Raw genomic sequence first — 72,089 nt, forward strand, 5'->3', positions numbered from 1 at the left:
ACTGACTGAATTGGAATCCTAGCTCTGCCACTTATAAGCTGTGTGACCTCGGTCAAGATATGTCATTTCACTGTGTCTCAGTCTCCGTATCTAGTGTCTTAGTCTGTTCAGGCTGCTATAACAGGATATCATAGACTGGGTGGCTTATAAACAACAGAAATTTATTGCTCACAGTTCTGGAGGCTGGGAAGTCCAAGATCCAAGAGCCAGCAGACTCAGTGTCTGGTGAGAGCCGGCTCTCTGTGTTAGGGGACCGCTGACCGAAACCGCCCGCCTTGGCCAGGCACGATGATGATAACTGCCTGCCTGAGGCGTCTCACAAGAGGAGGTCCCGATAAAGAATGTGGTGCTGCCACCGAAAACTAGCCGGGAGAATTCAGGAGGGTCTGAAAGGAGGAGGAAGGGAAGAGATGACCAACCTCCCAGAAACCCTCATGCTGGAATGCATCTTGGCTGAGTGATATGCATGCCACCAGGAAGGACCCTGAGTCAGACCAACTACTGGCCAAGCAAGATGATCGGCCAGAGCAACCTGGAAACTAACCCCATCACCATAAAATCTGAAACTGTGAGCCACGTGGCAGAGCAGTTCTCCTGGGTTCCCTTACCTGCTGCTCTCCTCCCAGGCGCCCCTTCCCAATAAAGTCTCTTGCTTTGTCAGCACGTGTGTCTCCTCAGACAATTCATTTCCAAGTGTTAGACAATAGCCCACTCTGGGGCCCTGGAAGGGGTCCCCCTTCCTGCAACATCTGGTTCATAGATGGCTGTCTTCTAGCTGTGTCCTCACACGGAGGAAGGGACAAAGGAGATCTCTGGGGTCTTTTTATTAGAGCACTAATCCCAATATGAGGGCTCCATCCTCATGACTGAATCACCCCCCAAATGCCCCACACCTCCTAATACCACCTTGAGGGTAGAATTCCACATACGAATTTGGGAGCGACACAAATATTCAGGCCATAGCCCTGGGCTCTTTCTCCTTCCCCATCCTCCTTCCCTCACCTCCCTTCCCCGAGAGCCCTCCCACAGTAAACCACACCCACCCAACTCCCTGTTTCAGGCTTCAAAGGAGCCCAACCTATCACACAGCTCACAAGGATTCAGATCTGGGTGTCCCCACTCCAAAGGCCACGTGTGAAACCACCAGGCTGCACCAGGTCACTTCTATAGGACTGCATGGTGGGATCAAGGAACAGTTGTGATGCCAGCCCCATGCCCGGCACGGAGCCCCCACCAGGGTGACAGGCCTCGAGGGGCTGATCCAAAGAAGAAGGCAACAGAAGGGGCAGCAGATCCCGCACACCTGCTGTATTCTGATGGGTGCTGTACACTAATGAAGGCAGAACTTGAGCTTTGGAATCAAATCCAGTCCCAGCCCTGCCGGCCAGTAGCCTCAGTTTCTTCATCTGTATCCTAGAGATCATCAGGTTTACTTCACAAGGTAGATTAAACAACTAGCACATGTAAAGAGCCCAGCACGATGTCTGGCATTATCGAGGCACCCGGTACATGTCCGCTCCTCTCGTTTGATGTCACCACATCCATGAATGGAAGAGCTGGGAACCTCCTCTTTTACCAAAAATCAAAGAATATCTACAAAAGAGATACAGCCCCATACCCACTCCTGCCTCTGCCTTAATAGTTTCTAAGTTATTCAATGCAAGAGACTTAGCCCAGTTAAAATTATTCAAAATCGACCTTGAGATCAGGAACAAATTGGTTACAGCAGTCAGCGATTGGCAAATGTAATCTAAATACCCCAGACGGCATTAGAGCCTTCCACGCTGACAGGAAGAGTCAATGTGCATCTTGGAAAATTCTGAAAAAAAAATTAAAGGTCACCACATTTGTAGGCAGAATGGATTTTCTTGAGACCATTACTAACAGACTGCCTAAACTGCAAAGACTGGAAGCTTGACAACTCCCGGAGGACTTCAGGTAAAAAGAATCCCACACACCAGCTCACAAACATCTGAGCTGCTGCCTATGGGCATCTGAAGGTTCCCCCATAACCCATTCTCTCACTGAAATTTCACAATCAGCCTGTGATGCTCCAATGAACTTGGAGTACCAGACTGGGGCCAGCCCTGTGCTCAAAGGGTCTGACCAGGTAGAGAAGCCGAGGAGGCACAAATCGGTAAGATAAATCTGAACATTTCTGTAGGGAAGGAGTCTTAAGCCAAGCAGGAAGACCAAACCCCAAGGCCAAGTCTAGAAGGAAAAAGTGTGCTCATAATTGGGAAAGGCACTGGGTCAGAGGAACATTAGTTCTGGGAACCAGCAGGGGACAAGGTGAGATAATAGCCTTGAGCAGCAATAGAATACTGTGCTGTCTGTTTTTGTTGCAAGAACAGTATTAATATTAATAACAGTAGCTAATATTTACTGGGTGCCTTCCAGAGCCAGGCACTGTGCTAAGATTTTACATGCATCCTCTTACTTAATCCTCCCAGTGCTCTGTGCTTGTTCCAACACCATTTCACAGAAAAGAAACCCGAGGCTCAGAGAGGCTTCTCCAAGGTCACCCAGGTCATCACGAAAAGCCAGGAAATATGGCCACAGAGCTCAAGACCCTGTCCACATCGCTTTATTACACACGGGAGCTCGAGTGTGTGTTAGCTTAGCTCAGATAAATAGCAAAAGTTAATTCTGAACAGAAGCTAGTCATTTGTATCCCATTTTTCAAACAAGGAAATTAATTCCCAGGAAAAGTGAAGAGCATAATAGAGCTCTTCACATAAGCTGGCTTCATGGGAGCAAAAAATCCAGACATATCCATATATAATGAAAATACAATGTGTTGGTGTGTGTTATTGTTCAGCAAATATTTACTCTTCCCCATTCCCTCTACCATGGGAGGAATATAATTCCCTGCTCCATTAATGTTGGGCTTGCTTTGGCCAGTGGAATGTGGGCAGAAGTGACAGAGGACCAGTTTTCAGCTTAGGCCTTAAAAAGCATCAATTACTTCTGCTCACCCATCGGAAGCTGCCAACTTTCACCAGGAAACCACTGCCTCTCCAGCTTGGGCCTCAGAAGAAAATGTAGGGATCAGACTTGAATGCAACCTACAGCCTAAAGCAGAGTCTCCCCAGCCAAACCACAAACCTATGCACAAGAAATAAATGCTTATTTTTATTACCTACTGTTTTTGTGGTGCTTGTTACACAGCTATAGATGACTGATGCACTGATCAGTCATCTGATACACTTACACATGTTTACATGTACATATTATACACGTACATATTATATAGGATACGTATCTGTGGATGTGTGGCATGGAAATATAAGTGTGTAAATACTAAAAATATACCTCCACATATGGGTGCTAGTATTGGACAATGGTGTAGGATTTGGGGAAAAAATTAGGTTTGCATTCTTGCTCTGACATTTACTGGCTGTGTGTTTAAGGGGAAACTACCTGACGTCTCTGAGAACAGTTTCTTTTTTGTAACATGGGGACAAAAATCATGACTATCTCATAGAATTATCATTAGATTTAAGTGAAATAATGCATACAATGGGCTTAACATAGAGCCTAGCACTCATTCATTTATTTATTCAACAGATATTGAGTAATGACATTTGTCAGACCCTTTTCTAGGTTTTTGCAATACAGTTCCTAGCTCTGGAAAGAAGGAAAAGTAAAGCAGCGTAAGGAGAACCAGCAGCCCGGGAAGAGGAGGGAAGCATTCCATGGGAAATGATCTGCATGACGTCTGGCACAGAATAAGTGCTCGCAAAAACAGCAACCATCACTATTCTTGGAATGATTAGCATGTAAGAATGTGGCACTCGGCTGCAAACAAGAAGGAAATCAGCCTGTCGACTCCCCAGCAGACCCCTGTCCTTGGAAGCCTCAGCAAACCACAGCAACACATCAAGGACCTTCACCGTGTGGACACAGCCTCAGGCACTTTTGAAGCTGACACACAAATCCTGCAGCTCAAGCCAGACTCATACAGTAGGGTCGAGAACAGACAGGCCAGCTGCTGTTGAGAGACTGGAGCTCTGCTTCCCCATGAAACAAGAAGGCTCCTGGGGCCTGAGCCATACTTCAAATCCACTGATCACATCAAACACACATTGTTGTGGGCAGCGAGCAAGAGAGGTGTTCAGGTGCTGGAGGGTGAGGTCAGCTGACAGGGACCCTTCCTGTAGGTGCTGGGGAGCCAGGGATGCTGCAGGGGTCTTAGGCAGTGGAGAAACACACATGCCTTTGCAAACACACTGAATGTGCTTGCCCTTGAGGCCACCTCCTGTTTTTCACCCTAATTGGCACGTTTTCCCATGTCCTCAGAACAAGCCCCAGGAGATGTTACATAGCTGTAAAAGTGTGGTCTTTGGAGTGAGATAATCTGGGTGTGCGTTCTGACTCCATCACTCACTGGCTGCCTCCTTGGGCTCACCACTCAACCCAAGGAGCTACCCACTCCCAGCACTGAAGATTAAATGAGATAACCTTATAACACCTTATGTGCAAACACCTTGAACGCACAGTACCTGGTACAAGGTAATACTCATAACCGTGGCTCCTGTTATCGACTCAATTTGCAAATGAGGACACTGAGCCCCAGACAGGTTAGGCAATGGGAACTCTGACCTTGCCATCAAACCGTGGGAATTTTTCCTCTACCACACTATCCCCAACTGATCTGCTTCTCCAACAAACCCTAAAAATCCTCCAAGGATAAATTTTGATCTACCTGGAGGCTTGCTGACTTAACTCAAGGACCTAACAGATGAATATTTTCAGTACATGAGGAAAGTTGGCCTTGAGACTATGTGAACTTGGGACTGAGGTTGGGTCCTTATATCAATAGTGATTACCACATGGTATGAATGCAACAGATTAATTATGGTGACCAAGTCTCAAGCTCAGATGCTTACAGAGTCTGGGTTGTACTAGGGTGACCATCCATCCCAGCTTGAGCACCAAAAGTCTCACATCCTGGGAACCTGCTCAGCGCTAGGCAAACTGGGACAGCTGGTCACCCTTTGTTGTAGCATAACAGAGTGAAGGAGTAAAAAGCTGTTGCATCTCTGTTTGGGTTTTCCATTTCTAAGAAGCAGTCATGTACAGTGTGGTATGAGCAAGGGCTCTGGGGCCAGCCTCACTTGGTTTACATCCTAGCCCATTGCTCACCAGCTACGGGACCTTAGATGACTTACCCAACCTCTCCACATCTCCTCTCCTGTAAAAATGGAGCTAGTAGAGCCCCTGACCTATAGGGCAGAGGTCCTCAACACTATTGATATTTTGGACCCTATCATTCTCTGCTGTAGGGGCGTCCTGTGCATTGTAGGATGTTTAGAAGCATCCTTGACCTCTACACACTAGACACCAGGAGCACCAACCCCACCAAGTCATGGCAATCAAAAGTGTCTCCAGGCATTGCCAAATGTCTCCTGGGGGGCAAAATTGTCCCCAGTTAAGAATCACTGGTCGGAGGCTTCCCTGGTGGCGCAGTGGTTGAGAATCTGCCTGCTAATGCAGGGGACACGGGTTCGCGCCCTGGTCTGGGAGAATCCCACATGCCACGGAGCAACTAGGCCCGTGAGCCACAACTACTGAGCCTGCGCATCTGGAGCCTGTGCTCCGCAACAAGAGAGGCCGTGATAGTGAGAGGCCCGCGCACCGCGATGAAGAGTGGCCCCTGCTTGCCACAACTAGAGATAGCCCTCGCACAGAAACGAAGACCCAACACAGCAAAAATAAATAAAAAAATAAAATTAATAAAACTCCTATCCCCAACATCTTAAAAAAAAAAAAAAAAAAGAATCACTGGTCCTGGGAGTGTTGTGAGGATAAGTGAGGTGATGCACACATCAGATTCTTTGGAGAGTCTGTTTCTATAGGAACAAACAGACTAAAGCCTTAGTGGTAAAGCAGGAAGGTGGCAAGCCAAGAGATGAGCCGATGGGACATGGGATGGGCCAGAGGCTGAAAGCCAAGTGACTGCTGGGTGGGGCAAACCCTTCGAATGGAGCCCAGCCTGGCCAGCATCCTTCTCACATGAGCCTGGGCTTCTATTCCACCCCAGAGGCAAAAGGTTGAGGGGATTACTCCTTAGTTGCTGGCACAGCGCCATCATAGAGAACAAAATCCTCTCTCACTGTATGTATTTCTTTTCCCTTGAATGTGTTTCTTTTCCCTTGAATGTGTTCATATACTTGTATAGTGCACCTGTTCATCAAATGTTGAGTGCTTACTGTATGCCAGGTATAGAGTGGTGAAAAAGTAGACAAAAGTCTCTGCCCTCATGGAGCTTGAAACATATTGTGCTGGTTTGTGTGTAATGCATTTTTAACCAATAAATGTGTCATGCTGTAGAACTGATTCCGTTCCTTATGTTTTTCTCTCAGTACTTTCTTTTTAAAATCTATACATATTGCTGTGCATAAATCAGATATATTCTTCTATCTGCTACCTGGTAGTATTCCACAGAGCTCATCCACCATGTCATACTTATCTATTCCCCCTCTGGTGGGTACCTCCATTGCTTCCAAGTCCCCACTGCCACAAAGCCACTTCCTTGAACATTCAGGGGTGAAACTTTCTCTGGGGTATAAATCCAGAAGCAGAATTGCTCTGTCTTGTGTCAGTGCCACTCAGACTTCACCATGCACATGATTCACCCAGGGATCTTGTTAAAAGGCAGATTCTGACTCAGGGGGTCTGGAATGAGACAAGAGAACTTACATTTCTAACAAGCTCCTAAGTGATGCTGATGCTGCTGGTCCAGGACCACAGAGGATATGCAGACATCATTTGTTTTAGTGCCAGATCTCTCTCCAGAACCACTGCACCCATCCACGTTCCAAGGACTTGCCTTTAAAAGAGGCCACACCCCACTAAATTCACTGACATGGTATAGACAAGTGGCTCTGTCAACAGCCACCATTACCCAAAAGCACTGTGTCCCACCATCCGCTGATGTGCACACGACCACTTTGCTGTAAGTTATCCTTGATTCCTAAGTACATTAGAAAATCAGAGCCTCTAAATTCTGGAGTGAAGTGACCTAGGAGGGCATCCAGCCCAAGCCCTGGCTTTCAAAGGGAAAGGCTGAGGCTCAGAGCTGTGCAAGCAATCACGGACATTTTTGGCAGAGCCAGGTTTCTACATTCCTCTCTCTTGTCATTTTGTTCCTCTACCGAGCCCTGTTCCAGAGATCAGAAACTCGTCCATAATTTACAGGAGTTAGTTCACTTTGCTGATTTTTCTCCATCTCTCCCTCCCCATCTCATCCCCCTCACCCCACACCCTGCTTTTTAATTCTTGCCAGAACCATCCATTTTGCCACTAAGTGTTGACTTCAAATGATATATGAGATGACTGACATTTCAAATATTCCAGGCAGAGGAGAGAATTCTGATCACAACCCAGTCTGAAACATCTCCTCCACGTCTCCTTCCTTACTCCTTCTAGGCAATAACTGTCCCCCCACCAGCCCACCTCCTCCCCCTTTGCCCCAACATTAATTTCCCCTGATTCATTTTTCATGCCTTTGAATTCTGCCTTTTCAAAGCAGAATATGTGTCTGTAGCTGTTTCTCATACCTCCCTTCCCCTCATGAATATTTCAAATGCAATAGTGATATGATCGCTCAACCTTAGAGGCACACCAACTTTATCTTATTTATCTTACCGAGCTGCTTCTGATCCTGGGATTAAGTCCAAAACAGCCTTTCAGAGTTTGTTTGGGTTATTTTCCCCCAGGCTGTTGCTGTTGTGTATGTAAATCATAAAGGGAAGCAGCCTCCCCCCTCCACCCGGGCCCCAGCCCTGGGCGCAGGCCCTTGGCCCCAGATACTGGCCTTGCCAGTGCCAATTCTGCTCCAGCGAGGTGTGAGATGTGAGACACGCTCTTCTCAAAGCCAACTGGCAGGCCTCCTAATGGGTCCCTGCCATGGCATAAATCTCCCCTAACTTCCAGTCTACTGGTCCCTTCAAAGCACAAAATTAACTCATGGTGTGACCTTGGGTAGGTCGTTTTGCCACTCTGGGGCCAAGGTTCCCTGTCTACAAATAAAGGTAGACCCTAAAGTCTTTTCAGCTCTAAGGCTCCACATGATGCAGTGTAACAAATAGAGCACAGGGTTCAGAATCGGGAAGTGCCTCGTTCAAATCCAAGCTCTACCACTAAATTAGTATTATGCCCTTTAACTCTGTCTACCACTAACTAGCAGTATGACTCTTAATTGTGTCCACGACTAACTAGTAGTATGACTTAACTGTGTCTACCACAAACCAGCTGTGTGACCCTTAACTAACTGTGTCTACTACCAACTAGCTGTGTGATCATTATGCAAGTTACAGAAGCTCTTGGAGCATCAGTTTCCTCCTCAAGTAAAACACACTTGGCTTTTGGGGTTGTAGTGGGGTGACTGGCCATCCCATTGGGCTTGCCTGGACCTGGGGAGGTTCCAGGGACACGGTACTTTCCGTGCTAAAGACAGGAAAGTCCTGAGCAAGCCAAGACTTGGGTCACCCTAGGTTGTTGTGAGAATTAGAAGTGAATTAGGTGACATGTAAAGAACCTTGTACATTTACAGAAATTAGTATATAGCATTAAAAATTATTGTTAATTGTTATGTCCATAGCTGTAGAGGAACTATTTTCACTTCTGGTTTTTTCAAGAATTAAAAAAGAAAAATTTTTTGAAAGTGTACAATCATGTGATAAAAAAGATTTGAAGTGAAAAGCAAAGCTCTCTTGCTCCAGCTCTCCTCCCAATCCAGCCCCCACCCCGAAAGGCAAGCACCTGTAGCCCTTCTTAGCTTCGGATCTGTCGAGGCTGACCTTGCCGTACTCACCCTCCATCTGCTCCTCTGACCCCGGTACTTCTGGCCTAAGGATCAGCTTCTCAGGGCAGGGTGTATCCCACATGTAACAATGCTGTGGCAGGGGCGTGAGGATCACAGTAAGGAGTGGGAGCAGGCCCTGGAGCCCCCTCTGCTGGAACAGGCATTAACTCTTTAGATGCTGGACCATGAGGAGGTGGGAGGCACGGGTGGCAGAAAGAGAAGCAGCTATTTACTGTGGTATGGAAATGTTTCGGCCCTGGTGAATGTCAGCGAGCATCAGCTCTGCTTATGAGGGCCCCACCGAATTCAGAGGTGAGGACATCTCCCAAGTGGAGAGACTAGGATACGAGTCGGACATCTGGACCTCCAGGCAGAGTTATAGCCAAGGCATCCTGGACACCTGTTTTGCATCTGCGTCTCCCTAGCAACGCTGTCTCCAGGAGATCACGGTCAGCTGGTCTGGGTCAAAGCAAGTCCATTTGGAGTGGGAAAATATTAGCTCCATGAGGTAGATGTAATCAGCTCAGGGCACCGTCACCTCCTGGAGAAGCCCAGGTGGCTGTGTGTCATGCCACAGACAGGAAGAAGACACTATACCGGCTGCTGATCACCCTGCCTGGGACAGACCATCAGTTTTCATATCGCCACCTGACAGGTGTGCAGGCTGGTTCATACTCCTGTCAGCTGGTGTTCCTTGTCAACACTGGTGAAGCTCTCACCCACAGAATCCAGACCTAGCACTGAGAAAAGAGCAAAGCAGTCCTAGAGAGAAGCAGTCTCCCCACCCCACCAGGTGGGTCTTGAAGGGGACAGAGAGAAGAGGAGACATTTTATATCCCCATGGCGCTATCCCAACCAAATCAAAACCCCACCCCAGAGAAGCTGGTAGTGTTGCAGAAAGATCTGCAAATTGAAAGGCCAGAGAAAATGAATACTAGCCTTGGGTCTGCTTCTTATTTCTGGGGCTCTATCAGTTAAGCTTCTTTGGTTGCAAGGAACAGAAGTAAAATCAAACAAAAATTTAAAGGGGGGAACTCACAGCATCAAAGAAAGAATAGGGTACCCACACCTAAGGAGTTCCCAGGGCTCTCCCTGCCAGAAACACCTGGACCATCTCTCTACAGTGGTGGTTCTCAACACTTGCTGCAGGTAGGAATCAACTAGAGAGACTTTTTAAAACCACTGACACAGACACCTCACCCTCAGAAACTGGGATTTAATTGGTGTGGGTGGGGCTATCTTCTCACTTCAAAGATGTCCCAATGATTCTAATGTGAGGCTACAAATGAGAACCGCTGTTCTAGGGATGCTACTCCAAGTGTGGTCCACAAACCGGCAATACCCGCTTAACCATCACCAGGAAGCTTGTTAGAAATGCAGATTCTCAGAACCCTCTGGACCTTCAGAATCATAATTTGTACTTTAATAGGATCTTTGGGTAAGTTGTGAGCAGATTAAAAGTTAAGAAGCACAGGGCTGGAGTGTCATGGAATGACTAGGATTTAACCCCTGATCTAGCCACTCCCTGAGGCTCTGCTTAAGAGCAAAATCCCCAGACAACAAGCATTGGACTGTGCATGCTTTGGTCACACCATGACAGAGGGTGGGTGAGTAGGAAATGATGCTTGGAGCCCCATCAAACCCACAGGCAGGAGATAGGCTGCCCTGAAAGGAGTGTGATGCCGGACAGATAAAGACTACACAGGCCCTGCACAGTGATCCTGGACAAGTTCAGAGATGATGATGCCAGCTACCACTTATTAAATGCTTACTTTATGCCATTCACTGTGCCAAAGGCTCAAATTAGCTCATGTAATCCTCCCTATAATCCACAAGGCAGATATTAATTACTATCACTACTACTATTTCATAAAGGAGGAAAGTATAGTTTAGAGCAGTAGAACTCAAACTGTAATGTGCATCAGAATTACCCAGAAGGTTTCTTAAATCACAGATATCTGGGGCCCACCCTCAGAGTTCCTGACTCGACGAGTCTGGGATAAAGCTCAAGGAGTTGTATTTCTAACAAGCTCCCAGATGACACTGACGCTGCTAGCCTAGACACACAATTTGGGAGCCAGGCATTAGCCCTTCAAGAGGGAAAAACAGTAAAAACCAAGTTAGTGACTCTTCAAAAAGCACTAATGCCTCAAAAAAAGGTAATGCCAAATATTAGGCAAGTCCCCATCTTCGCAGTGAGAAACGACCCACTTCGGTTTAGAGAGATGCTTTTCCCAAGAGACATGTGCAGCTGGCATTTTGCAGAGAGAGCACAGTGGAGGGAAACAGACCTGCTTAGAACTACAGTTAATGGGAATTCTTTGGAATTCATAGAATCATGAGAGTCGTTTCCTTCAGCCACACACCTGGCTGGGAGGGTAACAATTTCCTTAGGAGGAGGATACACGAAAAATGTTAATACCAGAGCCCTGACTTTTATTTGCAACGTGTGCCAATGCTTTTGCTCAAGATAGACCTTTAGGGAGCTGTGCACAGTGCAGCTAACCACTGGGGAGAGTTACCATCAACTGGTCATTTCTATCTTGCAAAACAAGTAAAGAATAACACTCATAGAAGTCAGACTGCCCAGGTTCATATCTGGGATCCACCATTTACTGGCTGTGGTCATTATGCAAGTTGCTTAATCTCACTAGGTATTCTATCCTCATCTGTAAATGGGGAAATTTTTATGATTCCCTAACCTGTAAGTTACTGGAAGGACTAAATAACACATGGAAAATTCTTAGTAAAATAATTGGAATATTATGAGCTCCCAATGAGCCTATTTAATTATTATTATTGGTGGGAGTGTTGGTGGTGCTAAAATATTGCTGGCAATACCTAGCTCAGGATCCTTATCAACAACTGCAATCATGATTCTGACATCTGACCGTCCCATGCTGCTAGTGGGAAGGTAAACAGGTACAATTTTTCTAGAAAGCCACTTGGCGATATATATCAAGAGCCTCACAAATACCCCCTTTGATTGAGAAAGTCTGCTACTAGGAATTTATTCTAGGGAAGTGGTCCAGTAAAGCGATAAAGATTCATGCCCAAGGATGCTATCACATTATTGCCAATAGTAAAATATAAAGTGTCTACCAATTGGAAAACATTTTTTAAATTATGCTATGTTCACACAATGGAATCCTCTACAATAATTAAAAATAATGTTCACAACTTTTAATTGCGCATAATCTAAGTCATGTTATATTTTTGAAAATACATATGTAAAATTTCATAGAGACTATGAACTCAATTATGTAGACATATGAAAGGCAAAAGAGAATAATCCAAAACTTATCTACTCTGGCTCTTGAAATGGGGCTTCTCATAGTTTTGTATTTTTACCGATTTTCCTCAATAGTCATCCTTAAATCAGAGAGCTTGGATAGAATCTGTTACAAGAGGTTTCAGCAAACTAGATAACAGCTTAAAGAGATTATTTCTGTCCAGGTGTGCAGTAAATAATAGGAACCGCTTGTAAATGTGGGTGTAATTAAAATAGGGATCTAGTGTTGGAAAGAGAAATGGGAGGTAGAAAGGAATGAGGAGCAGGAGTAGATGCTGTTTCCGTGCATTCTTGAGACATTCAGAAGGACGAGGCGAAAGAGCAGCAGGAGGGCTGAGAGAGCAAGATCAGAGGGTTCCGGGACCCTCCCATGTGGTGTCCCAAAACTGACCATTAACCAAACTAAAGTTACATAATCTACAGATTGGGAAAGGGAATGGAGAGATAGCCCATGGAAACACAGGGCATTTTTGAACTGCGAATTGACAGAAACTGTCTGTCATACAGAGTGAAGTAAGTCAGAAACAGAAAAACAAATACCGTATGCTAACACATATATGTGGAATCTAAAAAAAAAAAAAAAATGCTTCTGATGAACCTGGGGCAGGACAGGAATAAAGACGCAGACGTAGAGAATGGACTTGAGGACACGGGGAGGGGGAAGGGTAAGCTGAGACGAAGTGAGAGAGTAGCACTGACATATATACACTACCAAATGTAAAATAGCTAGTGGGAAGCAGCCACATAGCACAGGGAGATCAGCTTGGTGCTTTGTGACCACCTAGAGGGGTGGGATAGGGAGGGTGGGAGGGAGGCGCAAGAGGGAGGGGATATGGGGATATATGTATACTATAGCTGATTCATTTTGTTATACAGCAGAAACTAACACAACAATGTGTTAGTGCAATTATATTCCAATAGAGATGTTAAAAAAAAACTGGCTTAACAAAGAAATTAACTCTAGGTGAGATCTGTCTTTACGTTCAATGAAATATCTGTTCTTAAACAGTGTGATCGGCCTCCTTCCTCCTCTTCCAGTTCTGCCTTCCTGTGGCTTCATCCTCAGGCAGGCTCCGCCCTCAAGCGGATGAAGATGACAGCCAACAGCTCCAGGTTTCCATCCTACCAGCTGTGCAACCTCAGCAAAGAGAGAACGTGTCTTTCTCTACAGAGCTAACAAAAGTCCTGCAACTGACTCACTGTCCCAAATAAAAGGCCTGTTCCTGAACCGGTCAATGGGGGAATGGCATTCTCTAATCGGCCCAACCTGGATGGGTGATGCCCCCTTTCCCTTGAACCATTCACATAGACTGAGAATAAAGAAGGGGAGGTTCCCCAAAAGAAACGTGGGACGCTGGTCTAAGAAAAAGAGGCATGGAGACTGAGCAGACAAAATCAACAGAGAACCACTATGTAGAGCTTTTCCCCCAGAGTATGAATCAAAGACTCAACTTGCCCCCAGATGATATCAGGAGGAAGGATTCAACAGTGAGCTCCAGCCAGCGCCAAGGCTCTCAACTAGGGGGCACTCCTCCCGCCCTCCAGGGAACATGTGGCAACACTGGGAGGAAGGGTGCTCCTGGCATATGGAGGGTAGAGGCCAGGGATGCTGATAAACACCGTACAATGCACAGGACAACCCCCTTACAACAAATAATCATCTAACCCAAAATGTCAACAGTGCAGAGGTGGAGAAACCCTGAACTAGGGGGATCATCTAGTTTATCATCCAAACCAGAGCACTTTTGAGACAGGCAAAACCAGGAAATCATGCATAGCAGAGACTGTCCCCGCAAACCAGGACACATGGTCACCCCGCCCCCAACACACGGTACAAATTAGAGGTGACACCATCTTCACTGGAGGCTGAGACTCAGGGCCACTCACATTTGGCAGTTCCAGGACCACAGAGGCTCACCTCCCACAGAGGGCTTATTTCTGCCCTATCCCACTCCTGGTACTGCTGACAGTCCCTGACATCCACGAAGTCACAAAATCTACCAAGGTAGAAGCACCACCTCAATGGAGTTGCCCAAAGGGCAGCCTACAGCTGCTACTTCGAGAAATTGTCTCTGGCCTGGCCCGTGCTGCAGTGAGAGAGGCCAACTGCCTTGCTTGGTGGAAGGAATCCCACCCCCGTTAAACGGCAGGAGCCCTGACAGAAAGGAGGCAGAGGGGGAGGGGAGTTGGGAGCCTTGCAAGCTGCTCCTGACTTTCCCTTTTCATCTTGGAAGAACCAATTTCAAACTTGCCTCGGGTCATAAAAGAAATTGATTTGATTCTCTCAACTTTGCTCGGAGTGGACACATGTCCCCCGCTGGAGCATCTGCTGCTGGTAGATCCAGGGCAAGGGATCCATGCCCTTGAAATGATTCTGGCTTCAGGATGGGTCAAAATCATTTGCCTGAAGCCTGAGAAGCAGCTGCCTCAGAATTCTCTAGGCTCAAATTTTTGCTAGCAAGTTCCCAAAATGATTCTCACAGCTAAGGTGAGTCCCAAGTCAAAGGAGGTTTACCCAGAGGGTTGTGCATGGGAAGGACTGGTCCTTGACAAATACCTGAACAGAATTCAGCTTTGGCATCTGTCCACCCCCTCTACATATTAATAAGCATGATCACATTGAGTCCCTGTATGTGCCAGGCATGGTCCCTGGGCTTCAATTCCTGATTGTGACACCCATTTGTGACGGACACATCTAAGAGGACTCTCTTGTACAGTCCCCTCGAGTGTGGGTGGAACCTGTGACTTGCTTCTAACCAAGAGAATATGGCAAAGGTGCTGGATGTCACTCCCCTGATTATGTTTTATTATGTAAGATGCCATCTTAGCAGACTAAAAGAGAGAACTCCCTTGCTGGCTATGAGGAAATAGTCACCACGTTGTGAGAAGACCACATGGCAAGGAATGTAGGCAGCCTCTAGGAGCTGACAGAGGCCCCAGCAAGAAGTCAGCAAGAAAACAAGGACTCAGTCCTGCAACCACAGAAAATGAATTCTGCCAATAGCCTAAGTGATCTTGGAATCAGGTCTTTCCCCAGTCTAGCCACTGATGAGGCTGCAACCCCAGCTGATACATGGATTGCAGCCTGGGGAGACTCCGAGCAGAGGACCCAGCTAATCTGTGCACAGACTCCTGATCCACAGAAACTGAGCTAATAAATAGGAGGAACGGGGAGTATTATTTCAAGCTGCTAAGTTTGTGGTAATTTTTACACAGCAATAGAAAAGTAATACACAATTTTTCAGATGAGGAAAACGAGGCTCAAAAATAACTGTAGAGGGCTTCCCTGGTGGCGCAGTGGTTGAGAGGCCGCCTGCTGATGCAGGGGACACGGGTTTGTGCCCCGGTCCGGGAAGATCCCACATGCCGCGGAGCAGCTGGGCCCGTGAGCCATGGCCACTGAGCCTGCGCGTCCGGAGCCTGTGCTCCGCAACGGGAGAGGCCACAACAGTGAGAGGCCCGCGTACGGCAAAAAAATAAAAAAATAAAAAAAAAAAATAACTGTAGAAAGCTGCAGCTAGAATACAGGTACTTGAGTTTGAGGTCACTGAACTTCATCTGCCACCATACACTTTCATTATAGAAAAGTAGAAAAAGCCATTTACATCAGGTTAGTTAGAGATTGATTCAGCCTGTGAACCCAGAAGCTTAGTGTTCTGGTCTTGGCCCTGCCCAGTGTTCACTGAGCAAATCACTGCACTGCTCTCAGACTGTGTCTTCTCATCTGTGAAATGGGTACAGAGCACCAAACCCATGGAACTGATGATGATGATGATGATGATAGTGATGATGGTGATGATGGTGATGATGGTAATGCTATATAATGCTTACCCTCCACTTCTTCAGTCCAGCCTTCCTATTCAGACTTCAGACTCTGAGTCTCTCTCTCTCTTTTCATTCAAACACTACTCTGAGTGGTATAATACATGTGACCAATATTTGTACTAAGCACAGTACATAGGCTAAGGAAATTCAGGGGAAGCAGACACTCTCCCTAGGCTCAAAGCCTCAAAGTCTCATAATCAAGGGCAGCAGAAGGGAAAACAAATATGCTTGTTTTCAAACAACTTGCATGTCCGTTGAAGCCTCCTGTTGGTCTAAATCAGAGAGGGTCAAAGCCCACTAGGCATCCATCCTGGTGGGTCCAAAACCCTCCTGGAAGTTTGTGTGAATTGCTTGGGGAGTTGACACTCTCATTTATTTATTTCTAAGATGGGCCTAGCTGCTCCACAGTGTCAGCAAGACCCAGAGGCTCCTGTCCTGCTCTGCCATCCTCCCTATGTGGCAAGGTCTCCTCTCACTGTCACAGATGGCAGCTGCGCTGTCTCCCGTTACACATCTCAGGCAGGAAGGAAGGGTGGGACTCTTTCTCCTTGTGCAGCTCTCTTTCTATCAGGGAGCCCTTTATAGCTGTCAGAGAGTTACCCCTCTCATTCATCAGCCAGAACCAGATCACATGCCCATCCCTAGACCAACCACTGGCACAGGGGAATGGCCTTCACAAGTCACCCCTGGGGCTGAGGACAAGTCCCACCTTCCCTAGGTATATGGTTGCCTGATACCTGAAAAAACAGCGTTGTGTCAACAAGGACCAAGGTATGATGGCTTCTGGATTAGTTCAGTTAATGGTTCAACTTGACACCCAACACAACCAGCTTGGCAGTGTAAAACATCTCTCTGGCTACAGGGACCAGAGTCCTGGGATGGACAGAACCAGAGTGAGCCAGAGACCAGCTAGGAGGCTATCTTATTAGTTTAGCCAGAGGTAAACATGGATAGAGCAGTGGGCAACTCAGCAGCTGTCAGGGGGATCCACTGTCTAAACCTGTTCAAGTGGAAAATAAAACACTGAAAACCACACTAAACAAATTGGTGGCTTACTGAATTATTATAAGGCAAAATCTCTGCAACTACCTCTCACCAGTAAAGAATGAGAAGTTTGCCAGCTCCAACCCCACCAGAAGCCCCACCGTGTCCTTCATCCTGATCACAGACCTTCCCCGTTTAATGCTGTCCCAACTTATAGTCATTCCTTCCTTATAGGTTTTTACAGTTCTATCACCCACATGTGCATCCTTGGACACTATAGTTTAGTCTGACCCAATTTGTAACTTGATATGCCTTTTCACTTTTATAGATAAACTTTATTTTGTAATAAGTTTAGATTTACACAATATGTGCAAAGATAGTACAGAGACCTCCCATTTACTCCCTCACCTACTATCAGTTTCCCCTAATGTTATCATCTTGCATTACTGTGGTACATTAGTCAAAACCAAAGAACCAACATTACTAGTAACTAAAACCTAGACTGTGTTTGGATTTCACCAGTTTTTTTCATTAATGGTTATTATTGTTTTTCTGTCTCAGGATTCCATTCAGAATACCACATTATTATTTTCTTTTATTTTTCCAGCTTTACTGAGGTATAATTAACAAATAAAATTGTAGCTACTTAGAGTGTACAACATGCTAATTTAATATACATATACATTGTGAAATGATTAGAACAATTAACACATCCATCACCTCATAAAGTTACCATCTGTGTGTGTAATGAGAACATGTAATATCTACTCTTCTAGCAAATTTCAAGTATAAAATACAGTATTATTAATTATAACACCATGCTGTATTTTATTCATCTTATAACTGGAACTTATAAGAACTTATTCATCTTATAACTGGAAGTTTGTACCGTTTGATCAGCATTGCCCCATTTCTCCCACCCCCCAGCCTCTGTTCTTCTCTCTGTTTCTATGAGTTCAACTTTTTCAGATTCCACATATAAGTGAAATATAAAAGTAAGATTTTTTTTTCTTCTTAGATTCTACTTTATTTGGTAAAGCTCAGGAACACAACTAGTTCACGTCTCCCCATAACCCCCTGACCTCCTTCTCTCTGAAGAAGGCAGTTCCCCAGACACAAAAAGGCTGAGGCTTAGGTATCGTCCACCATTTCTATGTAGATTTGTCTTTGTCTGGCTTATTTCACTGAGCGTAATGTCCTCCAGGTTCACCCATGTTGTTGCAAAAGGCAAAATTTCCTTCTTTTTATGTCTGAATAATATACCTCTGTGTGTGTGTGTGTGTGTGTGTGTGTGTGTGTGTGTGTGTGTGTGTGTGTGTGTGTGTGTGTGTGTGTGTGTGTGTGTATCCCATTTCCTTTATCCATTCATCCATCAGTGGACACTTAAGTTATTTCCATATCCTGGCTATTGTGAATTGACATTGGTTTTGGCAATGATATTTTGGATAAGACACAAAAAGCAGACAACAAAACCCCGTTATATTTATTCATCGTGTCTCTTTAGGCTCCTCTGGTCTTTGATGGTTTCTCAGTCTTTCCTTGTTTTTCGTAACCTTGGCAGTTTGGGGGAGTATTGGTGAGTATTTTGTAGAATGTCCCTCAATTTCAGTTTAATGCTTTTCTCATGATTAGAGGGGAGCTGTGGATTTAGGGAAAGAATGCCACAAAGGTGAAGGGCTCTTCTCTTCATGATGCATCTTTTTAAGTTTCTTTTCTACAGGTTTCCCTTCTATCCTTTTCTTTACCTTACAATTGATCTGTGGAAGGAACCAGGACATCTGGCTTGTAGTTATCCAGTCTGGATTTTGCTGACTGCTCATGGGGATGGTTCAATATATTCCTCTGTCCTGTGATGTTACTGCAAGTTGGCAGCTGGACCTAGATTCTTAGGTTGAGATAATCTCATTATGAGGCACAGAACTCACTTCAAGAAGGGTACAGAGTGCATTCATTTCCTAGGGCTGACATAACAAAGTACCACAAACTGGGTGGCTTAAAACAACAGAAATTTATTCTCTCACAGTTCTCTCAGAGGAGGGCAGAGGCATAAAATTAAGGTGTTGGCAGGGCCATGCCCTCTCAGAAGCCTCTAGGGGAGAAGGCTTCCTTGTCTCTTCCAGCTCCTGGCAGCCTCAGACGTCCCTTGGCTTGTGGCAGCATCACTCTTAACCTCTGCCTCGTCATCACATACTGGTCTTTCCTCTATGTCTGTGTCTAAATTACCCTCTTCTTATAAGGACATGAGTCATATTGGATTAGAAGCCCACCCTACTCCAGTACGGCCTCATCTTAACTAACTACATCTGCAATTACCCTGTTTCCAAATAAGGTCACATTCTGAGTACTGGGGCGGGGCGGGTAGAACTTCAATATATCTTTTGATGGAATACAATTTAAACCATAACACAGGGTACCCCACAAAACCCAAAGAAATATAGCAAGGCTTCATGGTAGAAAGCCAGCAGGAGCCAACACAGCTTGTCCATGTCTTTCTAAGACTGCTTGACCTGTCCTTCCTATGTCTCTGTTTATGTGTTTTATTCCCTCTCTCCTTCTCTGTCTCTCCATACCCATTGTACTCATTTTCTCTGCTACAGGCACCCATAAGTCACACATGCCTGTACTGGCATCAATTTTCCATCCCCTCTAGGTTCAAGCACCCACCAGTGATGGGCTCAGACTCTAAATTCCAAATTCCTGGGAGACAGTCCACAGGGCTCAGCTTTGATCCCATATTTGCCCTTTGGTATATACAACTGGCCATGACCAGAGCCAAAAGAATCATATATGCAGGGTTCTGAATTTTCCAGGGCTCTGGGAAGGGCAAGTTTCTGAAGAAAAGGAATGGGGGTGAAGAATAAACAATAGGCTGAGAAAACAGCTGGTGGATAAAATATTATTTCTGGTAGAATATGTAAGAGGCTGCTGTGTTCTAAAACACAAAGAAAACTCCCTCAGGATTCTCAGGGCTGTCTGAAAGGAATGTGAAGGCAGCTGAATTCTCACAGAAAAGGCAAAGTGGAATCAGAAAAATTGTGACACTTGGTTCAAGTGTCTATATCCTCTATTTAGGGGAGCATAATTTACATCCCTCTACATACTGTCCCCTCCCATTTTCCTCATCCTCCTGGACTAAAGTTCTAGGATGTGGAGTCCAACCTCACTATGCCTGAAATGCAGGGTCAAGAACACTCTCCAAGCTTGGTTGTTATAACAGAACACCACAGACTGGGTGGCTTCAACAACAGACATTAATTTCTCACAGTTCTAGAGGCTGGGAAGTCCAAGATCAAGGTGCCAACATGGTTGGGTTCTGGCGAGAGCTCTCCTCTTATCTTGCAGAAGCTGCCTTCTAGCTGTGTCCCCACAGAGCAGAGAGACTATATCTTTCATGTCTCTTCTTATAAGGGCACTAACCCCATTCATGAGGGCTCCACCCTCATGACCTAAACACCTCCCAAAGACCTCACCTCCCAATACCATCACACTGGGGTTTAAGCTTCAACTTATGAACTCGGGGGGGACACAAACATTCAGTCCATAGCAGACAGTGAGGGAGGAGGAGGAACAGTGAGATTCAACCTGGGAAGGGCTGGTGTTGAACTCTCTCTCTCTGTGATGGATAAGGACCCACTGGTCCTCTGGGCCCTGGTAACTCCTCTCAAGGACTCCTGCACCCATTTTCTCCCTGTAGCAGTGAGCCCAGCCCTGCATTTCATAAGCAACTGTCAACAGGAGCCAAAAGATATAGGAAGAGCTGCAGTGAAGGCTTCGAGGGTACTGGAGGTGCCGAGCAACTCAACAAGAACTTCCCCTCAGCTTCCCCTGAACTCATTATCTGCCCAGCTGGTGGGGTGGCTCACCCAAGACACAGAGCTGGTTCACCACTTCTTGCATCAAGGCTGAGAGCAACAGGACTGGATTGTTGTCTTCCTTTGTAGAGCTGGCAAGGTGCACCAGGAAGAAGTGATTGCCAAGGCGTTCTCCACCCCTCTCCACACGTGACAGATAGAATTATATTTAACTGTGTGCTAGTATGTTACCACGGTGACATTAACTTATGTGTGGATAACCCCCACACTGGTGTTATTCCCATTTTAAAGATGAGAAAACAGAGGATCACTCAACTGGTAAATGAAATATCTATTTGCCTCTAAGTCCCTTGTGCTTCCACACCAAGCCAAATTGTCTCTTGGATAGATTTGAAGAACAGAAGAAAATGGCAGATGCTTCCAGTAGATCTCTCAGAAAGTTTGTTGCAATTTTCACTATGAACATCTCAGACTTAAGAATAAATGCAGTTGATTGCATAGTGATTTGCGACAGTCAGGACTTTTTCTGATGCAAATGAAACCCAAACCAAACTTGCATAAGCAAATGGCATATTAACTTATACCCAGGGGTACATTCAGGCATAGCTAGATCCAGGAGTTCTGATGATACAAACAGGAATCTGAACTTCATCTCCGAGCTCTTTATTTCCTTTGTGTTGGCTTCATTCCCAGTCTGTTCCATACACTAGCTCTTCCCAACAACTTTCAGCTTATATTCTACCAACTTAGCAACTCCAGTAGACTGACAGTCCCAACAAAAGTCCCAGGGACAGTGCTCATTGGCTTGGCTTGGGTCACACCAACTGGTCCATAACTGAATCAATCACTGTAGTTAAGATGCTGGTCCAGAACTGAATCACATGCTTACCCCTAAAAGGGTGGGTGAGAAACAGTCCCTAACAAACATCATTGTCTGGAAATATAGGGGAAAGTGGCATGATATTCAAAACAGTTAACAACTAGTATGGCACAGAAACCCACTAGTCAGAATGGATGCTGGCTATAAATAACCAGTGTGGCCATACATGTGTGTGTTGGCTAAATATCAACTCTGTAGAGCAGTGATTGCCCAAAGTGAATTTTGCTCTTACTGGAAGAGAAGCAGATGGATGCTGAACAAGCAAAAGTACAGACTTCCTCTATAGGGTCACTTGATATGCCCTTCTCCCATCCCTGTTCATGTGGCAAACTCCTACTCACCCTGCAAGACCCAGCCAAAGAATCTCCTCCTCTGTAAGCTTTTACTTCCCCACCTCACCCTACTTCAAGTGGTTCATTCCCACACTGGGGCCACTGCCAGGCCTTACTGCTGCCTTTACAATATCACCTTTCACACACTCCCCCAAGTTTTGGTGTATATATATATATCTATGAATTCCTAGGGTTAGGTCTATCTTTTTCATCACTGTATCTCTAGCATTTAGGATTAGGCCTTCCACGTGGAAAACATATAATAAATATGTGATGAATGAATGAATGCACATATAAGTTACCCCCAAAGAACCACAGGGTAAAAAGGAAAGGGAAGAAAATTACAAGAAGAAGAAAGCTCTCCTAGAAGAAAAAGATAGAGTAAATCAGACAAATAAAAAAATAGCATCCAGTACAAAATTAAAGTTCAAAAAGATGAAGGGTTTTTCCCAGTTTCGCAAACCTACTAAATGTTGGAGTTGACTTTTCCCTAAACACCATGTAGTGAAAGGAAGAAAGGGATTTCTTCAAAAACATCAGGTAAATCAAAAATTCATCTTCAAGGGATGGGGCTGGAGTTACATCCTGGAAGCAAGCAGGAAAATTTAAGGAGGGGGCTGATATATCCATCAGGGACCCCAAATATATTCCTGTCACCCCAACAGGAAGCAGAGAACCCAAGCAAAGAGAAGACCCTCGGGACTCAAAAATCTTGGAAAGCCTGGGAACACCCAGTGTAACCCCTCACATGTCTTGGTGCCTCAAAGAAGGACACACCAGCCTCATGTTACCTAAATCAATGAGAAATAAAAGACCAGTCCCTTAATATAAGCCCCAACAGCCTTAATTCCTTGTGCTCAAAAGGCACATGAAAAGATGCTCAACATTGCTAATTATTAGAAATGCAAATCAAAATGACAGTGAGGTATCACGTCACACCGGTCAGAATGGCCATCATCAAAAAGTCTACAAATAACAAATGCTGGAGAGGGTGTGGAGAAAAAGGAAACCTCCTACACTGTTGGTGGGAATGTAAATTGGTACAGACACTACAGAGAACAGTATGGAGGTTCCTTAAAAAACTAAAAACAGAGCTACCATATGATCCTGCAATCCCACTCCTGGGTATATATCCAGAGAAAATCATAATTCAAACACATACATGCACCCCAGTGTGCACTGCAGCATTAATTACAATAGCCAAGACATGGAAGCAACCTAAATGTCCATCGACAGCTGAATGGATAAAGAAGATGTGGTATATATAAATACAATGGAATATTATTCAGCCATAAAAAAGAATGAAATAATGCCATTTGCAGCAACATGGATGGACCTAGAGATCATTATACTAAGTGAAGTAAACCAGACAGAAAAAGACAAATATCATGTGATATCACTTATATGTGAAATCTAAAAAAAAGATACAAATGAACTTATTTACAAAACAGAAAGAGACTCACAGACATAGAAAGAGAATTTCTGGTTACCAAAGGGGAAAGGGGGCCGGGGGGAGGGATAAATTAGGAAGTTGGGATTAACATGTACACACTGCTATATATAAAATAGATAATTGGGGAGGCGTTCAAGATGGCGGAGGAGTAAGATGTGGAGATCACCTTCCTCCCAAAAATACATCAGGAATACATCTACATGTGGAACAACTCCTACAGAACACCTACTGAACGCTAGCAGAAGACCTCAGACTTCCTAAAAGGCAAGAAAGTCCCCTGTACCTGGGTAGGGCAAAAGAAAAAAGGAAAAACAGAAACAAAAGAATAGGGATGGGACCTGCACCTCTGAGAGGGAGCTGTGAAGGAGGAAAAGTTTCCACACACTAGGAAGCCCCTACACTGGTAGAGACTCGGGGGGGGGGGGGATGGGCATCAGAGCCATGGAGGAGAGCGCAGCAACAGGGGTGCAGAGGGCAAAGTGGAGAGATCCCCGCACAGAGGATCAGCACCGACCAGCACTCACCAGCCCAAGAGGCTTGTCTGCTCACCCGCCGGGGCAGGTGGGGGCTGGGAGCTAGGCTCGGGCCTTGGAGATCAGATCCCAGGGAGAGGACTGGGGTTGGCTGTGTGAACACAGCTTGAAGGGGGCTAGTGTGCCATAGCTAGCCGGGAGGGAGTCTGGGGAAAAGTCTGGACCTGCCGAAGAGGCAAGAGACCATTGTTGCCGGGTGCACGAGGAGAGGGGATTCAGAGCACCGCCTAAAGGAGCTGCAGAGACGGGCGTGAACCGTGGCTATCAGCGCGGACACCAGAGACGGGCATGAGATGCTAAGGCTGTTGCCGCAGCCACCTAGAAGCCTCTGTGCAAGCACAGGTCACTATCCACACCTCCCCTTCCGAGAGCCTGTGCAGACCGCCACTGCCAGGGTCCCCTGATCCAGGGACAACTTCTCCAGGAGAACACATGGCACGCCTCAGGCTGTTGCAATATCACACCGGCCTCTGCCCCGCAGGCTCACCTGGCATTCCATACCCTTCCCTCCCACCGAGACTGAGTGAGCCAGTATATATATATATATAGTATATATATATAAAACTAAGTCACTGTGCTGTACACCTAAAACTAACACAATATTGTAAGTCAACTATACTTCAATAAAAATAAAACTTTTTTAAAAATGAAAAGGCAACTTATGTAATGGGAGAAAGTATTTGCAAACCATGTAGCTGATAAGGGGTTAATATCCAAATATCTAAAATACAGAATTATATATAATATAATTAATATCCCAAAATATACAAGGAACTCATAAAACTCAATAAAAACAACAAAAAATCTGATTTAAAAATGGGCAGAGTACCTGAATAGACATTTCTCCAAAGAAGACATACAAGTGGCCACCAAACACATGACATGGTGTTCAATATCACTAATCATCAGGGAAATGCAAATCAAAACCACAATATCACCTCTCACCTGTCAGAATGGCTATCATCAAAAAGACAATAAATAGGGCTTCCCTGGTGGCGCAGTGGTTGGGAGTCCGCCTGCCGATGCGGGGGACACGGGTTCATGCCCCTGTCTGGGAGGATCCCACATGCCGCGGAGCGGCTGGGTCTGTGAGCTGTAGCCACTGAGCCTGCGCGTTCAGAGCCTGTGCCCCGCGACGGGAGAGGCCACAACAGTGAGAGGCCCGCGTACGGCAAAAAAAAAAAAAAAAGACAATAAATAGGGCTTCCCTGGTGGCAGTGGTTGAGAGTCCGCCTGCCGATGCAGGGGACACGGGTTCGTGCCCCGGTCCGGGAAGATCCCACATGCCGCAGAGCAGCTGGGCCCGTGAGCCACGGCCGCTAAGTCTGGCGTCCAGAGCCTGTGCTCCGCAACGGGAGAGGCCACAACAGTGAGAGGCCCGTGTACCGAAAAAAAAAAAAAAAGACAATAAATAATAAATGTTGGCAAGGATGTGGAGAAAAGAGAACCCTTGTGCACTGTTGGTGAGAATGTAAATTGTTGGAGTTGATATGGAAAACAGTATGGAGTTTCCTCAAAACAATTAAGAATAGAACTACTATATGATCCAGCAATCCCACTTCTGAGTATCTGGGTATATATCTGAAGGAAATGAAATCAGAATCTCAAAGAGATATCTGTACGTGCATGTTCACTGCAGCATAATTCATAATAACCAAAACATGGAAACAACCTAAATGTCCACTGAAGAAAATGTGAGATAGAGAGAGAGAGAGAGATACAAAGAGAGAGAGAGAGAGAGAGATTATTCAGCCATAAAAAAGGAATGAAACCCTGCCATTTGCAACCAACATGGATGGATCTTGAGGGCATTATGCTAAGTGAAATAAATGGACAGAGAAAGACAAATACTTCATGATATCACTTGTATATGGAATCTAAAAAAGCCAAACTCAAAGAAACAGAGAGTAGAATGGTGGTCCAGGGGCTGCAATGGGGAAATGAGGAGAAGTTAGTCAAATGTTATACTTCCAGTTGTAAGATGAATAATTTCTTGGGATCTACTGTACAGCATGGTAACTATAGTTAACAATACTGTACTATATACCTTAAAGTCGCTAACAGAATAGATCGTGTGTTCTCACCACAAAAAAAAAAAAGTAATTATGTGAGGTGACTGAAGTGTTAACTAACCTTATTTGGTAATCATTTCACAATATTTGTGCAACAAATCATCACAATTATACACCTTAAACTACACAATGATATATACCATTTGTACCTCAATGAAGCTGGAGAAAAAAATGTTTCTAAGTGCATATGGTCAAGTCCAGGAGGGACCAGGCACAAGCTCCCAGTGGTCCTCTCCCAGGGGCATTGTATGGACAGCAACTGATTCTCCAAGAAAGGATGTATGACAACATGTACAAAGTATTACCAACCAAAGAAGTTCACCCAAGCCCTGTTGTCCAGGGTTTTTATTGAGGGTCACATAGGCATGGAACACTCTCCCTCACGGCTGATCTTAGCTACTCAGTTTCCAACCCCTCCAGAGGGCAAAGCCTATGAGATGTACAAAAACAGGCATTCCCCATAAATCACACTGTTGGCATAGATTATCTGGCACGTCCCAAGGCCCCACTAAACAAAGACATTCCTGGCAGGCAGAATATTCCAAGGACTTAGAGGTTATCTCCCAGCAGCCAGTCAAGGGCCAGACCTTCCTTTGGAACGTGCAGGATTCAAATACCGCAGACCTGCTGAGTCAACCAACCCTTTACATCAAAAGGACAATATTCAGGTGAGAAAGACACCACACTTTTTAGCTTCTGGGCAGCAAAGCAAACAAGTGGGACCAGGCTGAAAGGAGATGCATTCAGGTAGAACCAGGGCCACCTCCACCCCCACACTACATAGAACCCCCAACCTGGGCAAGAGGAACACTGCCCCTCCCCGGAGACACTTGTACGCAAGTTCTGTTCCTCGGCAGGCCAGAGGGTGGCCCTTTTGCCGAACACCCACGCCCCACTGTGATGTTTAAAAGCCCATCACGGGTCGGGTTTTCAGGGAGACTAAGGCAAGGATGGAGATCTGTGTGCAGGAGGTTTACCAGGGAGCATCAGCCATAAGGAAGGAAAGAGCAGCAGGCAGAAGGAGGTGGAGCAGTTGCTACAGACACCAGAGGCAATCCCATGGGGAACCTTGAAACTGGGGCATCCCTTCAGAGATGTCCCAAATCAAGGCAAGGGACATGGCCTTTGGAGCCCTTAAGAATCAATCATTGGTTGTGGATGCCATAGGGCAGAGGGAGGATTTCCTGGAACTGGGTAGTTTCCTTCAGCCAGAGGCACACCTCAGCTGTGAGCTGTCAGCAGCCAAGTCTCCTGAGAGCTGGGCAGGCACGCCTCCACGATCCTACATAGAAGGCTGGGGGCACAGCACCCAGCACAAAGCCTGTCACCAAAGAGGGAAGAGAAAGATGGGAGAAACTTTGAATTGATTAAGATTTAAAACCCAGGATGACTTAAGAATCCTGAATTGATTGTATACCCAGGAGACTAGGTTTTCAACCAGAAGAGTCTGGGTGAACCTTGACTTGACAAGACTGAGTCTAGCACTGGAGTAAAAAGGGGCTGGTGTGGATCTAGGAAAAAGAAGGAAACTGTAGGATTCAGAAACACAGCAGACCTCGTGGACTGGGGTAACTCTAAATATGTGGTAGTTTATCTCTGAGCCCAGCAACTCAAGATGTAGCAAACAGACATCATTCCATCTCTCTGGCCTGAAGAAGAGCTGGGGAGGAGTAAGGCGGCCACAGCAACTGTGAGTGGTCACTAAGCTCCATCAATCTGATCTCCTTGAGGAAGGTGATGCTCCCTCCAAGATAAAGAATAAAACTTTCCTTTTAAACTAGAAGACATAATATTATAAGCACATAACCTCTTTGCCCAGCAATTCCACTTCTAAACACTTATCCTACAGATGAACACATACATATGCACCAATGTACATACAAGCATAGGTTGTAGTGGGAAATGACAGAAAGCATCCTGAATGTTTAGCTTCAGAGAACTGGTTAATTAATTTATACATATCTATATGCTGGAATACTTCACAGCCACTAGAAAAAAGGAGGCACCTCTGGATGTACTGATATGCAACAAAGATACATAACAGACACCTTATTAAGTGAAAAAAATCAAGATGCAGAATAATGTGTACACTGTGCTATCATTTATAGCTTTTAAATTGGAAAGGGACCGTACATCCATACATTATTCTATATAAAGAGCGTATCTTCTGGAAGATTTCAAGAGAAGCCAGCGACATTTGTTACCTTTGGGGAGGAGGAACTGGTGGTTGGCATAAGAAGGAGACTTCCTTTGCACTGTACACTTTGTTTTTACTGTTAAAATTTTTTTGCCATATGCACATTCCCTATTCAGAAAAGACTTTTTTTAAACTAGGAACAATGAAAAATCCCATAGGCATGCAAACTAAATTAAGTAGCCATTCCTATAGCTGCGACATGCCTTTAAATTTGCAAGCACCCTGGCCTCCAAGATTGATTGGTTGTAAATTGAGAATCTCAGCGATTTCCTTTCACAGGGACAGATGTTAACATTGTTCCTCTGATTTTTCACAGATGTTTGCCTTCCAGCATCTTTAAAATCGGATTTCTCTGTCAATTTGGAAATCCCAAATTTCTCATACCAAATCAACATAACAGGGAAGTTCAAAACCATTACCACAGTTTGAAAGAGTTTATAGGTGGCAACTGGTGATGGGAAGGGGGAGATATCTAAGGAGGAGGCAGGACATCTCTTCCGTAAGCCCCCTTGTCACTGTGTGCCTCAGTTTACCTGACTGGGCTAGTTGGACAGGAAGTTTGTGTCAATATGTAGGACATGGGCTTTGGAGTCTGAACAGCCATGGGTTCTAATTTCGGCTCCACCCCTCTCAAGCTGTGCTACTTTGAACCATTTCTTTAACTTGGCTTGTCCCTTTTCTCTCATCTGTAAAATGGGGCTAATATCACCCACCTTGCAGTGTGATTTTGCAATTAGGTGATGCGACAAATGGAAAATTCTTGGCACCTGCTGAGCACTCCATGAATCCTTTTCCCCCGCCCCATCCTTGACCACTCCCCTGAGTTTTTCCTCCTTCATCATGTCCATTTTTTGCTTTAAGACATCAGGGGCTTTCATGGGATGCCCAGGTTTTTCCCATTTTGAAACATTAGACGGAAATGTTCACCAACCCCCAAGACTCTCCTGACCTGTGAATTCTCCCCTTAGGACTCTGCTCTCCCTAAATGACAGCAGACAGGAATGTTATCCACTAATAAAAACCAAACCACTGCTGCTTGTGCATCTTAGCTAATAATGCCCAGTGTGCATTGAACACTTACTCTATCAGGATCTTGATAGGCATTTCACCTGCATTATGCCATAAAATCCTCTCAACGATAAAAAGGCACTATTATTATTCCCATTTACAGATGTGGAAACTGAGCACCAGAGGTGATGGAACTTGTTGAACATCTGAGTGGCAGATCTGGGAATCAAACGAACCTGAAGCCCAACCACAGAAAAATCTCAAGGTCAAGCTGGGTCTCCCCACTTATTATTAATAAGGCTTTATGCACCTTGGGTGGATATGATGTGGTGGTGAATTCTGTTCTCACACCAAATGCAGTCCTTTGGGGAGCTGGCACTTATAAGTTGTGCAGCCATGGATGACGCAAAGCATGTCATAGAGTCTTAATGTCCTCATCGAGCAAATGAGGACAGCAAGGACAACAGAGAGGGCTTAAAAAGGGGTTTTGGAAAAGGAAATGTTATGGACCGAATGCTTGTGTTTCCCCAAAATTCACATATTGAAGCCCTAATCCTGAATATTATTGTATTTGGAGGTGGGGCCTTTGGGAGGTAATTAAGTGTAGATGATGTCATGAGGGTGGAGCCCCCATGATGCCATTAGTGCACTTATAAGAAAAGGAAGAGACCAGAGCTCTCTCTTTCTCTGCCACGTGAGGATATAATGAGAAGATGGCCATGTGCAAACCAGGAGGAATCTCACCAGACCCCAAATCTCCCAGCACTTTGATCTTACACTTTCCAGACTTTAGAACTTGGAGGAATAACATGCCTATTGTTTAAGCCACCCAGTGTACAGTATTTCGTTAGCAGCCCAAACTGACTAAGACAGTAAAGGATGGTTGGTCCTCCCTCCAACATTTCTCTTTTCCAATGCCCAGCTTGGGAAAGGCAATCAGGACAGTGAAAGAAAGCATGCATCACAGACATGGGTGTTCCTGTGCTATTGGTATTGGAAAGGTCAAAAAGGATTATAAACCTTAGAACATACAAAACTTGGAAAAATTTATTAAGGGATATTAGGTTTACACACACACACACAAAAGTGAGTTCTTTGCCTGAATAATTTAGCGAACATTTAAGAGAACATGAGTTTTAATTCAAAAAGAGACATGTACCAAAATGTTCATAGCAGCCCTATTTACAATAGCCCGGAGATGGAAACAACCTAAGTGTCCATCATCGGATGAATGGGTAAAGAAGATGTGGCACATATATACAATGGAATATTACTCAGCCATAAAAAGAAATGAAATTGAGCTATTTGTAATGAGGTGGATGGACCTAGAGTCTGTCATACAGAGTGAAGTAAGTCAGAAAGAGAAAGACAAATACTGTATGCTGACACATATATATGGAATTTAAGAAAAAAAAATGTCATGAAGAACATAGGGGTAAGACAGGAATAAAGACACAGACCTACTAGAGCATGGACTTGAGGATATGGGGAGGGGGAAGGGTAAGCTGTGACAAAGTGAAAGAGCGGCATGGACATATATACACTACCAAACGTAAGGTAGATAGCTAGTGGGAAGCAGCCGCATAGCACAGGGAGATCAGCTCGGTTCTTTGTGACCGCCTGGAGGGGTGGGATAGGGAGGGTGGGAGGGAGACGCAAAAGGGAGGGGATATGGGAACATATGTATATGTATAACTGATTAAATTTGTAAAATAAAAAAAATTAAAAAAAAAATAAGAGAACATGAGTTTGAAATCTTAGAGCTTTATTTTGTATACTGATAAACAGTAATTGACATTATAAAGCTGATGTTTACTGAGTGGGTAATTTATGCCAGGTACTGGTTGCTAAGCATATTCTATGCATTGTATCATTTAATTCTCATAGTACTATCACTACCCTTATTATTGAACCAAACTTGGGTCCATTCACCCATGCACAGTAAAGCCAACCTACTGACACCAGGCTGTGGTGAAGGAAAGCACAGCATTCACTGCAGCCGTCGAACAAGGAATGCAGGCAGCTAATACTCAAAAGACCTGAACTCTTTGTTCAGCACCTGCAATAAATGCTGTGCTTTCCTTCACCACAGTCCGGTGTCAGCAGATTGGCTTTACTGTGCTTGGGTGAATGGACCCAAGTTTGATTCAGTAATAATTCTGGCACCCCAGATGGGATGGCAGTCCCAAGGGGGCATTTCACCTGCGGCACATGGGCCCCTGGCTGGTGGCGGCTTCCAGATCCTGTCCAGCAGCTGCCTGAGCACCTTTGTCTCAGAGACAGCCCTGAGTGCTTACCAATAAGCAGGCATCATTATCCCAGGGTGCTTTTGATTTTTGTGATAAAGGAAACAAGAGGCAGGCAAAGGACATGGTGGGGCGGGGGCAGGGGGGGTTCTGTCCCAGGAAGGCCCCATAGGGTCCTGCTAGGTTACACCCTTTTCAGATAAGAAAAGTGACATTCAGGGCTTCCCTGGTGGCGCAGTGGTTGAGAGTCCGCCTGCGGATGCAGGGGACACGGGTTCGTGCCCTGGCCCAGGAAGATCCCACATGCTGCAGAGCGGCTGGGCTCGTGAGCCATGGCCGCTGAGCCTGCACGTCTGGAGCCTGTGCTCCGCAACAGGAGAGGCCACAACAGTGAGAGGCCCGTGTACCGCAAAAAAAAAAAAAAAGAAGAAGAAAAGAAAAGTGACATTCAGAGAGGTTAACTCACTTGCCCAAAGTCACACAGCTTCTAGTAAGTGGTAGAGGCAGAGTTTGATCCCAGGTAGTCTGATTCAAGGATTCACCCACCACACTCTACTGTAATAACAGAAAATCCTCATGGAATTTTCCATCAGAACAAAAAGTCTGCCCTGCCCCAGCCAACCTTTTCATTTACTGTATCTCTGGGCACATGGAGAATAAAAATCAACCGTAAAAGGAAGGGCCGGAGATGCCAGTTTTATCAAGGTCCTACTGGGTAAAGGGAAGGATGGCTCAAGCTGCCTAAAGGAGAAAATTGGCAACAGTCACTTTCCAGGGCGGGAGAAAGCGCCTTAGTACCCAAGAGCAGGTGGGCTGGGTACAGACTGAACTGATGGTCATCTCCAACCGTAATTAGACTGGAAAGAAAAAGTGCTCTTCTAACTGAACTAAAGGAAAGTTAGAAGCACTTTAAAAGTTCTGGCCAGAGCATGCAGCACTGATGTGGGAGGTGAAGGAGTCTGGCTTTACCCTGCAAACAAAAGGAAAACAGGAGATAAGAAAGCAGTCGCTCCCGAAGGAAGCATCTGTGTATTTCATCCTGCCAGGTGCCCACAGTTGATGTTTTTGTGTCCCTAATATAATCAGGGGTCCAGTCTCTGCATTCAAGGAACATATTCCAGCAACTTGAAAGTAATTTAACAGCAGGTCCCCAGGTACCAACCCGAAGAATATCACGGGGCACGGGTTCTCAGCTCCATCAGGTCCAATGCCCTGATGTTTTTGCTGATATTTTGAAATGGAGGGACTGAATGAGGTAGTCAGATGCTCACACCTATGTGTAGAATCACTGAATGTGACAGTCACAAACACAGAAAGAGCAGGTGTGTGTCACAGTGGAGTAACTACAAGTGTCAGGGTTTTCCAAAATGGCGACTCCTTCTTGACAACACGCCATACAGAACAAAGTCTGATCTTCTCTTGACTTATGCTGGAGTATGACTTATGCTCCTGGACACTTCAATGTTCATTCAATGTTTGTATGCAGAACAGAAGGTTCCAGAATTCGGACAATCATAAATAGGTTTCTAACCTATATGAATGCCTGGTAGACCATTCAAAAATCAAGCATAACATAAGGTTGGTTTTTTTTTGGTTTTGGGGGTTTTTTTGCATCTAATAAAACTGTCTCCCATTTTGAGTAACTCCTCCACCTCCCATTGTTAGGGCAACCAAAACCACAGATTCTTTTTTTTTTTTTTTTAAATAAATTTATTTATTTAATTTTGGCCGCACTGGGTCTTTGTTGCTGCGCGCAGGCTTTTTCTACATGCAGCAAGTGGGGGCTACTCTTCATTGTGGTGCACGGGCTTCTCTTGTTGCAGAGCATGGGCTCCAGGCACGTGGGCTTCAGTAGTTGTGGCTCCCGGGCTCTAGAGCGCAGGTTCAGTAGTTGTGGTGCATGGGCTTAGTTGCTCCGCGGCATGTAGGATCTTCCCAGACCAGGGCTCGAACTGGTGTCCCCTGCATTGGCAGGCAGATTCTTAACCACTGCGCCACTAGGGATGTCCCAAAACCACAGATTCTTTAAAAAAAAAAAAAAAAAAAAGAGTGGGGAAATTCAATCCCCAGTGAGAACGTCTGTAACGGGAGATCCAATTCCTAATAATGCTCCTAAAGTCCCCTTTCCTGCCTCACCAGTTCTCCTGTATTTCTCAGTTCCCACACCAGGAACCCCCAAAGAGCTCTTCTGACCCCCAAACACCTGAGAGTTTATTGCCCTCCCCCCAACATTGTGTCTCTCAACCCTTGTCAAGCAGACTAACTTAACCCTTTTGTCTCCACTTTTTAGCCATCTCTGCTCTCTTCCTCCCCAGATTTTACATGAGAAAAGTCCCAGGAACCAGCCAGGACAAGGTCTGGGCTCTCCTTAAAATGCAGAGAAGGCTATGAACCCCCTCAAAATAAATCTTTCCCCCATGGAGAAAGAACATTTGTGCCAGGCACTGAACTAGACCTTTGAGATACAATATTTCTTGGCACCTACTAAGCAGGGAATGATTAAAGTAATTATGTAAACGAGGGTCAGCAAACTACTGTCTGCATATCAAATCCATTTCATCTGTTTTCCTACGGGCTGCAAACTAAGAATGGTTTTTACATTTTAAATGACCGGGGAAAAAAAACAAAAGAGGGGTACTATTTCATGATGCGAAAATTACATAAAATTCAGAGTTCATAAATAAAGTTTTATTGGAATTCAGCCACTCTCATTTGCTTCTGTATTGTTTATGCCAACCTTCAAGCTACAAAAAAGAATTGAGCAGTTGCTACAGAGACTTTGTGGCCTGAAAAGCAGAAAATATTTACCATCTGGGTCTTTCCAGTAAAAGTTTGCTGACTCCTGGTTTAGACACGGAACAAGTGCCCTTGAGCACCTACAGTGTGCCAGGCGCTAAGGTTACAGAGAGAGAGGGCAATCAACAAGGATATTCCTTCTCAAAATTTCTAATAGCGTGTTATTCTGAATCATGTAGACTTGGGATCCCATCTCAGCTCTACTGACCTTGCACACGTTTCTTGACCTCAGTTTCCTCATCTATAAAGCAGGGTTGTGGATGACCTACTCACAGGGATATGTGGATATAAAATGACACAATCTGTGCAAAGCTCCTCAAGCAGAGAAAAGAGACCAGCAGTTCACAGTTCGTTCCTGGTTCTCCCTCCCACCCCACGTGTGCCGAGAAAGCAGATGAGAATGACTGAGCGGAGTCACAGCCTCCTTGTCTAAATGTTTTCTTGTTAGAAAACATCTTTCTTCTTAACATCCCTTCCTATGTGAAAAATCCCCATCAGAGGAATATGAAAAGGCCCTAACCTACAGTCAGATGGAAGGCAAGCGTGTGATCTCACAGCTAAATCATTTTTGTCTGCCTCTATACTGATCTGATGCTGCCCCACTTTAAAAAAAATAATAATAATATGAAAATTGGGAAGTGGAAAACTTCATCCTCTGGATTTTTCAAAGACTAATTCAGTTGTAATCACAGAAGATTGAAACGAGGATTCACGACACATATCTCTTCCTCCTGGGCAGATGAATCTATGACTTGCATTTGATTTTAAATGTCATTCTCCTGCATCGTCAGTGGGTTTGATTGATAGAGCACATGAGGCCACTCAGTAAAATGATACAGTGGAGATCAAAACATGAAAGATAATTTTCGCCGAAATGTCTGTAGCCGATGGTGAGTTATAAGCCGTTGTCTCCCACTTTATGGAACACAATTTCATTTAAAGCCGAAATCTGTCACTTCAGCATTGTTTATTGAAATGCGTCCCACACCACGGTCTCCCGAAGAACACTGTCAAGTCAAAAGGTAGAAAATCAAATGGATACAAAGATCTCTGGACAAAATAAAGTAAGGGGAATGGCTTCTGATTTGCATAAATATTATCCACTGGTGATGCATGTGGAACAAGAAATGAAGTCACTCATCTGCAAGGTAAATACGTGGCATTGTCAGAGGGGCCTGACAGAGCCCCGTAAACCCAGGGAGTGCTGCTCAGCGGCTCATAGGTCTCCATTTCATAACTCTGCTTAATTCATGGGTCCACAAGGAGAGTCACAACTGGGTTTTTATCTTTGCACAACTTTTTTTTAAGCTTTTCTTTTGCATTCATTCATATTGTCAATATATCATGATTGAGGATCTACCTGAGGACCATCGGGAGTTATCTAGAAGGCAGGAGGGTGGAACACAAGAACCTTCAGTTAAAAGCTATGGGCCTGAGTCCAGGTGTTCCCACTTTCCAGCTCTGGGAACTTGAGCAAGTCCCTTCACCTTTCTGAACTTCAGTTTCCCCATTACCGAGTTGAGGGGAAATGAGGCCAGACTTGGAAATGCTTCGTACATTGCTGAGTGCTTCACAGATGCAAAGCCCAAGGATAGCACCATTCTAGACACTGTCACTGATGCAGGAAGCCTTGGTTGTCACTGATTCAATGAAGGTGTCTCTACAGCTAAGGGTCATCGGTCTCAGCAGAAAGGTTTTATGGAGAAAATGACTCCATTGAGGCATCTTGATTCCTGACACCAATGGACTCTATGACATTGGGACAGTCACTTTGGAGATTCCTGGATTGCCTAGTTCACCAGGATGCTATATTCTGGAACCTTCCCAGTCTCCTGCCTCATCACTCACCACAACACCCCACACGCTTTTCCTACACTTTGGTAGATGCTACTATTGCTTATCTAAGAAAGAACCCCTTCTTCTTTGCTAAGGGAACCCCAATTTTTTAGGTACTCAACAGTCACATGATTCAGGAGAAGCTATACCCCTCCTGAGCCATGAAGAGTACATCTTGATTGATCTAAACCAATCATAGTAATACTGACCCCCTTTCTAGTGATTGCTTTAAGAATAGGCACGTGACCAACTATGACCAAAGAGGGTTGATGGGAACTTTATTGGGCACCTTTAGAAGTATCTCCTGTTGTTAAAAAGAGATACAGGAAGACAAATGTTCTCTTCTGGTCTTTGGACACTGTTGTGTGAGGATGTGATTTTGGAGCTATGGCAGCCATCTTGTGACCAACAGAGGAAAAGACCGGGAAAAAGGCCACACTCCATAAGTCAAAGCAGAAAGATGGCAAGAGCCCAGGTCTTTGATGATGTGACTGAAATACTGAATAAGCCAACTCTAGAGTTATCCTACCTCCAAACTCCTTTTTATGCAAGATAATAATTCTCCAAATGAGTTGTTTAAACCATTTGAGTTTTCTGTTACTTGCTAACAAATACATGTGGATTCCAAGTTGTTATTTCTTTGTACGGAATTCACTCCTGATACAATTCACCCCCGCTGGCCTCACTGGCAGGTGGTGGTTGGACTGGGTGGGGGGGTTGTCTAGGAGGACTTTTCAGGACAGGGTTATAAACAGCTGCCTTATCTCTGATCCCTGTTACTAGGCCTCAGGCTTTCTGTACCCCTCCTCCAACCACCCACCCACACCCCATTGTTTGGCTAATTCCTCTTCATATTTCAGGTTTCAACTTAACAGTCACTTCCTCAGCCAGACCATCTCTGGCCAGCACCCACCCAAGGTCAAAATACCCTACGATTTACACATTCTCATAGCTCCAATATGTTCTTCATAGCGTTTATCATAATTTGTAATTATACATTTATTTGTTTCACTATGATTAATGTCCAACTCTGTAAGCTCCATGAGGGCAGAGACCACATTGTGTTTACCACTTTATACCCAGCCCCTACAATAGAGACAGATACATAATAGTTGCCTCAGTAAATATTTACTGAATACAAGAATAAACTGGTTGATCAACGCCCCTACATTCCAGTCATACTTGGTTCCTGAAAATACCCAAATTCTGGCCTGAAATGTCCTTCAAACCTCCATTCTGTGCAGTCTTGAGAAGCAGAAGCCAGAGGGGACAGAGTCTCCTTCCCACAGTCAGGGGGCTGGGAGGTTTTGTGGAATGAAGAATTTTCAATGCTAAAATTATTATAGTCCCAGGAAAATCAGGACAGTTGGTCACCCTACATGTGACTGAGCATGGGACTGTGCACAACCAATCAGATGATTTCTCCTGCGATTTGCCTCCTGATGCAAGAGCATGGGGCCTATTGGATTTCCATGGATTCTCTGCAGGGACAGCTGTGGTCTGCAGACCAGCCCATCCCCAACACATGCCGTTGGTGAAGTTGCCGCCATACAGCCCTCTACGGCGACCTTGGTTTGGGACCCTTTTCCTAGGCTGGTCCTTCAGGACTCTTCTAAAAATATTCTCTTTTTCTTTAGAGTCATTTTGTGGGGTGAACAACTGAGAACTCAGAGGCGTAGACAAAAAATCATATCTTATTGTTTAAATCCCCAGCACAAGTCCTGGCACAGAGTAAGTGTTAGTGGGAGGTTTGCTGAATGAATAAATGAGCTGACTCCCCTCTCTGGGATATGGTATCAATCAGGATCATGGCAGGAAACACATGGCTTGCTCAAGTGGTATAATCAAGAAGAGTTTAATAAAGGGCTATGTATGTACAGAGCTTTGAGCGAGATTTAGGAAAACCCAAAAGAAATGCTGCAATACCCCACAACTAGCAAGAGTGAGGAGTCAGTACCACCCCAGAAGGGGAAGAAGATGAAACAGTTATGGAACCCAAGGAGGGTAGCTATAGCTGTTGGAGAGAGCTGCCTGGCAGGAGCTGCGACCTTCAGTAGAGAGAGGCAGCCAACCCATGGCAACTCAGTGGGGAAGAGCCAGAGGAATAAATCCCCCAACCTCTCTCTCCTCCCACCCTCTACTATCCTATGGGGGTCCTCTATTGGCCAAACCCAAGCAGCCACAAGAGGGTAAGGGAGCTCGGGTGATGCAGTCCACAAAGGTCAGCCTCCTGGGGTACAGAGCAGGAGAAGGATGGGTGGAGAGTAGGTCTGGAGGGGCAAATGCTAAATATCCAGCACAGAGACTATCCAGAGAGAGGACAGACTAAGAAAATCTCCTTCACCCAGAACCTCCAGCCCCAGAGGGGACAAAGCTCTTTGGAGAGTCAATCCCACCCCACTGCCACCAAGATCATCAACCAGCAGCAGGTTTACCCCAAACTCTGGTGTATCTCCTTCATCTGCATAAATTTCCACCATGATTTTGCTAGTAAGAGAAACTATCCTCCAAAACCCAGAGCCCAGAAGTCTTGGGGCTTTCCAACTTTGAAGGAGATCCAGGGCTCAAGAGAGCCAAGAAGTCATATCGATGCCAGAAATCTGGACCCAGGCAGGCAGTGTGGATGAGCCGCCCCAGCAGATGTGCAGGCTCTCTTCCCTTCACCCAAAAAGCAGCAAAAGCATTTCTTATTCACTGTGGCCCCTTTGCTTCCAACTGGGGGTGCAATAACTTCTAAAAGCTTAGTGTCATCCAACATCAACAGTCTCTCCTTCATGCACAGAAAACAGAAACTCACTCATCTCCAGGCAGGAAACATGGACTCAAGCTTCCTTCTTCTCATTTGATGTCTGCCACCCTCAGAGAGTCAGTTATGGTTTGTGGATTTTTAAATGGCGCTGGGGATGGGGGTGGGGGAGGATTTCCTAGTGATAGGGAATAAAAATGAAAAAGTTTTATTGATGAGATATGCATGTAAAGGGCTTGATATAGTGCCTGGCATGCAAAAAACACTCCATAAATGTTTGCCAACCAGTGTCTACTATCTTCATTCTTATTAATACTAGCCATTTATTGAGCATCTACTATGGGCTAGGTGTATTATGGAGATTTGATCCTCATAGAAACTCTGCTTGAATAGTTATGGTATTTTCTGCCCCATCATCTTTTTCTAAGAACACCCCCACCCCACCCCCACCTCCTGTGATCAGAGTTGACCCAGGGACAGCCACATCACCCAAGTAGGACCAGACGGTTCTTTTCCTTGGAATTTTAGACACTGGGACCAAGAGAACCTCTTCGGTCTCATTCCTGTCACTGGACCAATGAGATGTAAAACTTCACATTTATTTCATGCTCTACACAAGGGATGCAAAAACAATTCTGTAGATGCATCAATCCTGGAGCCAGTTTTCCAAAGCCCAATGGCCATGCTGCTTTTCCGTGGCCTCTTGTTCAATGAACTAACCCAGTATCCTCCCAGTAAATTCCTTTGCATTTTAGATACCTTGAGTTGGGCTTCTGGCGCTTGTAACCGTAAGCATCCCTTGATACAGGTATTAATATCTCTACTTGAGAGATGAGAGCATCAAGGCTCAAAAAACAGTGAAATAAGTAATCTGCCTAAGATCTCCCAGGTCCTAAGTTGTAAAAGCCAGCATTCAAACCCAGGATTGTCTGATTCCAGGACAGGCTCACTCTGCCCCATTGTACCAGTTCTCCTCAGATCTAGATTGACTTAATTACTCCCTTTTGGTGTGAAATTTAAAAAAAGAGAGAGAGAGAGAGAAGTAAGGGAGAGGCACCCAATACAGGTTTGGGTTTAACCAAATAGAACTGAATTGAGTGACTGCGTTTCCATGAATCTAAGCTACACGTTTTTTAACATTTCATCATTTTTAAAACACACTCATCTTACAATCAATGGAAGTATTTAATGTAGGGTTTCTTTTTCCCCCAAAGAGCTGTTATCAAATCAATGATCTAACTTACAATCAACCGTACCTTATAAATAAGGAAATACGGTAAAATACTGCCACCTTGGGAAGGTACCTACTAACTCCAATGATGCTGCCATTGTTGAAAATACTTCTGGAGTTCTCCAGAACTCCATTTCTTGAATGGAGTTCAAGTTGCCACATTGGGGCAGCTCATTTTTTCAGGGAAAGAGACTCCAATGACCATGTGCCCTTCTTGTTCCCACTTTCTACCTGAGCAGTTGCTGACACTATGTGGCAGCCAGTCACAAAAGAAAACTGAATTTGTATCCTCAGCAAACTCAGAGAACACACTGGTTTCATTTATAAATACCAAATTTGGGGGCTTCCCTGGTGGCGCAGTGGTTGATAGTCCGCCTGCCGATGCAGGGGACACGGGTTCGTGCCCCGGTCCGGGAAGATCCCACATGCGGCGGAGCAGCTGGGCCTGTGAGCCATGGCCGCTGAGCCTGAGCGTCCAGAGCCTGTGCTCCGCAACGGGAGATGCCACAACAGTGAGAGGCCCGTGTACCAAAAAAAAAAAAAACCAAATTTTGAAAACACTTAAAATTTGGAAGGTTTCCTTAGTCCTAAGTAAAATAAAGTCTTTGGAGGGACACTTGATCAGCTCGTTGGAACTGAAGGATTTCACATTTGCATCAGTTCAAATCCAACCAGTTCTCCCTTCCCTTCTGGGGAGACAGGACACTCAGACATTGCTAGGTCAGATGGGCAGAAAAGTGGACTTGGTACAATCCCTATGGAAGAGAATTTAACAATATCAAAATTACAAAATTACCCTTTTAACCCAGCAATTTTACCTCTAGAATTGATGCTACAAATGCACTTGCATTCATATGCATAAGATTATACACAAAAACATAATAATATCAAAACACTGGAACTGCTGTCAATAGGAAACTGGCTAAACAAATTATAGTATGGCCATTTGATAGAATACTATTCAGCTGCTAAAAAAAAAAAAGAGAGAGAGAGGTTTCTCTATACTCCTTCTATGCACTAATATCTCCCCAAAATACTGTACTAAGAAAAGCAATGTATAGAACAGTATGTGTAGCAGATTATATTTTGAGTAAAGAGGGAAAGGAGAATCTGTATTTATATTTGCTTGTATTCATGTATATAAATTCTAGAAACAATGTAAGAAACTCTTTAAGGTGGGATTTATGAGGTGTCTATTTCTGTATAATAAATTACCCAAAATAGTGCAGCTTAAAACAACAAGTGTTTATTATCTCCCAGTGTCTGTGGCTCTGGAGTCCACAAGCAGCATAGCTGGGGAGGTTCTGGCTCAGGGTCTCTCATGGCTACAGGGGAGACGTCAGCCAGGACTGCAGTCATCAGAGGGTTGTCTGGGGCTGAAAGATAAGCTTCCAGCCTCACTCATACAGCTGCTGGCAGGCCACAGGTCCTCACTGGCTGTTAGCTGGAGACCTCAATTCCTCACCTCTCCCTAGGGTGCCTGAGTGATCTCACAACACTGCAGCTGGCTTCCTCCAAAGCAACTGATGAGAGACAGATACAGACAGAGAAAGAGAGACGGACAGACAGAAAGAGCCCAAGAACAAAGCTGGAGTCTTTTATAACCTAACCTCAGAAGTGACATACCATCACTTCCGCAGCATTCTGTTGGTCACAAAGACCAACTCTGTTACAATATGGGAGGGGACCACACAAGGGTGTGAATGCCAAGAGGCAGGGATCACTGGGTAACCTCTTGGAAGCTGGCTACCTCAGGGGAGTACTGAGATGCTGGGGGATGGGGATAGGAGAGAGACATTTTACTATACTTTTTACATTATTTCTCTTTTGAAATTTAAACTATTCAAAACATTGGAATTTAAAAGAGTGAGGAAAAAAGAGAATGCCCTGAGGGACAACCAGCAGCCCTGGGATCAGAGTTTGAGACTCCCTGTAATAGAGCCATGGTTCTCAAACTGGGGCACAGGTACCCCAGGGGAACCCTACTGTATCATTGGAACATTCAAAGCTACAGAACAAACATGACCGTCTTCCTTGTAGCATCAATAGACTTTACTCTGTAAGTAACTTAAAATAGATATAGCACGACGTAGAACACAGAACTCACAAATATCTAAGATACAACATGAAACTTCAAAGAAATGTTCACCCTTGGAGAGACTGTTTTGGGCTACACTTGCAGAGTTTGAAGTCATTCTCCTTTCCTTTTAGGGGTATTTTTCTAAAAGTTTGAAAACTACAAATGACTTCCAAATGTTTTTTGAAAATCCAACCCACCCTCAGAGGACCAATATGCTGTTAATTCTAAAGATTACAGGCAAAAGAGGTTGCCCATGTTCTTAGTCTTGAGGGCAGCATCAGGAGAAGATGCATACTCCAACAGTGGCTATTTGGAAGGGGCAACGCACAAGTGAAACCCTCAGCTTTGCTCTGTTTTTTAAATATAGCCCATGACCAGCAAATGGAGTTTGGTTTCCCTGCTCTGTTTCTCCAGTTGGTACTTTTCCTTCCCTCCCATGCATTCTCCTGAAAACCAAAAGTGAATCATGTTGTCCCTTGAACAACACATGGACGGTAAAGTGATAAAGACCCTGGACTCTAGAGTCTGACTGTTTGAACCCAAACTCCAGCACCCCTACTCAGTTGCTGTGTGACCTTGGGCAAGTTCTTAATCTCTCTGAACCTGTTTCTTCACCTGGAAAACAGTGAAAACAAAAGTATTCATGAGATCAGATTATATAAAACTCTTAGCCCAGACTCCACATAGAGTAACCATTCAATAAATATTAGCATTATCACCATCAAGGAAAAGGCTTCTGATAAAATAATTCTATTGAGCAATAAATGTCTATAACAGTAATGAATTCTTGGTCGACCAAACAGCCCAATGGCTGACAAGAGACAGATAAAACTTAGCGTTTTCTTCTTTATAATTTCCCTAGATTCCAAATTCCCTATAATGAACATGTATGACTTTTGTAATCAGACATAAAGCTGGCATTAGCTCTCTGGTGGCTCATCCTGAACCCCAGCAATTGACCACCGATTTCTGCTTTAGCTGACCCATCTTTAGAGAATGGCTAATTACTCCAACTAAAGACAGAATCTCACCTTGTTTTTTGTAAAAAATAAAAATAAAATAAAATGGATATACACCCTCCAGGCAACACAGAACTTCCCAAGCTAGAGAGAACAAGAGGAAATTAAAAATGTCTTTCTCCAGCTCAAATCCCTCCTCTCCCCACCCCCCATTCTCTCCCATCACCCAGCCTGGGCTCCAACACGCTGGAGAAAAATTGAGAGCAGCTAACTTTGTGCTTTCACTCTGGAAAATAATGAGCAGAAGCAGGGGGTGAGGTGGCCCTGCTAATATGGAATGGTAGGAGAAATCAGGATGAATTAGGGAAGCGTAAATTCTCGAGCATGTTTTACAACCCCATTAGTTCTAAGCACACAGAATTTCAAGTCAAAGAGCATCCACACACATACCCTTGGATTATTTAAGAGATAAGGCGTATACAAAATTAGCATACAGATCAGAGGAATGCAACTGAGTACTGCTAAAGTGGGTTATAAATGCCTGAAAAATGGTTGTTTCTCTAAAGAGAACTTTACACCACTCCAAAATCTTGTTCAGGAAGTGTGAACTGTAAATCAGAGGAACCCCACTCACATCCCGGTTTTGACACCTAACTCTTGTATCTCCTTGGGGCAAGTTACCCAACCTCTCCAAAGCTTCATTTCCCTACCAGTAAAATGGGTATCCTAGTACCTCTCCTTCTTACCTCACAGGGCTATGGGAGGATCTAAAGGGACACGGTAAGCAAATGCTTTCTAAACTGTAAAGTACTGTGCAAATACAAGATAGTTAGTGTTAATCTCTTCTCATAGACTTATTTACACTCTGCTTTGTTACAAAAGAGGATTTATGGTAGATGTCAGCAAGGTTCTTTATTTTATTTTGAATTTCAAGAAAGAAATAAGAATCCTTGTTTTCTATAGGGACACAAATACAATTTCCATGATGACACAAATATAATTAGTTTACCTAACAAATTCTTTGATCAGACACAGTGGAAACATAAATTCCCCCTTGGTCTCGAGGCTTCAGTTACCCACACACTCTAAATCCAAACAAAAGTGCTATTGAGTGCCTACTATGTGCAGTACACAACACAATGTCTAGCACTGAAACACACATCACATACATCACCCCCATACACAGCACATGCAAAACACACCCTTTACAAGTGGGAAGAACAGAGATTTTTGGAGTTCAAAGGGTCTTAATGCAAACTGGCTCCCAGCTCTATCTTTTCTCTCTTTGAGACTTTGGTTAAGTCTTCTCTGAGGCACCATTTCTTCACATGGCAATTGGAGACCAAGCATCCTCAAAGCCTCATGGGATGATTGGCGATATTAAATGTTAAGGACCTAGCACGGTACTAATAGAATTTTAACAAATGACAACTACTGTTATTTTCTATCATTGCACATTTTAGAGTGCCTATTCTTAGAGCACTTCAGACAAATTATTTCTTTTTAGGCAACTAAACAACAGCATTAAATTTATTTTTCAATTAATATGAGTTCTCGTCGTGTTTAGAACACAGATCACAATGGATAAAAGCTTGCTTCTTTCCCTCTTCAAAAAATTTACAGTTCTTACACGTGACATTTAATGGAGTACTGTGTGTCACCCTACAAAAAATAAATTTAAATTGAAGAAGCAGAAACATGGGAGAGTCCTTGTTTGGCCTTAATTTGTACCTGAGTACAATAAAATCTTATCCTATAAGCTGGAGTCATAAAATTAAAAGTCAGGAAGGAAAAGAATGGCTAATTAGGCGCTGAAAGTAAAAATTCTTTCTTTATTGCTGTTTCGTTAAGACCTAACAATTGGTCAGACACAGGGGCTTAGATGTGCCATTCTAGTTAATGGTCAGTTACAGATTTCCACCATAAACTCATCTTCCTTCCAGCATCTTAAACTTCAGGCACTGGGAGCTAATAAGCAGAGAAAGCTCTGAGGCCCAGGGCAATCTCTCTCTCACTCTGCCCCCTCCACCCTGCCATAACTGGTTGTAAGGCTCCTGATTTCACACCCAGAAACCCAACTCTAACTCAATTCATCACAAAAGGAATACATTGGTTTATCCAACTGGCATAGTTTACGGAAAGAACCAGAGCCCCAGGGACTAGAAAAAGGACTCACTGCCACTGAGGCATGCACCCTCCCCTCCCCCATTTCTCTTCTCCATTTGTCTTTGCTCAGCCTTATTCTCCATCTCTCCCTATGCGCGAGGAAAAGCAGATGCTGACAGCTCCATATTCACATCCTACCTGTTTAGGAGCCATGATAAATTAATCCCAGGGGAGATCCTGATGGACCCTGTTCAGGCCAGGCGCTGCCCTATGGTCAACATTGCTAGACAGAAGGGGCACTGTGGTTGACCAGGCATGTGCCATTTGCCCAGCACAGCAGACACTGGCAATGTCCACCCGTGCCCCTTGAACCCCCGTCACCCCCATACAAGCTGAAGGCATGCCACTGCAAGCCCGAGACTCACCACCTGAAGGCTTGTTCTTGGCCGGAACAAGATGAGCCAGAAGTTCCAGGAAGTAACCCCCTACCAGGAGCATCCCTCAGACATGTCAGATGAGAAATGGAAGATGAATATCTCAGTTTCCTCACCACTCAGATGGGAACCTCCGAGGTGTGTTCCACACTGTCAACCAGAGCTCACCAAAAGGACTGAGCCCCAGTGCCTGTAGAAGTAGCTTTCTCATTACCGCACTCTTTATTGACTTAAATTCCATTGTCTCATTTCTCCCTGTGAAGATTAATTTTATGTATCACCTTGACTAGGCAGGCCATGGGGTACCCAGATAGCTGGTAAGACATTATTCTGGGTGTGTCTGTGAAGATGTTTTTGGGTGAGATTAACATTTAAATCAGTAGACTTAGTAAAGCAGGTTGCCCTCCCTAATGTGTGTGGGCCTCAGGTAAGGGACTGAATAGAACTGAATAGGGTGACCCTCCCCCAAGCAAGAGAGAATTCCTCCTGCGTGACTGCCTTTGAGCTGGGACATTAGGATTTTGCCTTTGGACTCAAACTGAGACATTGGCTCTCCTGGGTCTCCAGATGGCTGACTCATCCTACAGATCTCGGGATTTGTCAGCCTCCATAATTGTGTGAGCAATTCCTTTTAATTAATTAATTAATCTCCTACTGGTCCTGTTGCTCTGGAGCCCCCTGACTAACACACATCCATGACTTCCTGGAGTCATCCTACAAATAACCACTTACATGCAAATCCTTATCTCAGAGGCCTTCTCCTGGGGGAACCCAGCCTCAGATATCCCTGACTTTTTTAGGAGAAGAAAGATGCCTAGGAACTGGCAGCATTGCTGAACCACACAGGAGGGAGAAGTGCTTCCTAAACAAGAGGGTGCTGGGCAAATAAAAACAACCTAAACCCATCATGGTTCAAGTTGCTGAGCAGGTAGGATGGGGTGAAATACAGCTCCCACCAAGTGTGAGCATGTGGAGGCTGGTTCCTGGACTGACCTGACACAAAGGCAGAGTGCTTAGCTGGTCAAACATCCATCTCAACCAAGCTTTCTCCCTGAGGATCAGCTCCTCTGCTATGGGCCCGGGCCGCCCGTGGCTTCTCCAGCAGACACATCGGCTCTGTGGTGCTGACGCCCTGCTCTACTGCTGTTTGGTCAGCCTCTAGCCTTGACTCCCAAATTTGCTCTGACCCATGTGACTCCATGCCTGAACCTGACTTTCAAATTTCAGTTTCTCAGGTATCTTTAAAGCACGGGTTGCAAACTTAAAGGCCCACAGGGGGCAGATATGTAACACAAATGAATGAAGAAGGCTGGAGACAGGAAAACAGGGCTGAGTGGCGACTGAGGCGAACTGGAGAGCACACGCCTCATTGAAGCAAGGATTCCATCCTGGGTGACTTGTGAAAATGGAAGTTGAATGTTGCCAGGCTGCCACTATTTTTTAAAGAGAAGCAGAAAGTACAGGTTTTTTTTAAGTAAAATATACAGATTACTGAATGCCGGTAACTTTTTTAATGTAAGTGTGAGCCAAGTCAACGTTCCCGCCAGCCCTATGCTGCACGGGCCATCACATGGTGGCCCTAGGAATGAGTCTCGCAGACCTCCCACTATAGGGGATGAAACTGACCAGGGGCTACTGTGACCTGAAATCCGTATGCTTCCACAGGCTGTCCCCTGAGGTGACTGAGTAGGGCAGGGACACTCCTTCCTGAGAGACACAAGACTCCTGTCCCCAAAGTTGGCTTGAGGACTCCCCTATAGAGATGCCACCCTGACTTCCCTCCTTTCTCTCCTTCACTGGAGGTCGGACTTGCTGTGCTGTCCGGAGGCTCTCCCTGCCTCTTCTGGCTCCCTCCCCATTTTCTGTCACAGGTGGGTCTCCTAATAAAAATCATGCATGTCTGATCACGTACTAGAGCCTGTTCCTCGGAGGAACTAACAAAGCATCTTATAAATTCTGCTTTCAACACTCAGCACACAATCACTTATATACTCCACACTCTGGCTATTCGGGTCTGACTCTAACCCAGCTCCCACCCCTGGATCCTCCCCGCTGCAGGGACTCCCACACTGATTGCCCATGAGGGGGACACTTCAGCCCAAAGAACTCAAATCTCAGAGGGCTCCAGACAGTGTGATGAACTTGACTCCTTTCATGACTGAATGAGGGCCATGCGCATGGCCCTGGAATAACTCTAGTGCCTACAGAAAAGAACATTCTCCCAAATGAGATGATCTGAACTTTCCTACCAACACTCCTTGAGTACAAGAGAGCCTTTGCGATGGCCTGTTTCTGTTTATTTCCCGAATCCCGTCTTCCCAGCATCCTACCTCTTGTGCAGACACAGAGGGGAATCTGTTTTTGGAGGAACTCATGCAAACTCTGCAGCTGAATCTTTCATCTCCAGCCTTGATGGTGTCTGGTTGTGCCCCATGAGGCAGAGAAAGGGCACAGGATGCAATTTTGTCAGGAATCAACTGGTTAATAATCTACCATGATCAGAAATCAGCAACATAGTAGTTGGCTGTTGAGAAGAAAGCACTAAAATTTGAAGTCAGGAGGCCTAAACTAGGTTTAAGTCCTGGATTCTCAGCCACTTGCTGTGTGATCTCGGGCAGGTAACTTAAGCCCTCTGCACAACCCCCCAATACCGGTAAAATGGAGCTAGTGATATTCACCTCTTAGAGTGGTCGTAAGATCCAAATTGAATGCAACGAAAGTACTTTGCAACTGAAGTGCCTGGACTGACCCTTCCATTTTCAACCAAATGATTTTTTCAACACATCAAAAGAATTTGTTCTTAGAATGAATGACTATGTAAGCAACATGGCTGAATATATAAGTGCATCAAATCATCATGTTGTATACCTTAAACTTATACAATGTTGTATGTCAATTACATCTCATTAAAACTTGAAAAAAAATTTATTCTTTGATTCTAATAATTAGCTTTGGTATGTAAAGGCTAAACATAAGCACAATTGAAGGAATAATGATGGCAATGGAAATGTTCTAAAACTGGATTTTGGTGATAGTTGCACAACCCTAAATATCAACAACTAAAAATCACTGAATTGTACACTTACAGTGGATGAAGGTTACAATGTGTACATTATACCTCAAAAATCTATGTTTAAAAAAAAACAATGAAAAAATAACGATGACCTTCTCTTAACCACCCCTTACCCTGGCCTCCCAGAGCTGTGTGATTTGGCCCCTGCCTGAGTCTCCCAACAACATCGCTTACCATCCTTTGTCACTAGCTCTCCTCCAGCCATGGTGCCCTTTTTCCTGTCCCAAGCTTATTTCTGTCTCAGAGCCTTCGTACTTGCTCTACCCGCTGCCTGGACATCTTTCCCCAGGCCATCGCCCCACTGTTTGCTTCTCATAATTTAAATCTCAGCTCAGAATCTCCCAGATGCCCTCCCCGATCGCCCCATCTAATGGCACTCCTCACTTCAGACATTCTCCACCACAGTGTTGCCAGTGTTGATTTATTCAGAATACTTCCTACTGTTGAAAATCTTTATATACTGACTTATTTATTGTTTGTCTCCCCAACTGTTGTGTGAGCTCTGTAAGTGCAGGGAGCATGTCTCTCTTGGCACTACTGTGTTGTCAGCATTTAGAATAGTACCTGGCACATAGTGGGAGCTCTGTAGACACTTGCTGAATGACTGTCAAAAAAGGACATTAAAAAAAAAAAGGACATGAATTTGATGTGCTAACAGCCCAATATCTCTTAAGGTCAGTTTCCTCACCTGTAACATGAAGATACTGTCACCTGGGGTGATAGTAAAAATGAAAGCAGTTATTAAGGGACTCCATAAATGCTAGCTGTCCTTCCTCCCAAACTTTTTCCCTTCCTTCCTTCCTCCCTATGACTAAAACAGTCATAACTAAACAAATTATCCTTTAGATGGAGACCAGAAGCAAAAATTCCAACATTATCAGCCAACTGCCACTTAACATCTGCAGATTAAGTTTGCTATTGTAGATGCTGTGTCTTCTCCCCAGGAGCAGTTGAGACATCATGACCAAAAATAACAGTCAAAGCAGGCACACCCCAATCTCAAACCTCAAGGAATGAACCTAACAAAATCCTTGCAAGTGCTGATTTCAACTACCCATGTACACACCTGGTTTAATAAATGACTTTTCCTCGCATTGAGAACAATCATCTTTGACGTGTAACAGAAGCTGAAATTCTAAAGGAGAGCTATAAGGCAGCAATGAGAACATCTTGTCTGTTGACTGCAAACCAAATTAACACCAGATCTCTGGGCTAGCCCCTTTTACAGGTAGGGAACCTGAGGCCCAGAGAGGGAGAGTAATTGATGACAGTCATTCAGCCAGTTTGTGGCAGAGCCAGGAATAGACACCAGCTCTTCTTATTCCCTGTAAGTTTCTTTCTGGTATATTAGGCTGGCTACAGACACAACCGTTATTTTTGCCAATCAGCATCCATTCTCCTTTGCTGGTTATAGCATTTCTGTTTTCTTTTTGGGGAACAATCCTTCTTTCACTGTCCATGCATGTAGTTTAGGTAGGACTGACACCATCCCCTGGGACAAAGGGTGAGCACATGACTCGGACTGACCAATCACCATTCTCTAGTTTCATAGTCAGAATAAATGGTTCAGAGATAGGCATATGACCATTATGGTCCAATGAGAATCAGCCCCAGGGCTTCTGTCAAGTCTCTTGGCAATAATAAGTTCCTTTCCCCCTGGGATTACTAGGCCAGTAAGAGGTAAGTCAAGAGCTGCTGATGACACAGAAAAAAGCCTGTCTGAGAATGAAGCCAACATAGATGAAAACGGAACCGAGAGCTAGAGATCAGAGAGATTCCAAAGTACATCATTTAAGCACCTTAATCCAGCCATACCTGAAATCTAAGTCTGTTTGTGGGTTTTGACATTGCAGGAAACAATAGCACGTAACTGAAAGAGTTTGGCTAATATACCACTTCACCTCTCATCCAATTTCATGGAATATAAAAGACATTATCAATTTAAATTTACAAAGAGTATAGATATAAAACCCCTGCTATCTTAAAAATGGAATTTTCCTACTCTTTCACTATGTGCCTAGGGCAGTCCTGTCCATTCTGTGCTTCAGCTTTTTTCTCTCTCAAATTGAGCAAATTCAATATACCCTACTTGCTTTAAGAGGAAAGTCAGGTAAGAACACAGCAAGGAGGCAGCTGTCTGCAAGCTAGGAAGGGTGCTCTCCCTAGAGACCAATCAGCCGGCATCTTGATCTTGGACTTCCCAGCCTTCAGAACTAACTTTGTTACTCTTCCATCAAGAAGCAGACTCTATTTCTCCTGCCACTGAAACTGACGTGGCCTTTCTGATGCATGATTCCCAACTGGCCCAGGAAGCTGTTTTCTCAGTTTTCTGCCAGCTCATCAGCCACAGGATCCAATCCATTGCCAGCAGAGGCTGGTAAAACTCCAACCTGGGTCCAGAGATGGGCTTTGGACTGTGCAGGCATAAAGGATAATAGACAGAAGATACTGAGGCTTAGAAGCTTAATGTCAAAAAAAAAAAAATAAGTCTTGAGATGGCAAACAGCAGAAGCAAGAAGAACTACAATCCTGCAGCCTGTGGAACAAAAACCACATTCACAGAAAGACAGACAAGATGAAAAGGCAGAGGGCTATGTACCAGATGTAGGAACAAGATAAAACCCCAGAAAAACAATTAAATGAAGTGGAGATAGGCAACCTTACAGAAAAAGAATTCAGAATAATGATAGTGAAGATGATCCAGAACCTCGGAAAAAGAATGGAGGCAAAGATCAAGTAGATGCAAGAAATATTTAACAGAGACCTAGAAAAATTAAAGAACAAACAAAAAGAGATAAACAATACAATAACTGAAATGAAAACTACACTAGAAGGAATCAATAGCAGAATAACTGAGGCAGAAGAACGGATAAGTAACCTGGAAGACAGAATGGTAGAATTCACTGCTGCAGAACAGAATAAAGAAAAAAGAATGAAAAGAAATGAAGACAGCCTAAGAGACCTCTGGGACAACATTAAACACAACAACATTCGCATTATAGGGGTCCCAAAAGGAGAAGAGGGAGAGAAAGGACCCGAGAAAATATTTGAAGAGATTATAGTCAAAAACTTCCCTAACATGGGAAAGGAAATAACCACCCAAGTCCAGGAAGTGGAGAGAGTCCCATACAGGATAAACCCAAGGTGAAACACGCTGAGACACATAGTAATCAAACTGGCAAAAATTAAAGACAAAGAAAAATTATTAAAAGCAGCAAGGGTAAAATGACAAATAACATACAAGGGAACGAATCAATGGACAAAGGATTAATCTCCAAAATGTACAAAGAGTTCATGCAGCTCAATATTAAAAAAACAAACAAGCCAATCCAAAAATGGGCAGACCTAAAGAGACATTTCTCCAAAGAAGACATACAGATGGCCAAGAAGCACATGAAAAGCTGCTCAACATCACTAATTATTAGAGAAATTCAAATCAAAACTACAATGAGGTATCACCTCACACCAGTTAGAATGGGCATCATCAGAAAATCTACAAACAACAAATGCTGGAGAGGGTGTGGAGAAAAGGGAACCCTCTTGCACTGCTGGTGGGAATGTAAACTGATACAGCCACTATGGAGAACAGTATGGAGGTTCCTTAAAAAACTAAAAAGAGAATTACCATATGATCCAGCAATCCCACTCCTGGGCATATGCCCAGAGAACCATAATTCAAAAAGACACATGCACCCCAATGTTCATTGCAGCACTATTTACAATAGCCAGGACATGGAAGCAACCTAAATTCCCATCAACCGATGAATGGATAAAGAAGTTGTGGTACATATATACAATGGAATATTACTCAGCCATAAAAAGGAACGAAATTGGGTCATTTGTTGAGACGTGGATGGATCTAGAAACTGTCATACAGAGTGAAGTAAGTCAGAAAGAGAAAAACAAATATCATATATTAACGCATATATGTGGAACCTAGAAAAATGGTACAGATGAACCAGTTTACAGGGCAGAAATTGAGACACAGATGTAGAGAACTAACGTATGGACATCAAGCGGGGAAAGCGGCGGGGTGGTGGTGGTGTGATGAATCAGGCGATTGGGATTGACATGTATACACTGATGTGTATAAAATTGATGACTAATAAGAACCTGCTGTATAAAAATTAAATTAAATTTAATTTAAAAAAATTTTTAAATCCTTTTTCTTCCCTTTTCCAAGGATCTTTTTGTCAAATTTTGTAACAGGAAAAGAAGTCAGAGACATGAGAGGGTGAAACTTAGAAGTACTTTAGAATAATTTGCCTTCAAATTGTCTGATTGTTATTTGATTATATATAGATTACTTTGACATGTTCTGATATTCATTTTAAATATTATTTCTTATTTATAAAAAACTACATGAAACCATCACAAACAATTCACTGCAATGCTTAGATTTTTTAAATCTTTACCTCATATTAAATCTTTACCTCATAAAACTTTTGTCTCCATACATTTCTGTCCATGTACTGAACCAAGTTTAAATAAAAGAACAGTATATTTTAAACATAAAAAAAAAAGAGGAAAGTCAGATTGCCTTATCCAGGAAAGTACAGAGAAAAGTATAAAATATTATTATTTTCCAAGAAATTCCAGCACATACATCCAGGAGCTTATGTACAAGGGCTTAAGGGTCAGACTGACTGGATTCAGATTCTAGCAACATAACTTACTGGCTGTATGACCTTGGACAAGTCACCTAACCTCTCTGGCCCTCAGTTTCCCATCTGTAATAGGGAAACCCCAATCATATCTATTGCACAGGACAGTTGCAGAAATTAACAAATATACAGAGTGCTTATTGTAATATCTGGCATAGTATAAACACTCAAAATATGCATTGTGTAATTGTTGTTGATACTATAATAAATGTTGTTAGCATTGATCCTTATAGTCTGATCCCAACACAACTTCCTATAACCAATGGAAAATTCTGCCCTACAATCCACCAGCCTCTTTAGCATACCCAGCTAGATGGCTTGTCAAGGAAATGACTTAAACTTCTCCAGTCAAAAGACAACTTAAAGAAAGAAAAATAAAGTACAATGAGCCCAGCTTCAAATGCCATTTGGGAAAGTTTCCCAATTACCACAACACTTCAGCACATCAAATATGAATTACAGGGCTTCCCTGGTGGCGCAGTGGTTGGGAGTCCACCTGCCGATGCAGGGGACACGGGTTCATGCCCCGGTCCGGGAAGATCCCACATGCTGCGGAGCGGCTAGGCCCGTGAGCCATGGCTGCTGAGCCTGCGCATCCGGAGCCTGTGCTCTGCAACGGGAGAGGCCACAGCAGTGAGAGGCCCGCATACCACAAAAAAAAAAAAAAAAATGAATTACTTTAACTGCCCCATAAGAACATACTGTTGAAACATTTGACTTGCCCAGAACTAATTGTCTGTCAAAAAGATATTTTGCAGACAAGCAAATCGCTTAATTGGACATCTAATTTAACTGAAACCTTTTTTTCCACACTTATTTCATGCTTTCTTCCCTTGTTTTTGCCAAATTGTGAATGCTAGGCACTGCTTTCAAAAATAATTTACCTTGGTTTTTTTCCCCCTATTATGAAAGTAATTCATGTTCATTATAGAAAACTGAAATAAAAATTTTAATTCAAAATGAAAAAAACCCAGTTACCCCTAGACTCACTGACCAGAGAAACGCTAACAAGACTTTAGCAAATCTCCCTCTCAATTGTTTTCTATAATAGATTGTCTACATAGTTAACAAAAGCATATACTCAATTTTGCAGCCTGAACTTTTCACTTTATATTTTAAGTTGAACATTTCCACTTGCCATTCCAAAAGCTTCAAAACATTTTTAGAAACAGCAGAATATTTCCAGCAAAAGTCTGCCTAACCTCCCACCTAATGTTGGACCTTTGAGTTGTTTATGAATAAATTTTTGCTTATGCTTCAGATATATTTTTCTTAGGAAAAATTCTGTTTATTGGGAGACAATTCTCCATGCATCTCTCACATTTCTGCACATCTTGTACCAGCCTTTGTTCCCACCTATCTTTACAAGGATGTCTGTATAGCCCACAGCATTGGAAGAGAGAGATAATGAAAGCAGATTCACTGCCTGACCAGGACTGTAAAGATAATGCCTCCCTCCAGAGCAAAGGTTGAGCAGCCCCTTTATGAAGAGACTGGGATGCCTCAGCTGTGATGCAAACCCACTACATGCAGGGCAGCCACCAGGGTCCACCTCCGTGTCACCCTTGAGGAACTTTGGGGTCCAGGGGAATGGGCACAAACATGAAGCACATGCTTCCTGCTGTGCCATGAACAATGAAGTCTTTTGCCTCTGACCGAGCAGTCTCATGTCTTCTGCCCACATCCATGGAACAAGCTAACAGGATAACTTGTTAGCCTGCACACAGGGCAACAGCTCAGACCCTTCACAGTTCCTGACACCATAAAAGCGAACTTGATGGGTCAAAGGGCATGAACAATTGCCAAGGCTCTTAACACCTATTTCCAATTAGCTCTCCAAACGTAAATGTGAATCATTGCCTAAAATCTGTCTTGTCTTCAGGAAGGAATTTATCTGCCTGACTTGAGTTTCAGGTAGATTTCATATGGAGCCCACTCCAACCTAGGCCATCATTCTTACCTCACGTCCTGTAAGAGGTAGTTTTCCTCACTATTCAGGTCCTTCAGTCAAGCTGACTTTCTTTTCTGGATTACTCTTTTGTATAATAGAAGTTGGGCATGAAGGTCAGAATGAAAGGGGAAAGGGGGAATTTGTTTAATTTCTACCACGTGCCAGGCACAGTACAGAGAACCTTGAGATGACATGGGAAGAACCCATTATTTTAATCTACCAAGCAGCCCCTGCTCTAAGAAGCTTTAATGGGACCTGTACTTTATTTCTTTTAATACATCTTTATTTTTTTAATACATCTTAATTGCTTCACAATACTGTTAGTTTCTGTTGTACAACAAAGTGAATCAGCTATATGCATACATATATCCCCATATCCCCTCCCTCGAGTCTCCCTCCCACCCCTCTAGGTGGTTGCAAAGCACCGAGCTGATCTCCCTGTACTATGTGGCTGCTTCCCACTAGCTATCTATTTTACATTTGGTAGTGTACATATATCAATGCTACTCGCACTTCGCCCCAGCTTCCCCCTCCCCGTCCATGTCCTCAAGTCCATTCTCTATGTCTATGTCTTTATTCCTGCCCTGCCACTAGGTTCACTGGCACCATTTTTTTTTTTTTAGATTCCATATATATGCATTAGCATACAGTATTTGTTTTTCTCTTTCTGAGTTACTTCACTCTGTATGACAGACTCTAGGTACATCCACCTCACTACAAATAACTCAATTTCGTCTCTTTTTATGGCTGAGTAATATTCCATTGTATATATGTGCCACATCTTTATTCATTCATCTGTTGATGGACATTTAGGTTGCTTCCATGTCCTGGCTATTGTAAATAGTGCTGCAGTGAACATTGTAGTACGTCTTTGGATTATCGTTTTCTCAGGGTATATGCCCACTAGTGGGATTGCTGCATCATATGATAGTTCTATTTTTAGTTTCATAAGGAACCTCCATACTGTTTTCCATAGTGGTTGTATCAATTTACATTCCCACCAACAGTGCAGGAGGGTTCCCTTTTCACCACACCCTTTCCAGCATTTATTGTTTCTAGATTTTTTGATAATGGCCATTCTGACCAGTGTGAGGTGATACCTCATTGTAGTTTTGATTTGCATTTCTCTAATAATTAGTGATGTTGAGCACCTTTTTGTGTGCCTCTTGGCCATCCGTATGTCTTCTTTGGTGAAATGTCTATTTAGGTCTTCCACCCATTTTTTAACTGGGTTGTTTGTTTTTTTGATATTGAGCTCCATGAGCTGTTTGTATATTTTGGAAATTAATCCTTTGTCCATTCTTTCATTTGCAAATATTTTCTCCCATTCTGAGAGTTGTCTTTTCATCTTGTTTATGGTTTCCTTTGTTGTGCAAAAGCTTTTAAGTTTAATAAGGTCCCATTTGTTTATTTTTGTTTTTATTTTCATTACTCTAGGAGGTAGGTCAAAAAAGATCTTGCCGTGATTTATGTCAAAGAGTGTTTTTCCTACGTTTTCCTCTAAGAGTTTTATAGTGTCTTGTCTTACATTGAGGTCTTTAATCCATTTTGGGTTTATTTTTGTGTATGGTTTTAGGTAGTGTTCTAATTTCATTCTTTTACGTGTAGCTGTCCAGTTTTCCCAGCACCACTTATTGAAGAGGCTGTCTTTTCTCCATTATGTATGTTCTTGCCTCCTTTGTCATAAATTAGGTGCCTGTATGTGTGTGGGTTTATCTCTGGGCTTTCTATCCTGTACCATTGATCTATATTTCTGGTTTTCTGCCAGTACCATACTGTCTTGATTACTGTAGCTTTGTAGTATAGTTTGAAGTCAGGGAGCCTGATTCCTCCAGCTCTGTTTTCCTTTCTCAAGATTGCTTTGGCTATTCAGGGTTTTTTGTGTTTCCATACAAATTGTAAAATCTTTTGTTCTAATTCTGTGAAGAATGCCATTGGTAGTTTGATAGGGACTGCATTGAATATGTAGCTTGCTTTGGGTAGTAGAGTCATTTTCACAATATTGATTCTTCCAATCCAAGAACATGGTATATTTCTCCATCTGTTTATGCCATCTTTGATTTCTTTCATCAGTGTCTTATAGTTTTCTGAGTCCAAGTCTTTTGCCTCCTTAGGTAGGTTTATTCCTAGGTATTTTATTCTTTTTGTTGGGATGGTAAATGGGATTGTTTCCTTAATTTCTCTTTCTGATTTTTCATTGTTAGTGTATCGGAGTGCCAGAGATTTCTGTGCATTAATTTTGTATCCTGCAACCTTACCAAATTCATTGATTAGTTCTAGTAGTTTTCTGGTGGCATCTTTAGGATTTTCTATGTGTAGTATCATGTCATCTGCAAACAGTGACAGCTTTACTTCTCCTTTCCAATTTGTATTCCTTTTATTTCTTTTTCTTCTCTGATTGCCATGGCTAGGACTTCCAAAACTATGCTGAGTAAGAGTGGCGAGAGTGGACATCCTTGTCTTGTTCCTGATCTTAGTGGAAATGCGTTCAGCTTTTCGCCACTGAGTATGATGTTTGCTGTGGGTTTGTCATATATGGCCTTTATTATGTTGAGGTAGGTTCCCTCTATGCCCATTTTCTGGAGAGTTTTTATCATAAATCGGTGTTGAATTTTGTGAAAAGCTTTTTCTGTATCTATGGAGATGATGATATGGGTTTTATTCCTTAATTTGGTAATGCAGTGTATCACATTGATTTATTTGCATATATTGAAGAATCCTTGCATCCCTAGGATAAATCACACTTGATCATGGTGTATGATCCTTTTAATACGTTGTTGGATTCTGTCTGCTAGTATTTTGTTCAGGATTTTTGCATTTATGTTCATCAGTGATATTGGTCTATAATTTTTTGTGTGCGTGATATCTTTTTCTGGTTTTAGTATCAGGGTGATGGTGGTATCGTAGAATGAATTTGGAAGTGTTCCTCCCTCTGCAATTTTCTGGAAGAGTTTGAGAAGGATCAGTGTTAGCTCTTCTCTAAATGTTTGACAGAATTCACCTGTGAAGCCAACTGGTCCTGGACTTTTGTTTGTTGGAAGATTTTTAATTACAGTTTCAATTTCGTTACTTGTCATAGGTCTGTTTATATTTTCTAATTCTTCCTGGTTCAGTCTTGCAAAATTGTACCTTTCCGAGAATTTGTCCATTTCTTCATGGTTGCCCGTTGTATTGGCATATAGTTGTTTGTAGTAGTCTCTTATAATCCTTTGTATTTCTGTGGTGTTAGTTGTGATTCTCCTTTTTCATTTCAAATTTTATTGATTTGTGTCCTCTCCCTTTTTTTCTTGATGAGTCTGGCTAAGGGTTTATCAATTTTGTTTATCTTCTCCAAGAACCAGCTTTTAGTCTTATTGATCTTTGCTATTATTTTCTTCATTTCCATTTCATTTATTTCTGCTCTGATCTTTATGATTTCTTTCTTTCTACTGATTTTGGGGTGTCTTTGTTCTTCTTTCTCTAGTTGCTTTAGGTTTAGGGTTAGATTGTTTATTTGAGATTATTCTTGTTTCTTGAGGTGAGATTGAATTGCTATAAACTTCCCTCTTTGAACTGCTTTTGCTGTGTCCCATAGGTTTTGTGTCATTGTGTTTTCATTGTCATTTGTTTCTATGTATTTTTTTATTTTTCCTTTGATTTCTTCAGTGATCTCTTGGTTATTTAGTAGCACACTGTTTAGCCTCCATGTATTTGTGATTTTTACAGTCTTTTTCCTGTAATTGATTTCCAATCTCATAGCGTGGTGGTCAGAAAAGATGCTTGATACCATTTCAATTTTTTAAATTTTCTGAGGCTTGATTTGTGCCGCAAGATGTGATCCTGGAGAATGTTCCATGTGCACTTGAGAAGAAAGTGTATTCTGCCACTTTCAGGTGGAATGTTCTATAAATATCAATTAAATCTATCTGGTCTGTTGTATCATCTAAAGCTTGTGTTTCCTTATTTATTTGCTGTTTGGATGATCTGTCCATTAGTGTAAGTGGGGGTGTTAAAGTCCCGTACTATCATTGTGTTACTGTCGATTTCCCCTTTCATGGTTGTTAGCATTTGCCTTATGTATTGAGGTGCTCCTATGTTAGGTGCATAAACATTTGTAACTGCTATATCTTCTTCTTGGATTGATCCCTTGATCATTATGTAGTGACTTCCTTATCTCTTGTAACAATCTTTATTTTAAAGTCTATTTTATCTGCTGCAAGTACTGCTGCTCCAGCTTTCTTTTGATTTCCATTTGCATGGAATATCTTTTTCCACCCCTTCACTTTCAGTCTGTATGTGTCCCTAGGTCTGAAGTGGGTCTCTTGTAGACAGCATATGTATGGGACTTGTTTTTGTATCCATTCAGCCAATCTGTATCTTTTGGTTGGGGCACTTAATCCATTTACATTTAAGGTTATTATAGATATGTATGTTCCTGTTACTGTTTTAATTGTTTTGGGTTTGTTCTTGTGGGTCTTTTTCTTCTCTTGTGTTTCCCACTCACAGAAGTTTCTTTAGCATTTGTTGTAAAGCTGGTTTGGTGGTGCTGAATTCTCTTAGCTTTTGCTTGTCTGAAAAGCTTTTGATTTCTCCATTGAATCTGAATGAGATCCTTGCTGGGTAGAGTAATCTTGGTTACAGGTTTTTCTCTTTCATCACTTTTAGTGTATCCTGCCACTCCCTTCTGGCCTGCACAGTTTCTGCTGAAAAATCAGCTGATAACGTTCAGGGGATTCCTTTGTATGTTATTTTTTGTTTTTCCCTTGCTGCTTTTAATACTTTTTCTTTGAATTTAATTTTTGTTAGTTTGATTAATATGTGTCTTGGTGAGTTTCTCCTAGGGTTTATCCTGTATGGGACTCTCTGTGCTTCCTGGACTTGGGTGACTATTTCCTTTCCCACGTTAGGGAAGTTTTCTACTATAATCTCTTCAAATATTTTCTCAGACCCTTTCTTTTTCTCTTCTTCTTCTGGGACCCCTATAACTCGAATGTTGGTGCATTTAGTGTTGTCCCAGAGGTCTCTGAGATTGTCTTCAATTCTTTTCATTCTTTATTCTTTATTCTGCTCCTTGGCAGTTATTTCCACCATTTTGTCTTCCAGCTCACTTATTTATTCTTCTGTCTCAGTTATTCTGTTATTGATTCCTTCTAGTGTATTTTTCATTTAAGTTATTGTGTTGTTCATCTCTGTTTGTTTGTTCTTTAGTTCTTCTAGATCTTTGTTAAACATTTCTTGTATTTTCTCAATCTGTGCCTCCATTCTATTTTCGAGATTCTGGAACATCTTTGCTATCATTACTCTGAATTCTTTTTTGGGTAGATTAACTATTTCCTCTTCATTTATTTGTTCATTTATGTTTTTACCTTGCTCCTTCATCTGTGACATATTTTTTTGTCGTCTCTTTTTTTAATGGGTGGGATTGTGTTCCTGTCTTTCTGGTTGTTTGGCCTAAGGCTTCCAGCACTGGAGTTTGTAGGCTGTTGGGTAGAGCTGGGTCTTGGTGACAAGATGAAGACCTCTGGGAGACCTCACACCAGTGAATATTCCCTGGGGTCTGAGGTGCTCTGTTAGTCCAGTGGTTCAGACTCAGAGCTCCCACCGCAAGAGCTTCAGCCCGACCCCTGGCTCGTGAACCCAGATCCCACAAGCCATGCAGGGCGGCAGAAAAAAAGGTGGGGGGGAACAATAACAAAGAGTAAAAAAATAAAATTAGGCTAGGAAACTAACAGATATGTTAGAAAGAACATAAAAATAAAAATATAGATGAAACAATGCCTGAAGGAAAAACAGAACCACAATAGTAATAAAGAAGAAAAGGAAAAGCAAAAAGAAAGGTGGAAAGGGGCTTGGCTGTTGAGGGTAGTGACTGAGCAGGGGTGGGGTTTGGGCAGTGGGCGGGGCCTATGCTCAGGACCCACAGGGCTTGAAAAGACTCTGGGGGCTGGGGCTTAGGCTCAAGGAACGGAAGGGGCCCAGGCATGCCTCGGTGTCTCTGGTCTCAGAGGGTGGGGAACCCCACCTGGGAGCCCAGCAGGCTTCCCAGGCTGGAGTGGGCGGGGCAAACGCCCTCCACCCTCCACTCCTGGAGGGCCCCTCCCGACTGTCTCTCCTGTTCTCCCCTGGCCTCCCTCCTACATCTCCAGGACCAACGCAGCCCAGAGGGGGTCTCTGAGGGTGTACGACCCAGACCAAGAGCTGGGAAGACTTTCCCAGGCAATTGGGCAGGGGAAACTCTGGGCACAATGCCCCCTGATCCGAGCCCCCAAAGGTCCCTCCAGGTGTGGGAACCCCTCCCCCCTCTCAGCCACCCCTCAGGGGCACCGGTCCTGTCCACAGCCTCCACTTCTCCTCACCCCTCAGTCCCCCCACGTCCTACCTGTTCGCTTGGGGGTTCCTCCCATCTCTTTGGGCGTCGAGGTCCCCCACCAGCATCTAGCAGATGCCCTAGTTGTGGAGAGACGCAAACTCCATGTCTTTCCACACCGCCATCTTGACTCCACCCTGGGACCTGTACTTTAGCCCCTGACCTGGCCATGTGGGTGCATAACCATATGACCTAAGCTGAGCCTATCAGAGTCCTTCTCCAGGATTTTTCACATGGTAAACATGTAAGAAGGTCTCTTCCATCCTGAAATAGGGAAGGTTGTTGGAGCCATAGTTCTAGCCAAGTATGGAAAGGCAATCTGAATAAACAAAACCACCACAGTGAAAACAGATCTGAGAGACATGGGGATGGTTTACTGCAGGGTTCCAGTGGCCCTCATGCTCAACTGTACCCCTACCTTTCCCAGATTTGGTTATTGGAGTCAATAAATTCCCCTTTTATTGCCTAAATTACTTCCAATGAGTTTCTGTCCTTCGCAACCAAAATAACCCTATTAATAGTAGCTAGCACTCAGTGAGTGTTTAATGTGCTATGCCCATTAATCCACCTAAGCCTTTCTACAATGTGGGTAGTAAGTGCTTATATTAACCCCCAATTTACAGAAAGGGAAAATGGGATTAGTGGAAGTGAAATGACTTGCCCAGGGTCACTCAGCTAATAAGAGGCAGAGTCTAAATTTAAATCCAGAACCCCCACTCTTCACCACTGCCTTATAACACAGATATATTATCCTTTTGTGGTGCTGGGGAAGTTGGAGAATCGGGGACTGAAGGATGAGGAGCTCAGGTAAGCACTAATCAGGTCACCGTTCACAAGGTCAAAGGCATGGGGGGCAGCGGCCCTGTCCAAGTCCAGCCAGTTCTCAGCATGACCAGCGGCAGGGTGGGCCCTCTCCAGCCATCCATGGTGTTAGGGACTGAACATGACACAGGTTCCTCCAAGATTCATATGTTGAAGCCCGAATCCTCACTACCTCAGAATGTGACTGTATTTGGAGATGGGGCCTTTAAAGAAGCAATGAAGTTAAAGTGAGGCCTTTAGGGTGGAATCCTAATCCAATCTGCCTGGTGTCCTTCTAGGAAGACGAGGTTTGGACACACAGAGAGACACCAGGGGCTCGCATGCACAAAGGAAAGGCCATGTGAGGACACAGCAAGAAGGAGGCCACCTGCAAGCCCAGAGTGAGGCCTCAGAAGAAACTAAACCTCCTGAACCCTTGGTCTTGGTCTTGGACTTCCAGCCTCCAGAACTGTGAAGAAAATAAGCCCTAGAAAACTAATGTATACGCTAACTCATCACCACTGTATCAGTTCCTGCCACACAGTAGGTGCACACACACACGCACACAAGGATTTTTAGAATACAGAATCAGTGGATGCTGCTTCCACGTTGATAGATGTTCATGAGTAATTGATGTCCACTCTGGGGACCTGGTTTGTTTTTGGTTTCCATCCCATCAGGCCCTTCATACCTGCTGAGGAAACACTTTGCATGAATCCCTTGCCGCTATAACAGTGCACATCTGAAGTCACAAGAAGCTTCCAAATCAAATACAGACAGGGTGTTTGACACCTGGCACCCTATCTGTACTTTGGTATGGAAAAAAGATTCACATTTTAATTAGTCTTGGCAAAGAGAAAAACAAACAAAAATAAAAGGACACCAGCCTAGAAATGGAAAGATTTCACATAATGAACAGAATTGTACTAAGACACTGGCAGAGGATTTGCCAAGGGTTGGCCCCTGGGGAGCTGACCGCTTTCTGTTGTCAGGGCTGCTGGCTGTGTGTGTGTGTGTGTGTGTGTGTGTGTGAAGCACGAGATGACAAACCCTGGAGTCAGGCAAGATGATGGAGGAAAAGGTTAGGACAGAATATTATACAACAACCTTGGGAAATGGTTTCATATTGTCTGAGAGGGAGCAACCCAAAGCTTCAAGCTCCCCTCAAAGGAAACTTAAACTAGGCTCCCGTGTACTCAACTTGGATCTCATGCACATGGACACACACATGCCCTTCTCCTCAATATTCAGAGAAGACTCTGTTGTCTACTTCTCCAGAGAGAGGGGTGAATTTACCATACAGCTAGTGAAGCTGAGGCTTCAGGCCCTTTCCTTCCCCAGGTCCCTGTGCATGCTGGGCTTGTGGAGGGTGCTAGGAGGGAGGGGAAGCCAGGTTGCAAGCATAAAGCCCCTCTAGGTCCACACTTCTGATTCATTACCTACAGAGAACTCAGAAGAATGGAATTTAAATATCCAAAGGCTCCAGACCTGTCTTTTGATTAATTTTGATTAATTTTCTCATTCCAAACAAATATTCCCTTTTGTGTCTAATTTTATACTCATAATTTGATATTCTTTTTCCTACAGAGAGATCCCCAAATTGTGTAAGCTTCAGGCCCCACAAAACCTGGATCCAGTTCTGCCAAAGTGATAAATTCTTTATGACATCTACAGAGAAATCCTGGTTATTTCTGAGCATCTCTGTTTTTTTGTTACAAAGTTTTGTTACAAAATTTTCTGTTACAAAGACAGGTTCGATTTTGAATATCCTATTGTCTAACTTTAAAGACCCCAGGGGAAGGACTTTCCTTGTGGTCCAGTGGCTAAGACTCCGTGCTCCCAATGCAGGGCACCCGGGTTCCATCCCTGGTCAGGGAACTAGATCCCACATGCTGCAACTAAGAGCTCGCATGCCGCAACTAAAAGATCCTGCATGCCACAACTAAAGATCCCTCACACAGCAGCAAAGATCCCACATGCTGCAACTAAGACCTGACACAGCCAAATAAATAAATAAATATTTTTAAAAAAAAGACCCCAGGGGAAGCTACGTCTTGATCAAGGCCATAAAATCTCCAGGCTAGATGAATTTGCGGGAGTGGGTTAGTGGATTCTGAGGGTTGTTCTCAGCTTCCCATGTAGAAAAATGAGGAACATCATTAATACTTATCTACTTTATTGGGTTGAGAGGATTAAATGAGTTGGTATGTGTAGATCACTTTGAATATCTATCTCCTTACAAAGTGCTATGTAAATATTTGTTGTTATTATTACTCTGTGCCAGGCACTGTCCTAAATGATGGAGAATACAGCAACAAATAGAACAGAGAAGGCATCTGTCCTTATGAAGCTTATATTCTAGTGAAGGAGACAGACTTCTTTAGCAAGCAACCCCTGATTCAGCCATGCCTGAAGCTAAATCTACATCCTTGAACTTTCCAACTTCCTGAAGCATGAAGTTCTTTTTCTTTCCCAATTTCCTGAGGCATTAGGGCCCATTTGAGCTGAATTTCTCTCACTTGTGAACAAAAGTGTTCTGACTAATACAAGGTCCCAAAGCCTAAGCTCTTCCTACTCTCCTTCGGCCTCTTTTCAGCTGAGGGTCTATTAGTTAGCACCTAACATGTCTCTGAGGGCCCCTTTAGTTTGTAACTAACACCATCAGTGTGTCAAATCTGTTAAACCACCTGGTGAGGCCCTTGAATATTCAAACCAGTCTTTCAGCAGAGTTAGAAACTATAAACAGTCAATTATAACAAGCATGAAATGGAAGCATGATGTGGATCATTACACAGGAGAGTAATAAAATCCATCTTGGTGCCTACAAGTTTTATGGAAACCGTGACTATGTTTTAAAATCATTTTTTTATACAAAGGATAATTTACTAAGTAAATTAGATTTCCTCATGTTTTATCTAATTAATCTAACCTTTAATGTAAGAAGGATAACTTCTTAATTGCCTGTTAATTGCATCAATATAATGCATTTGTCTCACTCCTTAGAGGCCCCCCCACAACCAGAGGATATTCACTGCCCTGAAAGAGTGAGGAAGACACAAGAGGTGGTGGGTGTTAGTGAAACACGCAGGGATTTGGAGTCTGACAGGCCTGGTTTTAAATCCTGCCTAAGTTTGGACTTCCCCAGAAACAGACCCTGAGCTCCAGGTGCAAGTAGTCTATTCAGGAGGTAAATGAAACAGGAGGGGGAAATGAGACAGGGGAGAGAAAGCTCCCGAGAGGGTAAATTATCAAGCAAGTGACCGCTTTGGACGACTGGAGTTTAATCCTGATGGGAAAGTCAGGGAGGCAGCGTGGAACACATCCAGTCGTGTGCTGGTGAGCGTTTAATGACTGACTCTCTGGAAAAAAGTGAAAAGCCCTGATGTGTAGTGTTTGCCCATCACCATGGTGTAAATCCTCCCACCGTGGCTGATTTCAAACCACCCGCATGATGTCACTGAACACGAAGCTAGGGAAAGATGCACACAGCCAGCTCTTGCACACATGAGCACGTCTCATAGCAGTCTCACCCAGGGGCACAGTGGGGGGACAGGGCTGGTGTAGTTATCCACCTACTCCCACCCGTCCCTGTTGGAGGGATGCTTCCCAGGAGGGTGGTGTAAAATCCCCAGCTCTTCCATGTTGTTACTCAAGTGAGTAAAGAAGGTTACAACCAGAGAAAGTCTTCAGGCAGAGAAACACAAATGCATTTGGTTAGCCAGTGCACACGTAACAGGTAAGGGTTGGGAGATACGGGTGGAGCGCTGAGAGTATCCACTACCTGTGTAACTGTGAAAGAGCTGTTTCATCTCTCTGTGCCCCCAACACGTCATCTGTAAAATAAGGAGTCATGAATTCTTTCAACAAATATTTGTGGAGCACTTACTATGTAGCAGGCACTGTGGAGGCCAGTGAGGATGTGATCTTGAACAACACTTAGAAAGTTATTGTTATGGAGCTTACATTCCAGCCCAGGGGGTGGGGGCCCAGGGTGGGGGGTGGAGGGAACAGCCTCTAACTCTACAACCATGAAGTAACAAAAATCATCTCAGAGCTAGAGTGATGTGATGGAAATTAATGTGGAGGAAGGGGTGTGGATGGGAACACCTTCTGAAAGGGTAACATTTGGGGTGAGGCCCAACAGATGAGAATGTGTCATGTGAAGATCTAGGGAACAGCATTCCAGGCAGAGGGAACAGAGAATGCTAAAGTCTTGAGGGGGGAAAGAGCTCGGCTTGTTCACAGAAGAGAATGGAGACCAGTGTGGCTGGATCAGAGCAAATAAGTCAGCAGGTACTAGGGGAAGAGATAAGAGCTGTAGGCAGGAATCAGTGTACGCAGTGCCTGGTCAGCCTTCATCAGGGATTTGGATAATGACACAATCTTGCAGACCTGTTATGAGGGTGAAATGAGCTCCCATGTGTTTAACAGACATGACCATTGTATTAACCCAGGAAACAGTCACATCTCTTACTTTTCCAATTAATTTCATGCCTTCTTACCATGCTCATAGGAATAAGAAGGCCAGGATCTCCCTCTAGATTTCCATTCTTACGGTCCAAAATCCAAAGATTTAGTTAATCCGAGGGTCACTTTGAAACTCCAGGCAGAGAGAAACCTGAGTTTGATCCATTCACTGGCAGCCCCATTTTCATTTCCCCTCATCCCCAAGGCTTCCACTGTTGAAAGCTGGTTCAGTACAGTTGGGGTGTCTGTGCTGTGACAATCGACACCCACATAGTCCAGTCCCTATATAGGACCCAATAATCCACCTCCACACTTCAGCTCCCGGTTCCAGCTCTTTGAACTTATATGCAAACACTTAAACCTTTCATCATATGCTCCTCTCTAAGGCCTTCAGGGTCCTACACTTAAGATCTGACTTGGGACCATCCTAATCTATTCTTAGTCTAGTGTTAAACTGGGTCAGCAGCCAGGACATCTTCCTCCTTCGGGGTAATTTTACTTCCAGAGTTTCATTTCCCTTCTCTGCCATTAGGCATTAGCTGCCATTAGGCATTCACATCCATCCAAATAGATTTCCAAATCTCATAAAGAAGGGACTGGGAGAGGAGTGAGTAACTGATTATAATTACTGTATTTATTAAGCTCTTATTCCATGTCTGGCCCTATGTTGAGATGGATAGCTAGATACATAAATAGATAGATAGATAGATTTATAATATATATTAATATATTTACAGTATAATTAAATAATTATATATGTATGTTATTTTCTTTTAATCATCACCATATCATCCCATTTTACACATGAGAACACTAAGACTAGGAGGTTTGTTGCCCAAGATCACATGCAAATAAGTAACAGAAGCAGAACTTGGAACTAATAAGAGAGCCCAAGCTTTTAACACTATGCTATATAGCCTCTCTGACCCGAATCCTACTAGAAAATTATCTGAGTTCTTTATGCAAATTGATGAACCTTCTCACCAGAAATCCCTTTTGGCACCAGAGATCTTGGAATGGCAGGACTGCTCGTATCAGAAAAGCTTTTGTTCCACCCTAGTCCCAGAACAACCTGCAGAACAAAGAGGGTCAGCACAAGTGACTGACCAGGAAATAAAGATAATCTCCAGCATGTTTTCACCAAACATGCAATTCCAATTAATGAAGATCAGTTACTTGCAGTTTTTCTGCTTTTTAAAGTCCTGGCTGAGGTTGTCTATTATGACACTGAATCCTTGCACAACCCAGAGAAGACAGGCAATAGTCAGTTTTCTTGGTGTCAGTAGGACCCTGTCCCAAAGGGCCAGCCATTTTAATTAATACAGCTGGAACTCTTCGCAACATCCTTGTGAATTTGAAGTTACAAAGACTGGCTCAAGGGCTTCCCTGGTAGCGCAGTGGTTGAGAGTCTGCCTGCCGATGCAGGGGACACGGGTTCGTGTCCCGGTCCGGGAAGATCCCACATGCTGCGGAGCGGCTGGGCCTGTGAGCCATGGTCACTGGGCCTGCACGTCCAGAGCCTGTGCTCCACAACGGGAGAGGCCACAACAATAAGAGGCCCGCGTACCGCAAAAAAACCAAAAAAAAAAAAAAAAGACTGGCTCAATCTGTTGTAAGAACTATGGTGGAATGCCTTTGTAATTCCTTCCATTTTTTACTTTCTTCCTGATAATTCCCAGTTTGGGGGAATGTCTGGGTTTACATTGTTCCCTGCTTGGGGGGATTCGAATATTGGGACTCTCCTCTGCCCCAACTAGCCAGCTGTGAAGTGGTTCACTGCACACAGAGCCTCTGCCACTGCTGAGTTATGGATCAGCAACACCACGGCCACGGGGAGGGTAGACACCAGATAACCAAGGCCAATTCCCTTATCTACTGAGCCTCCACTTCCCATCTGTGAAACTGTATTCATCATGTTTTTTGTTTTTCTATATTTTACGATGCTTTGACATCTGGGGGCCTTCCAGACCCAGGGAAGGACTGCCCCTCCCAGGGCTAGCTAATTCCTAGAGAGAGCAGACAACTTGACTTTGAACATGCCTTTGATATGCAAACCAGCCAATCTCCAGTCCACACCCCCATCTACCTCCTTTTATCAGACTCCTGCAGTCTGGGACACTATCCCTCTGCCCTAAATCACGCCAGGGCCAGGTATCAGACAACTAGCAACCATCCCTATAACCCAGAGCCTGCCAAATTACTCAGATTATCCAATCCTGAACTTGCTCAGGATACTAACCCTATCTCACCCACGGAAACCACAATAAATGCTCAGGCCCATGCTTTCCCCTTGCTCCTTCTGCCTCCTGACTGACCCTGGGACCTCCCCACGTGGCCCTGCATGGCACAGCACACCCCTTCCTCTTGGGAACTGTAAGTAACAAAATATCTTTTCAATGGCAATCATCTCCTGATCTGCTGGCCTCACCAAACAGGAATAAAACCAAAATCCTGGGTACATTCTAACAAAGTAATGAGTATTATGATGTCAGCTTATGGTATTATGTGCTTCTGAGACGCTAAGAGTGCCTAAATAAAGGGCATACCTTTTTCAAAGATACTAATAAAGAGAAGTAAGATGGTCCTGTAGGAAAAGTGCTCTGTAGGGCACTAGAAGATCCAAAGTTGTATGCAACTCTGCCATTCATGGGCAGGTCACCTTGGGCATGTCCTTGAATCTTTCCAGTCCTTAGTACCTTCATCTCCAATTGGGGGTTAACAATACTTGCCTCACCTGCTCCACAGAGCTGTTGTGAGGACCAAATCATATCAAGATGTGAAAGCACTTTGTAAACTTTGAACCACCACCAGGAGTAAAAATTCACTAGGCCTGAGCTGCTAGGAGGCAGTATAGCATGGAGGATAAGAACTGACGCTCTTTAAGTCAGACTACTTGGGTTCCGATGTAACCTCAGCCAACTTGACTCTCTAAGCCTGGGTATAATAATATAACAGGATCTTCCTCACAGGCTTGGTTTGTAGTTAGAATAAGGTGAGGTATATTCACCAGAAAAGGAGACAGCAGGGTTGGGGAAAAAAATCTAGACTTCTCCTCACAGAAGGGGTAAACTAGCTAAAGATCTGGAGGAAGGATTTGCCCCCAGTGCTCCCTTCTAGAATGAGGAATCCAGTGATTTGTACCAGTGCTCCAAGCCATTGTCAGCCCTGGGACCCAGTCTCCAGAGTATCTGACACATGGTCAGTGCTCAGGAAACAGGAAGCATGGCCAGCATTGAGAATAAATAGATGCTCAAGGTCTCCCCTCTAGCCTCCCTTCCCACCAATGAATAGAATCATGATTTGATCCCTCTGTCTACCATACTGGTATTGAAATCTGTTTCCAGTGTCTCTGACCTTAAAGAGCTCTATCACATGTCTCTTAGACATGTACCTCAAACTCAACTTGTTCAAAAATGAATTTATCCTGCTTCTCAAATAATTTCACTCTCATTTCTGGGCTCCCTTTCTCAGTGTATATCATGCACATTCATGCACTTCCCCAAGCCAAGTGCTGAACATCATCTTTGAGTCTTTCTCCCTTACACCTCATATTTAACCAATTGCCACATTCTCCTTAATTTGCCTTCTTAAGCCATGGGCTTAATTTGGGAACCATCACTTCTCATTTGAACTTGTCTTCATGATCATATGTGGTACCTGGAGATCCAGCCATTGCATCCCAATCCCAGACCAACAGGACTAGGCAAAGAAAGGAATACCCTTCCCTCTGAGAAAATTCCCATGTAACCCTTCTTTTTGCATTTCATTGGCCAGAACTAAATCACATGGCCACAGCTAGTTTCAGGAGAGATTAGAAAATGTGGGGTTTTTCAGCTGAGTTCATGTTACCCTGATTAAAATAAGAATTTTGACTTCCTTCCTTCCTCAAAAATTCAGTCTTAAAGTCATTAGATGGAACCAAACAAGGTAAGCATCCATGACAGGGGACAGAGGTCTGCCTGGCATGAGGTGTTGAAGCCTGAGGGGTGTATAACCTGAATCTAATCATGAGAAAACATCAGAAGAATAAAAAATGAGAGACCTTATACAAAATAAATGGTCTGTACTCTTCGAAAGTATCAAGGTCAAGAAAGTAACAAAGAGACTGAGGAACCCTTCCAGAATAAGATATGACAACTAAATGCCATGCAGGATCCTGGATTGGATCCTTTACAAAGTACATTATTGGGATAGTTAGTGAAACTTGAATGGGGTCTATAGATCAGACGGTAGTAATGTATCAATGTTAATTTTCTGATTTTGATGGTTGTATTATGATTATGTAGGAGAAGGTCCTTTACTATAAGAAATGCACACTAAAGTATTGGGAGATGAGGGGCATCATTTCAGAAATTTATTCACAAACGATCTGGGGAGTGGGAAGGGTGTTATTTGTACTATAGTTGCAACTTTTCTCTAAGTTTGAGATTTTTTCCAAAAGAAGAAAAAAATTCAAGGCTTTATTTCAGAAAAGAAAAGGGAATATGGATGTTTGAATATGAAATTGCAGGCTCCACCACAGATGGAACTTAAATAATTTATCAGAGGAGATCATTCCAAGGAAATAATATTTAAAGCCAGAGACAAAGATGAAAAAAAGAGCCATCTACATGAAGAGCAGGGAGACAAACTTTTCAGGCAGAGGGAACACATGTGCAAAGTAGCTGAACTTTAAATTTTTAGAGTTATGACCCTTGCAACATGGTTGAAAATAACAAATAACTAGCAATATAGTTGAAAATAACAAACCATTATTGTGTCAGAAACATGAGTAAGTGCCTCTGTGTATAGGAGCTTGTATCAGTCAGCTAAGGCCACAATTATGTTGTGAAACAAACAACCGCAAATTCTTGGCAAGCATTTACTTCTCATTCATTCTTTTGTGGGTTGGCTGGGGCAACCCTACTTGAGGCTACAGGTCTACAGTTATGCTGGGGTAACTCTGCTCCACGTGTCTCTCATTTTTCTGGGACCAGTGACTAATTAAGGCATGCTGTTCTCGTGGAGAAGGCAGGAGCACAAGAGGGCAAGCCTTATCACACAAGCACATTTTAGGCATCTGCTAGAGCTAGGTCCTCTCACATCCCATTTGCCAAAGAATACCACATGGCCAATTCAACAAAGGGTGGGGAAGTACCCTACAGCCTTCATCA

The sequence above is a fragment of the Mesoplodon densirostris genome, chromosome 16, assembly GCF_025265405.1.
Source record: "Mesoplodon densirostris isolate mMesDen1 chromosome 16, mMesDen1 primary haplotype, whole genome shotgun sequence".
Classification (NCBI taxonomy): domain Eukaryota; kingdom Metazoa; phylum Chordata; class Mammalia; order Artiodactyla; family Ziphiidae; genus Mesoplodon; species Mesoplodon densirostris.